A 72,089-nucleotide genomic window follows, 5' to 3' on the forward strand; every position below is an offset into this window, starting at 1 on the left:
AAGGGTTCAAAACCTTATAATAAATCATCCTAGAACAGATGATTAGTTTTCAAGGCAGATCAATTTATGTTCTTATTGTGGTTGTCACTTAAGGATAAGTGACGGTATTGTTTTATGACTAAACGCAAGTAAACTCGCGTTAGGGTCCTAGGAAGGTTATAGTCTAGGTCAAAGCATTACTAATAACCTAATTCCCTATAACCATTGGCTCTGATACCAACTTTTCTGTCACACCCCGACCACGTAAAACAACAAAACGTGGCGGAAACGTCGGGGAGTGTTGTAAAAGAATCATTGTTTCACAACCATGGAATAAATAGTTTCGTTTTATTGAATTATTGAACTAAATGTTTTGATACAAATTAGATAAATACAACTATTATCCTCCAAGTTTTAAAGTCGCTAAGGCCTTGTCCATTCCTATGTGAGAATACACCAATATCATCATCAAATGCCATCAACTAATGTACCCGAAACACATGTGAAAATAGGTACGTCAGCATAAAAATGCCGGCGAGTACATAGGTTTTGTATGAGTTTCAGATTCATGGCTCGTTTTACATATTGCAATACTTATTTAAAAACCTTGTTTTGAAAAGTATAGTATTGCGACACAAATAACCAACTCAAATCAAATTGGTTATATTTCATAAAAAAAAATCTCGTAGCCATGATTCTTAACCCCAAAACATTTGTTTAATTAAATCCAGATTTGTAAATCGTTTATGGAATAAAACTCGAATAGTATAATATATTGTTGGAAAACCTTGTATTACAACTTTGTTTTGTTTACCATTGCCCAAGTGATCTAGATAACGCAACGATATATAATGTATTAAAAGCACTTATATATAGGAAGTACCAGCGGCGTATCCACCATGCTTTTAACACATTATACCCGCCCCGTTACCTAATCACTTCCCTAACCCAACGGTTCAAACAGATTCAAACAGTTCGTGTCAATCAACGGTTACAAACGGTTCACATAGTCAAATAGTCACTAACGGTTCACATAGTCAAATGGTTACAAACGGTTCACATAATCCAACGGATCATCTAGTCAACGGTTATAAACGGTTCACATAATCAATGGTTACTAACGGTTCACATAGTCAAATGGTTACCAACGGTTCATATGATCAAATGGTTACAACGGTTCAAATGATCATATGGTTACAACGGTTCAAAATGTAAAACAATGTGTCCATATGCTGGATGAGCATATGCGACAAAATGTAGTATATGGAAATCAATGTGCTAGCATGTTACGTGAACATACATAGCAAAACACAATGAAATCGTGTACTAATAATGTACTATTGAACATAGTAAGTATATGATATAAAAACATGGGAAACATGAAAGTATCAAGTAGGTACATGTGTTCCACCCCAAAACAGTTTGAAAACAGTAAAAGAGGGGACTATGTACTCACCTGAGGGTGCTTAGAAGTCTTGAACAACAACCAAGCAAAGCTAGAGTGATCAGGGAATCAAACGGTACCCTATATAGGTAACTATGTAAATAACCGGACCTAAATCGGGAGATAGGATAGAATGAGGTTCTATAAATCAAATGAGTAATTGAACTCATATGGTATGATTTAATAGACCCTACATTCTGATTGAAAGGCCTACCTAAGTGCTTTTGACCCGTTTCGACACGTTATGGTAACATAAGCTACTATAAGGCGTCGTTAGCGTAAAACTATGTTCGGATGGTTAACTATGTGCTATGCCAAGTCTTACATGCCCAATTATCCCTAAACATGTTACTAAATCAGATTACTTGTCAAAAATATGTTCACATAGGCAAAATACGGATTTTAGCTTCAAAAGGGTATTTTGGTCATTTCCTATGGGCATACAAGCTAACAAGCAAATGACTAACCAATCCTATGTGATCATAAGGTATAACCTCAGTGGTTATTCCCTATGCAACTATGATCACTAACTAAGCTTGGTCGGATCCTAAAGATCGACCAAACGGGTCGGGTTCGAAAGGCTAAGCGGTGGTTTAGACCGCTTACCTCACGACCCTAAACAAGCACAAACTAGTAGTGTCGTGTTAGACATGTCAAAACATGTCTAACCTACTGGTTTGGTATCAAAACAAAGTGTTTTGATACCCTAAAGTAGTTCCGAGGCAAAATGCGTGCTAAAACGCATTTTGACCGAAACTTTGACTCGACACTACAACTAGCTAACGTGGTAATCAGCAGCTATAACCGCGAAGGATTATAACTATCGTGATTACAATCACGTTTCAAAGTTCAATTGAACTTTGACTTGACCAATTGATGGTCAAAACCGAAAGTCAAACTGTTGGCCAAACTGTTTGACTTTCTGCACTACATAAGGAAAAAGCAAGAAAAAGAATGAAAGAAGCTCACTTAAGGTCCTTGCTATCTTTTCTACAAGAAGACAAAGTCCCAAATGCTTGAGAGAGAGCTCCAAAGCAGATGTGAAGAGAAGAATGAGAAGAATGAGCAAGGAATGAATGAAATGGATGGGCTATTTATACTTGTGGTGATGCTCTAGGATCTTCACAAGTGGTTTGTTTAGCCATTAAGGAATAAATCTCATCCATACAAGTGTTAGGAGCAGGTGCAAAGCCTTGGAGAGCACTTAAACTTGCTCAACACACCAAGAATTTACCAAAACAGCCCCTGAATTTGCAAACAGATGCTGAAAACACACTTTCTGCCCAGATGAGGCGCTCGCGTAGCGCGACTGCATAGGCCATAGGGCTCGCGCTACGCTACGGTGTGTCTGATTCAGCAAAGTTTCAAAAAATGGCAGAAATGGCCCCTGCACGTGTTTAAAGCCTTTTTCGATGCGTTTAAACCCCGTTAACCTCATTTCAAGGCTCTAAAATGAAGTTAAAGCATAGGGGACTCAAAACATGCTAAAAAATATCTCGGATGTCGGTTCGTTTGGTCGTACGGTCACGTTGTTCGGTTATTTACGACGAAACTCGAACGGACGCGAAAACGATCCAAATTAAGCGACGAATGGAATTTTTGCATGGCGATCACTAAAACAAAAATATTTTAGTGTGTACAAAAATTTTGGATGTCCAGATGTGTCCAGAACGTAAGATATGTGCGAAAATGCAAACTTACGCCGTTTATGACACTTTTAGTCCCTGTAAGATCATATAAGCATGTTTTCACACACCGAACCTATCAAAGCTTATTTCTAAGCCATATTTAGGTTATATATGGTATGTTTAACTTATGATCAAGTTCCGGACTGTTCGACATCATACGAATCGGTATAGTTTCGCAGTTTGACACAAATAGTCCCTGCGATCGAATAAACTTGATTTCGGCATACCAAACCATCCAAAACTTATTTCTAAGTTATGTAAAGGTTATTTAAGGTATGTTAAGCCTATGTCACTAATCCGGAGTGTTTGTTGCATTAAACTGGTTATATTTACGCATCAGATCGTGTATAACCTTCCAGAAAGCGACTTAAAGCCCGAAATCGAACAAGAATTGATATGTGCAAATGATACACATATTTTCACAAATTCCCAAGTATGAAATACAAAATTTCATTGGTTTGGCATTTTTTTGACGGTCACAGTGACACAGGTGTCACACCGTTACTGTCGGAGTTCAGCAGCATATTAGACTATATGAACCGAATTCCAGTTAAGAAAGTGATGACACATCAAAGGCCAATTTACAGATCACATATTAGCCGTTTCTGGGAGAATGCTACATATGATGAGGGAAGCAAAGTGATATCTTCAGTGGTGGAAGTGAATGGAAAACTGGAAACTATCTTGGTGACAGAAGCGTTAGTACGTGAAGTAATGAACTTTCCAGATGAAGCAACAGCGTGAACGTGAACGTGAGAATCAAAGGATGGAAGAAAATAGAGGAAAGTTTATGAAGCAACAGCGTGAAGAAGAAAAGGCGAGGAAGAAAGAGAATGAAAAGATCAGAGTTGCGCTGAGTAGAAAGCCGAAACCGAAGGAAGAGAAATTCAAAGCTATCTGAAGACCTACATTCAAGACAAAGACTGCGGCTTCATCCAAGGGGGAGTTTGTTGATGCACAATGTCTAAAGCCTGCGTCTTTGTAATGCTAGATTCATGTATAGGGTCCAGATAGGTCATTTTGTATAAGTTCAGGGGGTTAGAATGTGATTTTATGACTTTCATGTTGTAGGTCCGCTTTTGTGGCACTTGTCCACAAAAGCGAACCAACTTAGTTGTCAGGTCCGCTTTTGTGGACATGTCACATTAGCGGACCAGGTAGCCTATATATACCCCTGTGTTGTCTTCATTTGTAACCTTGTCTGTGAACTAACGTCGAAGTGTTGTCCGTACGACAAGCGATATACAAGTGAAGAAAAGTTTTTAAAGTGTGATTCCTTCTGTTTCTACTCCATTCTTTTACATTTTGCTTTGTATCATGTCTGAAATGTGTTTCCGCCACGTTTCCGGCAAGCACTAGCTCTGATTGACTCATTCGAGAGGTCAAAACTGATCCTACACATTGATTCCGCCTTCGTACGTGAAGATGAACATTCTCTACTAACTATTCAGGTCGGAACATGGTCCAACAATAATGAATGAAAAGAACGAATTAATCCCTTCTCGTACCGTTACCGGTTGGCGTGTATGCACAGACTACCGAAAGTTAAATGACGCCACCCGTAAAGACCATTTCCCCTTGCCATTCATTGACCAAATGTTGGAGCGTCTAGCGGGTTAACAATTCTATTGTTTTCTTGATGGATTTTTGGGTTATTTTCAGATCCCCATCTCCCCGGAGGATCAAGATAAAATGACGTTCACATGCCCTTATGGCACTTATGCGTATCGCCGCATGTCTTTCGGGTTACGCAACGCTCCGGCTACATTCCAAAGATGCATGGTTGCTATATTCCAAGCCATGCTTGAGACCTCTATGGAGGTTTTCATGGATGACTTCTCGATATGGCACCACTTTCGACCAATGTCTTCTAAATCTTGATAGGATGCTTAAGAGATGCATAGAAACGAACCTTATGTTTAATTGGGAGAAGTGTCACTTTATGGTGACGGAGGGGATAGTCCTAGGTCATAAGATGTATAGAGAAGGGATAGAGGTGGATAGGGCCAAGATAGATACCATAAGTAGATTGCCTCCGCCTACTAGTGTCAAGTCCGTTCGTAGCTTTCTAGGTCATGCGGGCTTTTATAGGCGTTTTATTAAAGATTTTTCTAAGATTACACGCCCAATGACCCGACTTTTAGAGAAAGATGTGCCTTTCGTCTTCGACGAAGAGTGCATCAAGGCTTTTGATTTCTTGAAGGAGAAACTCGTTAATGCTCCTATCCTTGTTTCGCCCGATTGGAGCTTGCCTTTCGAGCTCATGTGCGATGCAAGTGATTACGCCGTAGGTGCGGTCTTAGGTCAAAGAGTCGATAAACACTTTCATCCAATCTACTACGCGAGCAAAACTTTGAATGATGCTCAAGAGAACTATACCACCACGGAAAAAGAGCTCTTAGCCGTAGTGTTCGCGTTTGATAAGTTTCGCTCTAAACCACCGTATTCACCGACCACGCCGCTTTGCGCTTTCTTTTCTAAAAGAAAGACGCGAAGCCACGTCTCATTAGATGGATTCTTTTGCTCTCTGAGTTCGATATCGAAATTAAGGATAAAAAGGGAGCGAAAAACGTGGCCGCCGACCATTTGTCACGTTTAGAAGATCCTAAGAGAGAGGAAGTTCATGAGGATTCCATAGGAGACACTTTTCCTCATGAAACTATAGACTTCGTTAGTTCTGAGGTAGAGGGTTTGCCATGGTTTTCGGATTTGGCAAATTATTTAGCGAACGAAGATCTTGTGAGAGGTATGTCCTATTAACAAAAGAAAAAGCTTCTTAGGGATGCTAAGAAGTACATTTGGGATGGCCCGTACCTATTTAGGATAGGTGGAGATAGAGTGCGTAGGAGGTGTGTTTCAAAAGAGGATGGGATAGACATCCTTAGAAATGTGCATGAGGGTTTAACGGGAGGCCATCACGGGCCAAATGTGACGGCACAAAACGTTTTTAATAGTGGCTTTTATTGGCCAACGGTAGTTAAAGATGCCGAAGAGTTTGCTAGGACATGTGACCATTGCCAACGCACCGGCAACATCTCATCCAAGGATGAAATGCCCTAAAATCCCATCCAAGTTCTTGAAATCTTTGACGTTTGGGGGATTGATTTCATGGGACCTTTCCCCTCATCGAGTGGGAATAGATACATCCTCGTGGCCATCGACTATGTCTCAAAGTGGGTGGAAGCTCAAGCTTTGCCTACTAATGATGCCCGAGTGGTGGTGAGATTCCTTAAAAAGTTATTCACACGTTTTGGAGTTCCTAAAGCTATAATAAGTGACCGTGGTACGCATTTTTGCAATTCCGCCATGGAAAAGGCACTTGAACGCTACAGTGTCACTCACCGTCTTTCTACCGCATACCACCCGCAAACTAGTGGCCAAGTAGAGAATGCTAACCGAGGGGTGAAGAGAATCTTAGAGAAAACAGTAGGAAAAAGTAGAAAGGATTGGCCGGAAAAGCTCGACGACGCGTTGTGGGCATTCCGTACCGCCTACAAAACACCGTTAGGAACAACACCCTTCATGATTGTATATGGCAAAGCGTGCCATCTCCCTGTAGAGTTAGAACATAGAGCTTTGTGGGCATTGAAAACCGTTAACCTCAACCTTACCGAAGCCGCAAGAAGGAGGTTCTTCCAAATTCATGAGTTGGAAGCTTTGAGGGATGCCGCCTATGAACGATCTTGGAATATCAAGGAAAAGACTAAGGCATTGCATGATAGGAGATTGCGAGGATTGAAGGAGTTTAAGGTAGGTGATAGAGTGCTCCTATTCAATTCAAGATTGAAATTGATAGCGGGGAAGTTGAAGTCAAGATGGAGTGGACCGTATGTGGCAAAGGAGGTGTTTCCATACGGTACCATTGAGTTATATGATGAAGTCGATAAAGGTGTGTGGAAAGTTAACGATCATCGCTTGAAACATTACTTGGGAGGTCCCATTGATACTACCTAAGAGGAAGAAATTCCTCTAGAGGACCCACCCACCTTCACCGAACAGTGAGTTGCAACAGCTTCGTTTGTAGAGTATGTACCGTTTGTAAATTTCTTTATTTTTTGTATTTCTCGTAGTTTTTCGTGTTTGTGTTTTGTTTGTTTGAGAAGTTTTGCAGGAAACGTGCCCATGGAGAGCTGAATTTGCGAAGAAAAAGTCATTCTAGGTAAGTCCCATACTTAGAAAAAAAATTTGGGATGGTTTGGGGAAGGTTGGGTAAGAGTTAGAAAATTTTTCTAAGGCAAAAACTTGAAAAATAACGCAACATTCTGTTTAAAAATGTTCTTGGCGTCGCGCCACCACCAAATCCTCTTTTGGTGGCGCAGTGCCACCACCTAAGGTCACCAAAACAAAAAACTTGACCCCCATAACTGAACCTTTTGACCTGACGCCTAGCGTGGCACTACGCCACGGCCCCCCACTTCACTCGTCGCGCGACGCGACCAACATAAATATCGAATTAAATCATTTTCATTCACCAGTTACCCCCAAACACTCAAATCCTTTTCTCTTACAAACCCATCGCCGACTACACCCCATCCATCCTCCAACCTCCATTAAACCACCAAATCGCCGCCGTTTTCTACCATCCGACTACCCTTGTGCTCGTTTTCATACACCGAACAAAACCCCTAATTACAAATTACTATTAACCCGCTGATAACCATCGATTTGGAGCTCACCTGAAACAGAAAATTTCATCTTTTTCTTGCAAAACTCATCGATTCAGGTATGTTCTTGCTTATTCTCTTATCTATTTGTTGATTAAAGTCAGTTGGTGAGTTATTGTCTCGAGTTCATTCTTGTTAGGTCTTGTCGAGTTTGGTTTGAGTTGTTTCTTGTTCAGTGATGTCAGGTCAGTTAGGTTGAGTAGGGTTCGAGTCAATAATTAGGTTGAGTCTTTGGCTAAGTTTATCGGTTAAGCTTGGTCAAGTCAGTGTTGAGTCTGCCATAGTTGGGTCGTTCCAGGCTCGTGTCGGGTCAGATGTGAGTCTTTGTTCGGGTCAGGTTTGAGTCTTGTGTCCTCGAGTCCTTTGTCTTATGTTTTAAAATAGATCGGTCTAGAAGTATTAGTCCGTGTCAAGTCCATGATTGAATACATTTGCTTGAATAGGTTAAGGTTGTGGATGGGCTTGGTTTGGGTTTACATGACTACTTAGAAATGGAATTTGGTTTTTGTTTCAAAGTACATAGGCTTTGGGTAGTATCGGTTTGGGGAAGCGAATGCATTTGATTGTGGGTTGGTTTGGTATGATACATTGACACTTGAAGCTCAAACTTTGCGCACTAATGTTGAATTTTTGCATTTGAAAGAAACCTCCTTTAATTAGGCGGGATTTTTCGACGTTAAATTTGTTTTAAAACATCTAAAAGAGCAAATTATTTTCAAGCGCGGATTGGACTTCAATGTCATGATTCGGCACTTTGGCTCTTAATTGGGACAATTAATAGTGCCGATGGGGGGGTAGTGTACATTGAGTCTAGTTTAGTGTTTTCGAGTCGTCTTAGTGTCGTTTTAGCATAGTTTTAGTAGTAGTTAGTCTTGTTTGGGTTTACTTGCACGTACAAGTGGTTTAAGCTCGCCCGTACTCAATCTCCATTCGGGCGAGTTTAACTATCACTTAGAAATTGTAAAAAGTAACCCGTTTTTGTTAGAATTAGCCGCGAATGAAATGCTATATGACTATTCTTTCTTTTTCGAAATTTGTTTTTATAAAAATAAAAAAAAATTAAAAAAAAATTCAAGAAATTCAAAAAAATTATAAAAATTAATAATACAAAAAATAGTTTGTTATTACTGACTGTCTGCCTGTTTTGTCTTGATTTTATTTGTTTTGCAGGCATGGCGAGCAGTTCACGTAAAGGTAAAGGGCGAAAGACAGGAGCGGGTCAGTCGGCACCATAACAGGATCCGCCCAAGCAGGATCCGGTCCCTCAGGAAACACCGATCATTCAAATAGCTGCCGATGATCCGAAGCTGAGAAAAATCGTATATTAATCGTCTTATAACTTTATTCCGGATCAGAAAATGTATAGAGTTGATCACCCGATTATGAAATTTGAGCCGATGACAACAGAATGGAACAAATATGATAAATTGAATGACACTGAGCTACTTCAGCATAGGGTGATTGATTGGATGTGGTTGAGTGAGATAGGCTCGAAGCAGGAGGGCCCGTCTGGTGCTGGTGCAAGAGTTGATCCGGAGCCTCCATTTCAGGTATTTGGAGAAAGCAGTGGTGCAGCTGGGCAACATGAGGAGTAGTGTGGGGATAGCATAAGGATGCAAGAGCAGCAGCTGATTACTATATCTTTTTTTTAATTATTTTTCTTTAATGCTGTTTTTGATCCTCATACTTTTGATCTGTACTGATATTTATACACTTTCAACAGGTTGGTCAGGGAGGTTGGGTTAGTTGATGTTGGAACTGATGAACTACTGATGATTTTGATGTATATATATATATATATATATATATATGTGATGATATGTTTTGGTAGTTTGTTTGATGATTGATAGGTTGATTGTGTTAGCCGCTTTCGTTCGCGTGTCCGAGGTTAGAGTTGTTTGCTGAGTGCGTTTCGAATTGGAGGGCTTATGTGGAAATGACTGGCACTTTAACAGTCTCACATATCAGCTAAGTCGTTTCCCTTTTTGTTGTTGTATTCTATTTATTTATTTATTTATTTGGTTATTTAGTCGTTATTTATTTAGTTAGTAGTCTAGTAGTTGTTTTTAGGGAGTTGAGTCGTATTTCCATTCTTGCATTAGGGACAATGCAATCTTTAAGTGTAGGGATGGGATACATGTAAATAATCGAGTCTTATATTGAAAAATACAAAAAAAATTTTGAAAAAATCTAAAAAAATCGAAAAATCAGAAAAATGTCCATCGATATGAGAAGTTTGCATATTTAAAACGGAAAATGATAGAAAAGGTGAATTTTTGCTTGGATTCAAATAATAATAATATGAGATAATATAATTGAGCTTGTGTCTAGTTTGGGATAAGTGGATAGGCCCGAGTTTGGTTTTAAGTCCCTTTGAGCTAATATATCTTAATAGTCGGTCTGCTAGTGGGTTTTCGCCAAGGAGATATGGGAAATTAAAACTGCCGATAATAGTATAAGGGGCACCGTTATAAGTTAAAACTGTTAGAGTTTGTGATCATGCTAAAAATAGAAAAAAAATAGAATAAAAAGTGAGCTAGAAACTAAATGAAAGTAGTGCATTCCTATGTAGTCTGGGCTGGGGATAGCGACTCTACAGTCGGATTACCGCTAGGGTGTGTGAAATCGACCGTGCAAAGAAAAGTAAACAAATGTACCAAAGCTTATGTAGTCTGGGCTGGGGATAGCGACTCTACAGCCGGATTGCCTCTTGGTTAGGGAAAGCATCGTCTATGCTCATAAAAAGAAAAAAAAAGATGAGAAAAGTGAAAAAAATGGAAAAAGAAGAAAAAAAAATTGATTGTAAACTCTCTTGGTTTTGATATAAGACGGTTGGGAATTGGTCCGGTGATAGTTCCTTTAGTCCTATAAGCTTGAGGTGGTAGTAGGTGGACTATAGATTCTAGTCTGAGACCCTAGGGAGACTGACCGCACTTAAATTAAATTCACATGATAAGGGCTTAGGATTGAATTCGGGTTTAAAGGGACATGTATATTCGCAATCGCGGCTAACGCAAGCCTTGGTTTTAATAAGATAAAAATACTTTTTGACCCAAGTAATTATTCGTCTATGATTTCATTGCATAATTCTTTTTCGAGGACGAAAAAAGAGCAAGCGTGGGGATATTTGATGTATTGCAAAATAAATCCTTATATCGTGTATAGTTTGTATTATTTATCATTATTTATAATTTAGTTTTAGTTAAAATTACGTGTTATTGATCAAATTTCGGTTTTCCAGGTCTTGTTACATAAAGTGGCTTAGAAAGGAGCAAAAACGAGCTACATTGTTGAAACATTGAGTCCTGGAACAAGCTTGAAAGAGTTAGAAAAAATTTGAAGAGTTTTTGGAAGTTGGAGCTTGAAATTTTAGGCAAGAGTCTGTGAATAAACGCCCGTGGCGTCGCGCCACGGGCAGATGATCATATAGTCGCGTAGCGCCAGTCATTAAACAACAAACTCTGATTTTTTGGATGGCGGCGTCACGCCACCAGGGCTATCTTCACCCGTCGCGCGACGCGACGAGGTGGCAGTTCGAGAATTGTTTGTTTGACTCTAGGGTTTCGTATATAATCATTAAGTTAATCATCATTAGGGAGAACTTACGAATTCAAGAACCCTAAGACGAATTTCGGAGCAGATTTCACGGTTTTCGGAGTATTTTGGCTTGCGGGAATCATCCGGTTGAAGCTCAGAGCGTAGGAAAGAAGATTGTTTAGGTCTTATCCCCCGGTTTTCTTTATTTTCTTGTTTCGATACTTTTCCAATGAATTCTTGTTTTGAACTTGTTTTGTTTATTTTAGACATCATGTTTAGTGGGTTAAACCTTCGTTACTACCTAGGCAAGATGGTAGTTTAATCAAGTTTGGATTTTTAATGGTTTTTATTGTCTATTATGGACTGATCTTTGAAAGTAAATTGTTCTAGAATTTCTGATTTGGTGCGTATGTGTATTTACTTTTGATTGTTGATTACTTGCTGTTTCACATAGATTTTGGTGAATGTCTTTCACATAATAAATTTGTGTTGATTATTTGTATCCTTGCGGGTTCGGCTGATCTTTGGGTAAATCGGCCGATAGCCTTAGAAACAGTAATTAAAATACGATTTGAACTAGGTATTCTACTTAACTTGTCGCTGAGAGGCTCGAGTTAGTTATTAGGTCTCAGTGCAATATATATAGCTAAGACAGGTTTTGAGAGAAGTCGGTTTTAGTTCCCTAATTGCATTTGTGTCTATTAAACCAAGTCAGAATCTAGGATTGCCTTAGACTGTCGCGCTAAGAGGTAGATAGTAGAATTAGGGCACTTTTAGATTCGTTAGAGGACTGAGAGGAAGTCTAACAATCGGTGTTCACAACAGCCTTGTATAGTTTCCTAGGTTTCTTCCTGAGAAGGGTCGGGAAGTCTTAGCTTGAAATACCTTAGGGTTTAGTACCTCACGATCCCGATTCCATACTACAATAGTACCGTTAGAAATTCATTCATAGTTAAACTGGATTCAAGCCTAGGTAGTCGTTAATCTCATCTGAATCAAACCTTAGTTCTTATTCGTGTCTTAGTCTAATTTTCTTTTAATTTAAACTTTAGGATTTTAGTAACCCCCCCCCCCTAAAACACAACAATTGTTAAGTCATGTCAGTGTCTAGTCTAAATAAAGTTGTTAACATAATTAATTAGAGTCCTTGTGGGTTCGACATCCGGACATGCTTTTCTTTACTAGAGTTGACCGGTTCACTTGCCGGTGAGTAGTTTAGTCAAGTTAGAGAGTCTAGATTATTATTACTTGAGTCTAAATTTAGGTTTATTTTAGTTTATTTAATTGAACTACTTAATCCATATCAATATGCATTGTTGCACGTGTACAATGTATATATCCAACCAGATTCATAGAGGCAATCTAACAATGTCCAAACCAAAAAAAATGTCACTTTCAAGTTAAAAAATAAACACAAGAAAATGAAACTAGTCAAATAGGTCGACGCGTATTTTATAAGTTGTCTAGTTGAATATAAAGAAAACATGTCATTTAATCATTTTAAGTTATGGAAAAACCTTACTAAACAATCTACTCATACCTTAAAATCTGAAAGCATCTAGAATATCCCCTTACCTCAGTCAACATACCTGCACCCTCATCACAAAAAAGAAAGGAAAAGATGATAAGAAAAGGTCAGAAAGAGAAGATATTAGGGCCAATTTCCCTGCAATTTTAATATCTTAGCACCAATTCCCTTACACTACTCCTTACCCTATTTCCCAAATTACACTCACATTTTTAGAAATAACCCTAATCCATGAAATAGCAACCAATTATAAATTAATTTTGCACAAAAATAAATCCACTAAAAACAATTTGCTCCAAAATTACACTTGCAGACACACGTACATATAACCAAATTGAATCTGGCCAGATTAAGGAAGTTAAGAGCCCTAATCCCAATTGTAGAACAATTTCAGATCAATTTCAGATCAACTATCATAATTCTAAGCGATCAATCCTCATCAAAACAGCGATAAAAAACAACAACCATAATCAAAACCAAAGGGTGGAACCCTACTGACCTGCAATCCCGGAAGAGGCAGGCGGTGGTGGCTCGTTGGTTTGCGCCGGGAGTAAAGCAGAGAGGCTATGTAGTGTGTGGTGGATTTTATGGGATTGGATGGGTTAGGGGAAGATGAAGTGAAGCAGGCGTCTCTTTACTTTCTGTTGGAGAGGCTTAAATGATGGCATTCAATTATGGTGGTGGTGAAAGACGAGCTCTTTTGAGTGAAGGGTAGAAATGGAACAAAATCGTAAAAAAATTGGTATTTAAACTTGACTTTTTGTCTGCCATCTTAAAATTTCAAAGAAAATTACTTTTTTATACATGGGAGATGTATTATATAGTATTATATATATATATATGTCAAGAACATAAAATTGTTAGATAGTTCATAAATGTAAGAATGTTGCTTGCATTTATGTCAAGATGATTAATGATGATGATATCTTGGATTATTTGAATATTGAAGAAACACCAGATCTAGGTGACCGAAGTCAACCTAGATCTGAGGGTAGGGTTTCTGCATAAAATGGTTAATCTCCTCACCGATGACTACAGGATACTACTTCGCCGGAACCACTCCAAAACAGAAGACGTCGTTAGCCTCGCCATGGGGATAATGGGGGTTCTCTCCGTGACCACCCTCCGGTGTGAGAATAAGTACAGTGATATGAAGAAGATGACGTAGTAAGAGTGAAAGTAAGTGAGAGTGAATGAATGACTTGTACCTGAATTCTATTATTTATAGCCGAAGGTTTGGCGCCATAAATATAATGGAGGAGATAATGGAATCTTCTTTTCCGGTTGCAGTTAGCTCCCCGTCCATGCACACGGATCGCGAATTGATCAAAGGCTAAGGAGATGCCACATGGAAAGTAACCTGATCTGGATCTGCATGTAAATTTGTGCCATCATCGTGATTTAGATGAATGCTCTAGATGCTGCCACGACACATTCAGTTACAACCGAATGAGGCCATGCACGATTGACCATTTTGTTGGTGCAGTTGTCTGTCGACTACATCTTCGTTCGAGTCTTAGTTTAGGGATGATTGTACATTGTACGGGAATATAGAGTTGTAGTGATGATTTCCCGAGAAAGTTGATTTCACATATATGAACATGTCCGTATGTGGGAAACCTAGAAGGGGGTTTCGCTTTTATGAACATGTCCGTATGTGGGAAACCTAGAAGGGGGTTTCCCTTTTATGAACATGTCCGTATGTGGGAAACCTAGAAGGGGGTTTCGCTTTTATGGACATGTCCATATGAGCGTAATCTCCATCCCTATAAATACCCCATGAGCGAAATCATTTGTAAGGTTGTTGAATTCAATACCGAGGTGCTGTCGGTGTGAAGAACTACTTGTATTCGTGTTATAATCAATACAAACAGTAGTTAAAGTGAAGAATCAGTTGTATCTACCTTTGTTTCTTGTTATTCCGCACCTGAAACAGAGAAGAACACCTCTGAACGACTCATTCGGGTCAGATCACGATCCTACAAGTGGTATCAGAGCTTGGGAGGAGGAGTTCTGCAGTATTCAGCTGATTTTCATTGAGATTTCTAGCTTCTACACCTTCTTTCATTATTTTAGAGAGATTTACCGGTCGAAATTCGCTCAAAATTTCTCAGATTGTAGACAATTAGACATAGACAAACCCTTGAAAGTTTGAGACTGAAATTCGGACTAAAAATGGACCAAATTGCCCTTCGAATAGGTTTCGCTCATTCGAACATTCTGGGGTTTCGCTTATAGATACACCTGGTTTCGCTTTTGTGCCACAAAAATTAAGGGGTTTTGTTTTTGTGGTTAAGAGGTTTCGCTCATAAGTGAAACCTGATTTGGCTTTTGTGAACATTAGGAGGTTTCGCTCATTGAGACCATCTAGTTTCGCTCTTGTGGTTTTCAATAGGTTTCGCTCTTATGGTTTCTAATTGAGGTTTCGCTCATGTGACAATTAAACATTGATTTCGCTCATAGGTTTAATTGTGATTTCGCTCGTGTGTACCAAACAACGTTGCATGTGAACTGTCAGTCATTAAAACCCACGAGAGTTTGTCGGCACAAGAGATTAGTCAAATAAACGGCCATTATTTGTAATCCATGTGATGTATTAATTCATTGTCGGATTAGTGGATGTGAAGGCCCAATAGGATTGATTCGAGAGTAGTGATCGTCGGCCAACATGTAGGATCGTTTGGCGACCCGAATGAGTCGTTCAGAGGCGTTTTCGTCAACTACAGGTGCAGAATAACAAGTAATCAACGTAGGAATAGCTTGCAATACACTTTAAACACTCTCTGTATTGATTTGACGGTAAATACAACGAGTTCTCGATCCGGCAGCACTTCGGTACGAGATTCAACCAACTGTTACAACTGAGATCGCCCCAAGGGTATTTATAAGGATCTGGAACCGCTTATTGGACAGGCCCAATAAGCGGCCCACACATGTCATACGAGCGATCCACATATGTTGCCACTGTCACACCCCCAAAATCCACCTGCGGAGTATCACCGCTTGGGAGCGTGACTGACCAGGATCAAGCCACCAATCATATTGAACATGCATATAGTATTAAGTAAGATAAAGGAAAACCATCCGTTCAATACAAAAGGTGTTCAAAACATGTTATTGTTTTAAAGTGTAGCAGAAGCATAGTAATAATCCAACAATAGTAAATAGTTCAAATGTTATAATAGTTCAGCATAGAAACCACGAATCCTTGTCCACAACGACCCGCTTCTCCAGTGCAAGCTCCAAGTACCTAACGATCTGCAAGGCATGTAACAGAATGGTCAACAAACTAGTTGAGCGAGTTCACAGTAAGTAAATGTGTAACAGTAAGTAACAGGTGGCTCTACAGGGCCGATAGTTAGTTATGCTGGTGGGGGCTTCCCATGTTAAGTTACCACTAGACTATTCGTATTATTATCCCTGTTCTTCGTCCGAGAACAGAAGTGTGTATAAAGTGTGCGTAGGTTTTACGCACGTATCCTTCGTAACCTGAGGATAGGAGTAAGTAATGCGTACACGTAGGTTTTACGTGCGTATCCTTCGTAACCGAGGATAGAATGGCATGTGAACCCGTAGGTGTTATCCCAACCTACGTAACCGTCCTGACATCCGAGGACATGATAGGTGACAGTCTAGTAAAGCATATGTACGTTCCTTTCAATAACAGCCCTTAACCCATTCCCACAACCCGGGAATCCCATGCCTTAGTAGGAGTGTGAACTCACCTTGGTTTGCTCGGTATGCTAAGTTATGCACTCACAAGTAATTAATCACGTCCTAGTGTTTGCACGTATAACAAATCAGTTCATGTTCGCAATTGTACGCAAGCAGTTTAATGTTCACATAACAGTCAGTTGCATAACAGCACACACGTATTATTTCACCTTGCACGAATACAGATGCTAACATTCATCTCTAAGCATGGCATGCCAATTAAATCCAGCATATAATCAATCAGTCAAAGTATGTTCATAATCCCTAACATCCTTCGAATCCAGTCACTATCTTTCGACAACAGTAATCACAATTATCTTTCGGAAACAATTATCACAATTATCCTTCGGACCAATGTTATGTTCCGAATCCTATGTCATCTTTCGGCCAACCTATCTTTCGGTCCAACTATCTGTCGGTCCAACTATCTTTCGGTCCAATAATGGTTCGGTCCAACTAGTATCTTTCGGTCAAAGTTATGGTTCGACTAACAAGCATCCTTCGACAACAACTATGTTTCGAGTAGTAACATCTTTCGACAATTAACAGTTACGTTTGATCACCATCAGTTACGGATATCATGCAGCCAAATACAGAAACAGAAACCCTAATCATCTACAGCCGTCATCATCATAACAATCATCATCTATCATGCATGTCCAAACAAATCACAACAAGTACCAAATCTTAACAGTACATCTACATAACGAGTATCATACAAGCACGATTCCTCACTACAATCGATCTATAATATTGATTAATAATCCGAACAGAATACCAAAGATCCTAATTGATAGCAGGTTTAGATCTTTGCGTTTAAACTAACCATACCGTGTTCACTTGTTTCGTTTTCGTTTACCATAATCAACATCATCACAATATATCCGATTAGCATCTATATCCGATTAACATTCATATTCGATTAACATACGTGTCTGGTTAACATACAAACATATTGCAAGACAACTGGAAAAATCACGAGATCATATACACATAAAGCATCACATACTAACCGGAAATCTGGATTACGTAATGAAATCCTTTGAACAGAGTGTAGGTCTGCTATATGCCGTCACACATACAAGGGAACCGAAAGCTCTAGGGTTTTGCCGATCAAAAATGTTATTACGTAAAGTTTCTAATCCAACTTATATTAAATCGGCAGTGGGCCAAGGCCCATTTGAAAGACTGGGCCGAAACATATCGAAGGATATGTTTCGTGATCCTTCGGGCCGAATGATGTCGAAGGATATGTTTCGTGCTCGAAGGATATGTTTCGTGGTCCTTCGAGTCCTTCGAATCCTTCGAACTATGTTTCGATCTAGACTAAGTGTTTAATAATAATTCTAATAATAATTCCAATATTATTTGACGATATGTCTCATTAAAACACAACGAGTACAATTACAAGTCCATAATTCAAACAGCTAGACAGTCAAAGTCAACACGCATTTAATGCGAAAGTGAAAGTCAGAAATTCAAGTTGTCACATTATCCCCAACTTAAAAGAAATTTCGTCCCGAAATTTGGTACGCACTCACTGAGGAAGCTAGGTAAGTTACATCGTTCACTGGTTTTCCTGGGGTGTCACATCATCCCCCCGTTGATTTGGAATTTCGTCCCGAAATTCAGTAGTAGTAGCTTCAGCCTCAGAAGTGGATGCATTGGTTTCGAATAGCTGGGGGTACTTTTCTTTCATCTGGTCTTCGCGTTCCCATGTATACTCCGGGCCACGCTGGGAGTTCCAACGAACTCGAACAAGAGGGATTCTCTTGTGTTTGAGGACCTTAACATCCCGGTCCGTGATTTCAACTGGTTCCTCGACGAACTGCAACCGCTCGTCGATAGTGAGTTCCTTAAAAGGAACTATGAGGGTCTCATCTGATAGGCATTTCTTCAGATTCGACACGTGAAATACATTGTGAACTGCACCGAGTTCAGCTGGTAGGTTTAATCTGTAGGCTACTTTGCCAATCTTTTCTAAGATTTCGAATGGTCCGACGTACCGCGGATTCAGTTTGCCTCGTTTGCCAAATCGAACCACACCCTTCCAGGGTGAAACTTTCAATAAAACCCGGTCCCCGACCTCAAATTCCAATGGCTTTCTACGCTTGTCCGCGTAGGCTTTCTGACGGTCGCGTGCTGCCGCCATGCGTTGTCGTATCTGTGCAATCTTTTCTGTGGCGTCCACTACAATATCTGGACCCGTAATTTGACTATCCCCCACCTCTGCCCAACAGAGAGGTGACCGGCATTTACGTCCGTACAATGCCTCAAATGGAGCGGCTTGAATGCTGGTATGGTAACTGTTATTGTACGAGAACTCCACCAAAGGGAGGTGCTTTTCCCAGCCGTTGCCGAAATCGATAACACACGCTCGAAGCATGTCTTCTAGAGTTTGAATAGTTCGCTCAGACTGCCCATCCGTCTGAGGATGATATGCTGTGCTCATGTCTAATCGTGAGCCGAAGGATTTGTGCATCGCTTGCCAAAGCTCTGACGTGAATCGTGCATCGCGATCCGAAATAATAGAGGTGGGCACTCCGTGCCTCGAAACAACTTCTTTCATGTAGATGTCGGCTAGGGTAGAAAACTTATCCTTTTCTTTGATAGCCAAGAAGTGAGCGGACTTTGTGAGCCGATCAACGACCACCCAGATAGTGTCATTCCCACGCTGGGATCTAGGTAGGCCAGTAACAAAATCCATGGAAATTTGCTCCCATTTCCATTGTGGTATTTCTGGTTGCTGAAGTAGGCCTGATGGTTTCTGGTACTCGATTTTAACCCTTGCACAAGTTAAACACTTGCCGACGTAAGTTGCGATAAGAGCTTTCATGTTTGGCCACCAATAAGTTGTTCTGATATCGTGGTACATCTTATCCGACCCTGGATGTACCGAGTAGCGAGACTTGTGCGCTTCATCCATCACAAGTTCGCGTAAACCGCCATAAAGTGGGACCCAAATACGCCCCGTTACATAGTAGGCGCCGTCTTCCTTTTGTTCCATTTGTTGCCTTGAACCGCGCAAGGCTTCAGCCTTGACGTTTTCGGGTTTTAGTGCTTCTATCTGAGCAGCTCGTATCTGTGCAGGAAGACTGGACTGAATGGTAAGCTGTAGCGCTCGCACGCGCTTAGGTAGAGTGTCTTTCCGACTGAGGGCATCAGCCACAACATTGGCCTTGCCTGGATGATACTTGATGGCGCATTCGTAGTCGTTCAGAAGTTCAACCCATCTCCGTTGACGCATATTCAAATCCTTTTGCTTAAGGATATGCTCGAGACTCCTGTGATCGGTGTAAATCGTGCACCTGGTACCGTACAGGTAGTGTCGCCATATCTTAAGCGCGAAAACAACAGCTCCCAGCTCTAAATCGTGCGTCGTGTAGTTCCGTTCATGAACCTTGAGTTGCCGAGAGGCGTATGCGATCACTTTATCCCGTTGCATCAATACACAACCAAGCCCTTGTATCGATGCGTCACAATAAACCACGAAGTCATCCGTGCCCTCGGGCAGTGAGAGAATAGGCGCGCTGCAAAGCCTATCCTTTAAGTACTGAAAAGCGGTCTCTTGCGTATTACCCCATCTGTAAACGACACCTTTCTGTGTAAGCATAGTAAGTGGTTGCGCGATCTTTGAGAAGTCTTTAATAAATCGCCTGTAGTAACCCGCCAAACCCAAGAATTGGCGTATTTCAGTCGGTGTACGTGGTGCTGGCCAGTTTCTGATTGAATCAACCTTGGATGGATCGACATGAATCCCATCCTTGTTTACCACATGGCCTAAGAAGTGGACTTCACGAAGCCAGAAGTCGCATTTTGAAAACTTTGCGTACAGTTGCTCTTTTCGAAGAAGTTCCAAGATAATACGTAGATGCTGCTCATGCTCCTCCTGACTCTTGGAGTAAATCAAAATGTCGTCGATGAAGACGATAACAAACTTGTCGAGATAGGGTTTGCACACCCTGTTCATAAGATCCATGAAGACTGCTGGCGCGTTCGTAAGCCCGAATGGCATGACAAGAAACTCGTAGTGACCATAACGAGTTCTGAAAGCAGTTTTGGAGACGTCCTCATCCCGGACTCTCAGCTGATGATACCCTGACCTCAAATCGATCTTGGAATAGTAACACGACCCTTGCAACTGGTCGAATAGGTCATCTATGCGCGGAAGAGGATAACGGTTCTTCACCGTCACCTTGTTGAGTTCACGGTAGTCGATGCACATCCTGAACGTACCGTCTTTCTTCTTCACAAATAACACTGGAGCTCCCCAAGGCGAAGAGCTTGGACGAATAAAGCCCTTTTCCAAGAGCTCTTGCAGCTGTTTCGACAGTTCTTCCAGTTCGGTTGGAGCTAAACGATATGGTGCGCGGGCTATTGGTGCTGCTCCAGGTGCCAATTCGATCTGAAACTCGACTTGGCGATGAGGCGGTAAGCCTGGTAAATCTTCAGGAAACACCTGAGGGAAGTCACGTACAACTGGGATATCCTCCAGCTTCTTTTCCTTTGCTGATGCATCAGTAACGAGAGCCAGAATGGCAGTATGCCCCTTTCGTAAACATTTCTGCGCCTTCAAGTAAGAGATGATGCCAACCACAGCACCACTCTTGTCGCCCTGAACTTCGAGAGGTTCTTGACTGGAGCGAGGAATACGAATAACTTTTTCCTTGCATAAGATCTCTGCGTGATGTTGAGATAACCAATCCATGCCGATGACGACGTCGAAGCTACCCAAGACTATGGGTATAAGATCAATCGTGAAAGTCTGACCCGCTAGAACAATGCTACAACCCTTGACTACATGAGCGGCTTCTACACTTTTACCATTCGCTAGTTCTACGACGTGTTTAGTGTCTAGAGGTGTTGGTGTACGTTTTAATAAGTTACTCATTTTCATGGACATATAACTTGTATCAGCACCCGAATCAAATAAGACAGTAACGTAAATATCGTCGAGAAGGAACTTACCCATAACTACGTTAGGATCATTCACTGCATCTCCTCGACCCAACACAAATGCTCGACCACGAGCTTCATTGCCGTTGTTGTTGTTGTTGTTGCCCCCATTATTGTTGTTATGGTTCCCGTTGCCCTGATGGTTGTTGTTGCGGTTCTGGTTCAACTGTGGGCAATCGCGTTTGAAGTGACCTTCAGCCCCACACTTATAACACCCCCTGTTGCCCTGTTGCTGATTCTGCTGATTCTGTGGAGCTGGTTGCTGAGGCTGCTGATTCTGATTTGCAGGGCGAGCGCTTCTACAATCTTTGGCCTCGTGACCCATCTTTAAACACCTTTGACAACGGCCCTTATTGCACTGGCCGCTGTGATGCCTGTTGCAGTTGTTACACTTTGGAAGGTTTCCTCGATACCCTCCCTGCCTGTGGCTGCTCGATGAGTGTGGACTGGGACTTTGGTAACTATCCGTCTTTCGCTGCTGAGACTGTGATTGTACCGATGCTGATCCCTTGCTAGAATCCCCCTCCCATTTTCTCTTACTTTCGCTGGGAGTAGCAAGTGTAGTAGCAGCAGTAGCGGTATCGGTAGCACTGATACGCTTTGGCAGTTTGCCCTGGTCTACTGCCTGATCTGTGATGCGATGAGCGAGACGCTGGATTTCCTGGATGTTGTTGAGGTTAGCCGAGGTAACGTGGCTCTGTATTTCTGGTGCCAAACCTTTGAGATACAACTCAATTCGCTTGTATGGAGGGTCCACCATAGTTGGACATAACACAGCCAACTCATTCGATCTCTTGGTGTAGGCTTCGATTTCCGAACCAACCATTTTCAAGTTATACAACTCGTCCTCCAACTTGTGAATGTCTTCTCTAGTGCAGTATTCCCTCTTGATCAATTCTTTGAAATCATTCCAGGGTGTGGCGTTAGCAGCTGCCAACCCTAAGATCTGCACTTGTGCGTTCCACCAAGTGAGCGCAATCCCTTCAAGTGTGCCAGTGGCGAACTTCACCCTGCGAGCCTCAGGGCATTCACACATTTCGAAAACCGACTCGATCTTTTCAAACCAGTGGAGGAGTCCGACTGCCCCCTCCGTGCCACTGAACGAGCTAGGACGACAGTCCATGAAAGTCTTGAAGGTACACGCAGGTTGTTGCTGAGCGGGTTGACCTATTGTGTACGAATAGGGCAAAGTTAAGTACAAGAATTAATGTAGGATCTAAAGATCCTAGTGTCTATACTGCAAGGTATACTACCTGCTTGTGCGGCTGCAACTGCCGCAGCAACGAGAGCCTCTAGCTGGGCTTGAGTCATGGTAATTCGTGCGGCCATTGATCTTCACATCAAAGGCAACATAAGTGAGAAAGGTTCGCGAATAGTGCGATGACAGAAGAGTGTAAGCACATAAGTATTCTCATGCAATGTCAAGTTGTGAGCAAAGTAATGTAAGCATACTACGAGCAAAGTTCTATGCAAATCCTAGCATGTAGGCAATAAACATAAACCTTATTACCTAGGAAGTTGAGTCTTGCACGTGGAGCGAAGCGTCGTTGTGGATCGTTGAGAGCACTGTTCTGGTTATAGTCTGGTTTTAATAAAAACGTTTTCCCATATCAAAACCAAGTTCTCTATAACCAATGGCTCTGATACCAATCTGTCACACCCCCAAAATCCACCTGCGGAGTATCACCGCTTGGGAGCGTGACTGACCAGGATCAAGCCACCAATCATATTGAACATGCATATAGTATTAAGTAAGATAAAGGAAAACCATCCGTTCAATACAAAAGGTGTTCAAAACATGTTATTGTTTTAAAGTGTAGCAGAAGCATAGTAATAATCCAACAATAGTAAATAGTTCAAATGTTATAATAGTTCAGCATAGAAACCACGAATCCTTGTCCACAACGACCCGCTTCTCCAGTGCAAGCTCCAAGTACCTAACGATCTGCAAGGCATGTAACAGAATGGTCAACAAACTAGTTGAGCGAGTTCACAGTAAGTAAATGTGTAACAGTAAGTAACAGGTGGCTCTACAGGGCCGATAGTTAGTTATGCTGGTGGGGGCTTCCCATGTTAAGTTACCACTAGACTATTCGTATTATTATCCCTGTTCTTCGTCCGAGAACAGAAGTGTGTATAAAGTGTGCGTAGGTTTTACGCACGTATCCTTCGTAACCTGAGGATAGGAGTAAGTAATGCGTACACGTAGGTTTTACGTGCGTATCCTTCGTAACCGAGGATAGAATGGCATGTGAACCCGTAGGTGTTATCCCAACCTACGTAACCGTCCTGACATCCGAGGACATGATAGGTGACAGTCTAGTAAAGCATATGTACGTTCCTTTCAATAACAGCCCTTAACCCATTCCCACAACCCGGGAATCCCATGCCTTAGTAGGAGTGTGAACTCACCTTGGTTTGCTCGGTATGCTAAGTTATGCACTCACAAGTAATTAATCACGTCCTAGTGTTTGCACGTATAACAAATCAGTTCATGTTCGCAATTGTACGCAAGCAGTTTAATGTTCACATAACAGTCAGTTGCATAACAGCACACACGTATTATTTCACCTTGCACGAATACAGATGCTAACATTCATCTCTAAGCATGGCATGCCAATTAAATCCAGCATATAATCAATCAGTCAAAGTATGTTCATAATCCCTAACATCCTTCGAATCCAGTCACTATCTTTCGACAACAGTAATCACAATTATCTTTCGGAAACAATTATCACAATTATCCTTCGGACCAATGTTATGTTCCGAATCCTATGTCATCTTTCGGCCAACCTATCTTTCGGTCCAACTATCTGTCGGTCCAACTATCTTTCGGTCCAATAATGGTTCGGTCCAACTAGTATCTTTCGGTCAAAGTTATGGTTCGACTAACAAGCATCCTTCGACAACAACTATGTTTCGAGTAGTAACATCTTTCGACAATTAACAGTTACGTTTGATCACCATCAGTTACGGATATCATGCAGCCAAATACAGAAACAGAAACCCTAATCATCTACAGCCGTCATCATCATAACAATCATCATCTATCATGCATGTCCAAACAAATCACAACAAGTACCAAATCTTAACAGTACATCTACATAACGAGTATCATACAAGCACGATTCCTCACTACAATCGATCTATAATATTGATTAATAATCCGAACAGAATACCAAAGATCCTAATTGATAGCAGGTTTAGATCTTTGCGTTTAAACTAACCATACCGTGTTCACTTGTTTCGTTTTCGTTTACCATAATCAACATCATCACAATATATCCGATTAGCATCTATATCCGATTAACATTCATATTCGATTAACATACGTGTCTGGTTAACATACAAACATATTGCAAGACAACTGGAAAAATCACGAGATCATATACACATAAAGCATCACATACTAACCGGAAATCTGGATTACGTAATGAAATCCTTTGAACAGAGTGTAGGTCTGCTATATGCCGTCACACATACAAGGGAACCGAAAGCTCTAGGGTTTTGCCGATCAAAAATGTTATTACGTAAAGTTTCTAATCCAACTTATATTAAATCGGCAGTGGGCCAAGGCCCATTTGAAAGACTGGGCCGAAACATATCGAAGGATATGTTTCGTGATCCTTCGGGCCGAATGATGTCGAAGGATATGTTTCGTGCTCGAAGGATATGTTTCGTGGTCCTTCGAGTCCTTCGAATCCTTCGAACTATGTTTCGATCTAGACTAAGTGTTTAATAATAATTCTAATAATAATTCCAATATTATTTGACGATATGTCTCATTAAAACACAACGAGTACAATTACAAGTCCATAATTCAAACAGCTAGACAGTCAAAGTCAACACGCATTTAATGCGAAAGTGAAAGTCAGAAATTCAAGTTGTCACAGCCACTTGAGCGGTCCACATTCAACCGTTCGAGCGATCCACTATCCTAATGGACCATAAAAGCGATCCACTAACTCTAAAACTATACAATCACTCAATTTCTCACATTTCTAGCCCAGATCTAACACTTTAACACAATGACTCGATACAAGACGTAATCAGCAGATGTAGTGCACCAACAGACTCCCCCTCAGATGTTGATGGAGTCGACTATCGAGTCACACCAATGCTGTGTCTTCACATCTTCAGTCTTGATCAGTCTTTGGGCTTCTTTCTTTCTAACTTCAGACTCCCCCTCTCGATTTGCTGGCATTTCTTTGATCTTCAGCAACATCTTCAGGATCGACGCCTGGCTATCCTGCATAAACTCTACCTCAAAGTAAATTTCTTTCACATATATATATCAAACATATAACCCTGCACCAATTCAGATTCTCATTCAAAACAAACACAGATATTTTGATGAACCACTTGACAGGTTAGATTATGAAAACATTTAATTTCACACACACACTCCCCCTCAAGAATTGCTCATCATGTTTAGCACTCGGAATTTTGAAAATCAGCTATTCAACATCAGTTGTCGAAAATCTTTTTGAATTTTCAAAAAATTTATGCTAAAACACACCAAAAATCTTTTTGTATTTTGAAATAAAGAAACTAAAATGCAGAAATAAACTATTTACAAACAATATTTTTTGTGAGCTCGTGCAAGAGGATCATATCAGTTTTGAGACAAATCACCAACACCGTTAAGCTTTAAACATACTCAGTTAAAAACAATTTACCTAGATTGTCAGTATGTTTGTCCACTTAAATCTTCACACAAATTTCAATCGATTCGAGATACGATATTAATGTTTTAGAGACTTAAACTTAATTGTGTATCACTCCACTTGAATATACTCCCGTATCCAGATCCCAAATATTCAGTCTTACAGGTGAGTATACCACAGATGATATCTGTAAAGGGGTTAAATGCGAACCGTGAGAGCTCAGGTCAGAACTTCCGTTCAGCAGAGAGATGACGGCTCGACTTTTGGTGGGTCCCCTTTAGAGGATCTTTTTGCATTTCAACAGCAGCGACTATCAATTTTATTGTTTCATCAGCATGCTGAGGGCGGCGCTTTTTCAAGCATTTGCAGAAAGTATTATCCGGGGACTAGGTCAGTACTTCCATACAGCAGAAGTCCTGGGATAATACCCCAGATATCACTGAGCATAAAGACCTAGTATCTCAGAATACGGGACCTTTCAAACAAGATTTCGGGGGTTACCCATATATCCAAGAATAGTTACCCACGAATCAAGCAAGTTTGATTTAGGTTTATATCTCGTTTCAATTTACTAAATGTGCAAAAATCTACTGACACATCCGCAGTAAGATCGTTTATCACATTTTGACTTTCCAATTCTTTAGCGTGTTGTGATAGTCCACTGATGTACTATCATTTCCTCTTTTATGCAACAAAAACTCATTTTTGATTTTATCATGTTTTTGACTTTTTCAAATTTTCTGATGTTTTTGATTTTCTCTAAAAATTCTCACTCCCCCTAAAATTCAAATACATCTAATAAAAATTGAAAACAAACTATACAGAACATGACAACTGATATCGAATCTCCTCAATTCGCCATTCACTAGGCATAAACAATCAGAACTCCCCCTATCAACAAACTATTTTCCCATTTAGATTTCAAAACACTTAAGTTTGTTTTAATCAAAATGGTTTTTCCGGAAAATAAGTTTGATTGATTTTACCAATTGTAGATTATCATTTGTAGAAATATCCAACAAATGTTCGGGGTTGTGGTTCATCATCTTGTCTTTCGACCAATGTAGGAAAATACAAGTACAACTTAATGTCCTTGATTTACCATTTGCATTTCAGAAACCTCTGTACCAATTGTAAGAAATACACAAACAAACCTCTTTACCGTTTGAATGACGTTACCGAATACAACTCTAAAAAACATGCCGATTCATGCTCCACGCTTACCAACCTGGGAGCTCCGGCAAGTCCTGAGACTTACTGTTCATAATATGTACCATCCCAGTCACAAACCAGGGATGGTTCAACCTTTTCTTTCTTTGTTTTCTTCTCGTAAAATTCCTTAACCCCTTTGACTTTTCGATCAATCATTTTACCAAAGATATGTTTTACCCTGGGGTTAAAGACCTTCTCAGCATCAAATTCCTGTTCATCATGATGAAATTGGTTAGAAATTTCAACTTTACCAATTTTCTTTTTATAATTCTCAGCACTAAGTGATGGAAACTCATCATCACTAACACTCGGAACTGAGTTCTCAACTTTTTCATCAGCTTCACATTTTGATACAACTTGTGGCTCCACTGACTTTGTGGAATCAGTTTCATCGCCTGAAGATAGCTCCTCTGATTTCGACCTATCAGAATCATCGCTAGAGCTTTCACCAACCTTCTTCACAACCCATTTCTGGTTTTTAGATTTGGCTTTCTTTTTGTAAAACTTGTTCGAACTCTCACCAATTTCAAAAATAGAATCTTTGAACAATTTTGTTCTATCAAGTGGTGATTCGAACGCAAACACCTTTTCTGAAATTTTTCGAAACACTCCCTGTTTTGATTGTATCGCCTGAGAACAATCTTTGGCGATATGTCCAACGTTGTTGCACTTGAAACAGATTCTCGAGTCTTTCTTTAGTTCAGCTTGTTTCTTTTTCAAAAACTCACTGTTCTTTTCCCTCCAGAAACATATTTTTTCTTCTTCATCTGTTGATGTACCTGAAACAAAGGACATTTTGGATTTAAAATCACGAACATATTTTTCATTTTTCTGTTTTTCTGTCGAAGTAAAACCTAATCCTTTCTTTTTGAAATTACCGCTATGGTTTGATCTCTTTTGGAAACCAGAACCAGAACTGTAATTCTTTTTCTTGTTTAATCTCTGTTGTACTCTCGAGGTGTATTTTTTAGATTTATCATTAAAACATAAGCCTTTGATTTCAGAAATATTGATTTCCGAGAGTATAAAAACCTTTTTAATCAGTTCAGTTTTGACACCTCTTAATGGAAATTCCTCATCAGAATATAATTTGTCTGAATTATTCAAAGTATAAGCAACTTTAAACAACCCATCATCCAAATTAGATTTTGATAACAAGAATTTTCTATCATAGACTAATTTTCCCTGTTTTACTGTTTGCCCCAGAGTTTTTGACTCAGATTTCGACTCTGACGCTGACTCTGACTTTGACTCTTCACTGTCATCACTATCTAACACATGATCCACGACTTTCTTCATCAATTGAGACTGTTGATCAGTGTCAGATGATGTGAACACAACATCAATACTTTCTGGAAGATTGACCGATGACTCTGACTCCCACTGTAAATTTGTAGCCTTTTTGACTCTTTCATCGTTAGGATGTCTAGGCAAATATCCGTTTTCCAGTGGAGGTGGACATTTGTTATAACTGACACCTTTCTTCTTACCAGATGAAGCCTTTTCAGTATCCTTTTTCTTGTCACTCTTCCTCTTGTCAGCAATCTTTTCTTCAATACTGACTTCAGCTGCTTTTTCTTCAGTTACCTCATCCTCTTCCCAGGCCTTCATGCTCTCAACAGTCGGATAAATCCTGTCAATCACATAGGAAGTACATGAGTAACTTTTCAATAAACGATTTACTCTTTCAGTTTCTATTCGTTGCAGCTCAAGCTTCTATTCTAAAGCAGCATATTTTTCAATGTAATTGTTTACAACTTTTTGTTTTGTCATAAATGCTCCCTGAAGAGTCTTCATTGCTACAACTTGCTCTTCACTAGTTTGATTGTACTGATTCATTGTCTTGTTCAGCACATCATATGACTCCTTCAGACGGTTTAAGTTGTACATCAACTCGTTGTTTTGCTTTTTCACAATCTCACAGTTTTCACATTTAACAGAAACTTCTTTCGCATCAACACTTTCATCAACTTTGAATTTAGGCACTTCTTTCACAGTTTGCCTTTTCACCACTGGCACTTCTTCATCATCACTACTCACTGGCGTTTTGATCTTTTTCTTTTTCTTCTCCTTCTTGACTTTTTCGTCTTCGCTATCACTCTCAGCAAGCAGCTTCATATCTTCTCTGTATTTTCTCGCCCAATACTCTGTATCATCATCACTATCATCTACAATCTTTGCTGTAAATGCAGTGTAAGATGTAGTTTGATCAGGAACATAATCATCCCAAGTGAACTTTGCCCAGCTAAAACCTTCTGCAAGCTTTTCATCTTCTTGATCAATCAAACAAGCTTTTCCATTTTCTGGTATGTAGTTATCCCAGGTAAATGATTGCTTTTGATTTGGATTAACCACACAAGCTCTTTTTCCGGTATCTTCAATCACATCTCTTCCATGTGCAGTCTGAGCTTGATGTTTTTGTTGTTGAGATGATTGACCAACTTGGTGATAAATGGCTTTGCGATAGTAATCGTTGTTGTTGTTGAACGGATTTTGAGCTCCACTTGCTTCTCGGTTTGTGCACTCCCTCTTGAAGTGTCCTTTTTCCCTGCACCGAAAACAAGTGACTTTAGATTTGTCAAAACCTAAAGTAGAAACATTCGCATCACGAAGATCATCTCTCCCCGTGATTTGTTTGAACTTCTCAGCTCTCCGTAAAACACTAGCCAAACACCACTTTATATCCATCAACTCCATCTCTTCAGCATCTATCTGGTCGTAGTCTTCTTTGGTTAGCATTGGATCGCCGATACGACCTGCAACAAAACAAGTGTAAGATTCCAAAACCATTCCTAATAAAGACATTTGGTTTTTTGCAATATCCTTAGAATAATCTTGATCATTTTCAAGATTCAATACAATGTTGCACTGTAATTTTCTCCCGTTTTTAGTTGCAGAGATGTTCGGATCAAATGATGGAAATGAAGTAAAACTGGTCTTGCTGCTTGATCCAGATGATGGGCTTTCAGAGAAGCTCTTGGCACTCATACCAGTCACAATTTTTGGAGATGAATTCGACGATTTCTCATTTACCCCAGCTTTATAATACAATCCGATATCTTGTTCACCATCGAAGTCTTTCATCCTAATCACTTTTCTCTGTTCCATTTCTTGAGCTTCGATCTTTGCAATGAACTTACTGAGCGTCAGATTGCTAAAACCTTTCTTGTTTCTGAGCATCATCAAGTATGTGCCCCAACTTTCATATGGCAACGCATCAGCAAGTTTGTCGATCAATTCCTCATTACTCTTTTCAATACTTAATCTTTTCATATTCGCAAGCAGATTACAATATCGTTCAATAATCTCACGTGTGCTCTCATTTTTCAGCCCATGAAATAAATCGAACTCTTTCTTTAGAAGCGACTTCTTGCTTTTAACCATCTCTTCACTTCCCCTAAACTTCGAACGTAACGCTTTCCAGATCGAGTATGACGTTCCATTGTGCTGTAAAAGAACCATGATATCTTCTTTCACTGCTTGTTGAAGAAGACTTAGCATCATTTTCTCATTTTTGTACTTCTTCCTCTCATCATCTCTAAGATCTTTGATTGGAACTGGCTCTTCATCACTATTCAATGGTCGAATATACTTTGTTTCCACGCATTCCCAAGCGTCAAGATAATTCGCTTGCACCCAATTCTCAAACCGACCTTCCCAACCCTTATATTCTTCGATGTTCATTAACTTGGGAGGCTTTTGCATCATTCCGGTTTCATTTTCTAGCATTGTGGTTTGAATAGCGGTGATTGGGTTACTTGGAGTAGCGAACGCGTTGTAGAAATCCTCGTCCATTTTCAAATTTTCAAAAAATATTTCAAACAATCTTAAAATCAAACAAGGAATGTCAACAGTACATAAAAGCGGACAAGATAATCAAAATGTCATAAAAGATGTCATATAAGCGGTCCAATGATATGTCTGTTCAAACAAGCGGTTCACTAAGTGTTATATGAGCGGTTTACAAATGCCTGGATGAGCGGTCCGGATGGATCAAATAAGCGAGCTGAACTTGATTTGCTCAAAAGAGCGGTCCAACAAAATCAGTACGAGCGGTCCAGGTACTGTTCGAACGAGCGATTCACAACTGTTGTTCGAGCGGTTCACAGAGAAAATTTGGAGCGATTCAAGGACCATCCGACCGAATAAACGGTCCACACAACTAGTTTCGAGCGGTCCAGAACAGTTCAAATAGGCGATCCATTTTCGGACATCATTTTGGCACACTATTTCTTCGAATTTTGACACCAAACTTTCAAGGGTTTGTCTCTATACTATCGTGCACAATCCCTGAGTTTTTCAGCAAATTTCAACCGTTGAAAATGTCTGAATCTGAAAAAGAATGAGTAGAAGACAAATTTTTTAACGATTTCCAGCTATTTCCTGTAGAACTCCTCCTCCTGAAGCTCTGATACCAATTGTAGGATCGTTTGGCGACCCGAATGAGTTGTTCAGAGGCGTTTTCGTCAATTACTGGTGCGGAATAACAAGTAATCAACGTAGGAATAGCTTGCAATTCACTTTAAACACTCTCTGTATTGATTTGACGGTAAATACAACGAGTTCTCGATCCAGCAGCACTTCGGTACGAGATTCAACCAACTGTTACAACTGAGATCGCCCCAAGGGTATTTATAAGGATCTGGAACCGCTTATTGGACATGCCCAATAAGCGGCCCACACATGTCATACGAGCGATCCACATATGTTGCCACTCGAGCGGTCCACATTCAACCGTTCGAGCGATCCACTATCCTAATGGACCATAAAAGCGATCCACTAACTCTAAAACTATACAATCACTCAATTTCTCACATTTCTAGCCCAGATCTAACACTTTAACACAATGAATCGATACAAGACGTAATCAGCAGATGTAGTGCACCAACACAACATTTAAAGATAACAATTAATAGTTGTCGGTTAACCTACTGATCTACATGTGAATATAACGAGATCAACCTTTTGTCGGTTCAGCATTTTGTTGGTTTAAGTGTGAATATGACGATGACCATGTGACAATTATATTTGAGAGGCCCAATGATAATCAATGTTCAGCATTTAATACGAAGTTTCGGTCAAATAAATTGAATTGTTTAACACAAGTGTCAGCCCACTTAGGATTACCGGTCCAATCACAATTATAGTGAATATTAGTTGCCGGCCTACGTGAATGTGTACAGCCTACTATAACAGAGCGGCCCAATCATAGTTATCGTGTTTTAAAATGGCCCAATCATAATCAAGCTCACAACAAGAGTTCCGGCTCTATCATATTTGTGTATATCTTTTATATTGTCGGCCCAAGACACAAAGCATTAGAAAGAGCGGCCCAATCACAAAAAACAGATTAAAGTTGTCGGTTAAGTGAGGTGATACAAGGTGATTCAAAAGTGATTCAAAGTCAAAGCATCAGATAACCGCACAAGCGAATCCCCACTCGATCCACTGTCGCCTGATCTTTGCTACTCAATCAGATAGTCATTTGATTGTGTGAAATTTTGTATTGTTTGAAAATTTGTTGTTGTGAATTTTTTTTTCATTACCAAAGAGTTCTGAGATTTATATTGTAATGAACAAATTTGATAATTTTACAGGTATCAAGGGAGAATCAACTGAAGAGTTGATCGAAAGGTATGTCAAGTTATATTTAGAGATGAAATGTGTGCACATTAGAAAAATGGATGAGACGTGGGTTGAAAAGTTGGCGAATGCTTTACCAAGAGATGTGTAGGGAACGTATTTGTTAGCTTGGAAGAAGAACGGTGAATATTATAGTTTCAATTTGAGCTCGTTCGTCGAGAAGATTCAAGCTCAAGAACTTGAGTTCCAAAAGATTAGAAAATTGAGGTCTGATTCAAGAGAGAAGAGTAAAGCAGCATCTGATGAAGCAAAATTCAAATCTAAGGAAATTGTTCAAGAGGAAGAGGAGCAGGTTAAAGAAATTTTAGCTATCAAGGTTGAGAAGAAGGCTGAAGTTGTAAAGATGATCGAGAAGTGCTCAAATTGTGAAAATCTGAAATATGAAAATGCCAAACTCTTGAGGGATTTAGAGAGTTTGTCATTAGAAAATGAAAATCTTAAAAAATCGGAAAATGTTTTGAAAAATCAAAAACAAAATTTAGGAAATGAAAAAGTAAAAATTGAGAAAGATTTTGAAAGTCAAATAAAGATTTTAGAAGATGAGAAAGATATTTTTGGTAAAAATAATCTTGAAAAAAAATTGTAATAAACTCTCATCTAGCTAAAATCATTCAGCTTGAAAAAGAAGCTGAAAGTGGTCGGAATAAAATTGCTGAGTTAGAAAATAAGTTGAAAGGTTTTGTGACTTCTGCACCATATGTGTGTCCAGAACCGATCAATGAAATTCCAATAAGTGACGATGTCATAAATTTTGACAAAGTCAAAATTGAGGAATGTGATGATAAAACTGATGATGAAAATGAGAAAAGAAAAATATTTTTAGAATTAAAAGAAAAATTCCAAAATACTTTTTGCAATCTACTGAAATAGGTGAATGCTCAAAGCAAAAACCTGTTAAGAAGATTGTAGAACAGAAACAAAAAATTAAAAATTCAAAAAATTTTCAAAATGAAAATAAAAGCTCATCAGTTCAGTCATCCAATCATTATGCAAAATCACAAAAATCTAAAAACAAAAACTCAAAAATTGTTGGCAATAAGTGGTGCAGGTCAGACCATAGTGCTCAAAAGTCAAATCCAGCAAACATGAGGAAGGAATATCACCAAGCCAAACAATGCTATGATTTGAGCATCTGGTGTAAAAATGGTGATTGGTGCGATAACAGAGTGTGTTACCGATGCGGTTATCAAGGACACATTGCTGTTAACTGCCAAAGTTGGAATTATGAGACGAGAAGATGCTTTAACTGCAACATCATAGGTCACATTGCTAGAGATTGCTCAATGAGATCAATGAGAAGATCGAGAGCTGAATCTCCGAAGCAGATGAAAAGGACAGTCAATGTCAATCCCAAGGAACAGAAGGTTCAAGCACCTAAAGTTCAAGAAAAGAAAGTGAAACTTTCTCAGGGGCAGAAGGACAGACTGCGAAAGAAGAGGAAGAAGGCGAGAGAGTATCTCGAGAAAATTTTGTCCTCAGGTTCATCTGTTGGTAAAAATAAGAGTTCTGATGAATCACTTTCCTCGACTGCAAAGTTAAGCAAGATGAATTCATCAGATACAAATCTGAGGATAGAAGAAAAGAAGAAGAAAGTTACTGGCGATGAATCTGTTTCTTTGGAAACAAAGGAGCCACATGTCGGCGATGAATCTGGCTCATCAAAGTCAGACAAGCCACGTTCAGGCAATGATTCTGGTTCATCAAAGCCAGAGGAGCTAGTTGATGAGGTAAAAGTAGAGAATTCTGGTTTAATAATGGATGACGCAAATTTTCCACCATTGTTGAACGAGAATTCAAAAGCACCCAAGGACCGTCAGGCTTGGGTGAAACTGTTTAAATGAAAAACCTGACTTGCCGGAGTTCCCAGGTTGGTAAGCGTGGAACATGAATCGGCACATTTCTTAAAACAATGTGATGATAAAACCCCAAGATTGTGAAAAGACAAACAAAACTAATTTTCCGAAAAAACCATTTTGATTAAAACAAACTTAAGTGTTTTGAAATCTAAATGGGAAAATAGTTTGTTGTCAGGGGGAGTTCTGATTGTTTACGCCAAATGGATGGCGAATTGAAGCGATTTGATATCAGTTTGTCACGTTTCTTGTATAGTTTGTTTTCAAATTTTCACTGAAAATCAAAATTGAAACATATTTTGATTTTAGGGGGAGAAAAATTTAAAAACATTAGAAAATTTGAAAATGACAAAAACATGAAAAATTTAAAAATGAGTTTTGTTGAGACAAGAGGAAATGATAGTAAATCAGTGGACTATCACAGCATGCTAAAGATATGAAATGTCAAATGTGATAAACGGTCTCACTAAAGATGTGACGATAGGCTCAGCTAGACTAGTAGATTTGCGATAACGATACAAACTTAAATGAAAAAGCCTAGTTCTAGTGGGAAACGTGGTTGAAAGCATAGTACTTAGTTTTGTCCTTCTTGATTGTGTGCCTACTCAGTAATCGCTGAATGCCAAAAAGCATAAAAACCGGTTAAGTTTGTGAGCTTTCACTACTTTGCTGAAAAGTCGCTGTGATTGTGCATTTCATTTTGCAAAGATTTAAACTTGTCTTATTTCTTTATTTTGTTTAAGCATTGGACATCCTCTGCGTATACGTGAGTATCGACCTGGATGTTATTGCCTAAACGTTCTGCTGTATTTTATTTGGTGTTTCGTTTAAGCTTTGGATCACCTCTGCGTATACGGGAGTATCGACCTGGTGGTTAAAGCCTAAACAACTTCAACTTGTTTTATTTTCTTATTTTGTTTAAACATTGGACTTTCTCTGCGTATACGGAAGTATCGACCTGATTGTTAATGTTTAAACATTCTGCTTTATTTTCACACATATCACAGTTGATGAAAGTTTAAAGGCATTACTTGAGTTAGTGTATTACATGATGAGGGGATATGCTGAGATCGTGGGGTCCATAAGAATTTAGTGCAAAATTAATATACCTTAACGTATCTGTAAGCATTTCGAAAGTTTTTAGTTTGAGCTTAAGAGGACAACTATATCGTCAATCAATGTGAATCGTTTAGAACTTAATATGTTTAAAGCTTAACGGTGCTAGTGATTTGTCTCAAAACTGATATGATCCTCTTTCACAAACTCACAAAAATTGTGTTTGTATATATTTTATTTCTGCATTTAATTTTAGTTTTTGCACTTATATTTCATATTTTGAAATAATTCAAAAAGATTTTCGACAACTGATGTTGGAAAACTGATATTCAAAATCTCAAAGGCTAAACATGATGAACAGATGGTTTGGTTAATTGTTTTGAAATGTTGAATCAGAGTTTGAAATGTTTCAAATATTGATAAATTTTAAAAGTGAAAAATTCTCGAATGTTTAGTTGATTCATTAAGTTGAATCACAACTTTGTTGGTTTGTAATAGAGTGTTTGAGATGTGTAGGTTTCTGATCCTGCTGCTGCGGAAAGCCAGGAGATACATCAGAACCTGAGAAGAGCTTAAACTGTAAAAGCCAGGATTTGATTTCAAAGGTGATAACAAATTCCAGACAGCGATCCCAGCTTGATGATAGGGGGAGTCTGACGAGAGTTAGAACCAGAGAAAGATCCGGGTACATGATTCCAGGAAGAGTTCCTGAAGAAGACCGATCAAGATTGAAGAGTTGTCATGTTAAAGACTCTCACTGAAGATTCCGTCAACATTCAAGGGGGAGTCTGTTGGTGCAGTTGTCTGTCGACTACGTCTTCGTTCGAGTCTTAGTTTAGGGATGATTGTACATTGTACGGGAATATAGAGTTGTAGTGATGATTTCACGAGAAAGTTGATTTCACATATATGAACATGTCCGTATGTGGGAAACCTAGAAGGGGGTTTCGCTTTTATGAACATGTCCGTATGTGGGAAACCTAGAAGGGGGTTTCGCTTTTATGAACATGTCCGTATGTGGGAAACCTAGAAGGGGGTTTCGCTTTTATGGACATGTCCATATGAGCGAAATCTCCATCCCTATAAATACCCCATGAGCGAAATCATTTGTAAGGTTGTTGAATTCCATACCGAGGTGCTGTCGGTGTGAAGAACTACTTGTATTCGTGTTATATTCAATACAAACAGTAGTTAAAGTGAAGAATCAGCTGTATCTACCTTTGTTTCTTGTTATTCCGCACCTGAAACAGAGAAGAACACCTCTGAACGACTCATTCGGGTCAGATCATGATCCTACACATTTAATGCTTATAGAATAATTACAGCTAAGAGCCCTTGATCGACTGCCATGTGTCCATTTCGTTATAACAGAAAAGATTCCTTTTGTTCAAGTCCTTATTTCTTCCTCCGCGCGAACATGTTTGAGACTTGTCTTTAGTCGTTCAATCTTCAAGCTTAATTGTACCCTTGCGCTGGTCCGCGCAAGGGTGTTAAATGAAAGTTTGACTTCCCTATCTCCGACGCATGGTCATTAAGGATTGATCTTCCGAAATCTTATTTAGACCAGCTGTGCGAGGCTGATCGGAGTGTCGAGATAATATTTATAATCCCAAATTACCCTTAACAAATAGTTAGCGGTAGTAAGGGGTCGAACCACGAAGAGTATGTGGTTTGCGAATGGACTTGATTGATTTAAAAGATTTGTCACAATTATGAAGCTTACTAGATTGTTTTTATGAATTTTGCTTGTTTGGAAAATGGGTCGGAATAAATCGACAATTTTGTTTTTAATTACTAACTAACAAGAACTTAAACAGATGCACGGAATTGTAATTGATGGTTTAAAACAAGATAAGTAAACAAGGTTCACACCCGGTTCGGTAATTGCAATCCTAGGGTTCTTACACGATTTAGCTTTAATTCAATTGAGTATGTTATTAACGGATTTCTATCATGAAGTTTAGGTGCCAATTGCTATCAACGCATACAACGGACCATAATACACTTCGTTACTGCGAACAAGTAAAACCTTTTGAATGATAAAGCATAAATGCACAAACTTGTTTCGCAAAGTCGAATTTCATATCTCATTCGACAATTCACGAATATAATTCAAATGCAAGACAATTATCAATCCATTCAAATACAAACCAATTTGTCACAAAATCAAACTAATAACATTGTTCAAACCCTAGACTTACAATCATCTACACCGGGTGAAACCTCCACGAATTAGTCGTTCATAGTCGAAAGGATACGAGCACCGGATGATTGGAACTTGAAATTGAACATGTTGAAACCTTGAGGATGGTGAATGATGATGATTAGGGTTCGTAATGGAATGGTAGTGATGAATGGATGGATGATTGATGGAATTAGGGTTGTGTGAATGAAAAGTTGGATGATTCGGTGTAATGAATGGATTGTGATGATTAGGGATGAAGATGGATGATGGTTTTAGGCTCTAAGGTGATTCAAAGTTAAAAAACAAGGTGTAACTCCTGTTTTATGGTCAAAAGTTATGTTTAACTCGTCCAACAACCCCAAAATCACAATTTGCGCGTCGACAGAAAACAGAAGCCGTCGCCGACGACTATATGTGGTGTCGGCGACGATGCGTGGTTGTCCAAGATTCTTCCGACGGCCTATACCCCTGGATACGACGCTCTTGGGGCGATGACACTTATCTAAAGGCGTCGTCGACGGCCCTCCACGGCGTCGGCGACGGTGCCCCCATTTCCTGATCTTCGTTTTTCGCGTCTTGTGATCCCGGTTGACCCGATTCGCATCCCGATGGTCCGTTATTCGTCCCGGTAGTCCATAAAGCTCCCAAATAGCCCTTAAACTTCATTAAACCTGCAAAACACAATTTTAATTAAAAGTAGGCTATTTGGAAACTAAAACCATGTAAAAACACAAGTTTAAACAAATATGAACACCGGTTTTCGACCACGTATCACATCCCCACACTTGTCTTTTGCTTACCCTCAAGCAAATCTACTTTTCACTTTCACGTGGGTCGAACGAGAAACATACATCCCATTACCGAGACTAAGGTTAAGGTCTAATGTCATACCTGGTTCAAACTGTTTACAATTTTTAACGTATTTAGCAATAAATGATTAATCATATAAGAATGGTTATCCAAGATAAACCCGCCCTTGATACTCACAAATCATACATATCCCTCACAATGTTCACTCCACTCGGTTTACAAATTGGCAAATTTTAATGATGTATTAGCACCTTTTTAAAGTAACCACTCAAAACCGAATAGAACATGTACCCGCATAGGTTGCAACTCAATCATTCTCCACCACTGAACACGAATACTAAGCACAAGTCAAAAGGTCTTTAAAGGATTGTAAAGGCTAGGCTAAGGGTGTGGAATAGGATGTTTGAAAGTGGCTAAGGTGATAAAAATTTGATTTTTATTACAAACGACTATGCCAAACAAAACTAAACATAAACACCAATCTAATAGGCAACGATTTTCGCCTTTTATCCAACAACTACCACACATCTTTTTGCGCTTTTCTCAACGATTTTCTATTCTTTTTCGCAACATTTTCTGAATTTTTTGCTTTTTTCACATAAATAAATCACAACTATACAAACATATACTCCTATAATCGAATTTTCATCACACGTGTTTAAAAAGAAAAGATTTATGGTTATGGGCTAAATGGGTTGTCAAACGAAAGGTTTAAAGCTTCAAAGAAAAAACATGCTATCATAATTACAATTAACATCTTCATTTACCACATAGACGCATTTTAAACACTATAAAACACCGATGATTAGTTTGATTCAAAACATCAACAAATTGTCTTACAAATCACTGTCTGTCAAAAACAAATCAAAATCAGTAAATCTAACAAAAATATAGATGGCAAACAGATGCTTCTACCACTGGTCAGACACCAGCAATGTTAAAACACAATTCTCGATCTGGTCACTCAAAGAAAAAAGATCAGATGAGGAACTAAACAGAAAACTCGGCATAATCAGTGACAATAGTTACAACAAAACCTGGAACAACATAGCATTACTTGATGAAATCCTCCACTCTCCTCCATCAGATTTCCAGAAGAATGCAGAATGTTGGTGCATCCGTCTATCGCCTACGTCTTGTATCGAGTCTTGCGTAGAATAGGATAGAACAGGGCACGGAATCCAAGAAACATGTCTTAGGAAGTGATTCCGCTCCAAATGATATCTTGTCATTTGGAGCGAAACCTCATCATTTTGATTCCGCCCGAAACCCCTATGATCCTGATTTCGCCCGAAATGTAAACATCTGATTCCGCTCCTGGTGACATTGCATGTTGGAGCGAAATCAGAACAACTATATATAGGGTTCTTAGAAGCGAAATCAAAGAGAGTTCTAGGTCTTTGTCATTCCGGTTGCCACGAAGTGCTACCGAAGTGTTGTCAGAGCTTGTAATCGATTCAGTGATCAATAAAACAACAGTTAAAAGTGAATATGGCTGAGATTTCACCAAAACATTAGTTTCCGCCTCTTGTTTTGGATAAGAAATCTTCTGATCGACTCATTCAGGGCCGAAAACATTCCTACAAGTGGTATCAGAGCTCAGGAGGAAGAGTTCTTGCCATTTCAGCTGTGTTTTCTGATTTTTCTACTCCTTTTTCTTCAAATTTGAAGAATTTTGACGGTAAAATCAGCTCAAATTCACACACAACATGCGTAATCATGATTTGATAAACCCTTGAAAGTTTCAAAAGTAAAATCGAAGTAAAACTTAAAATTTTTGAGATTCCGCTCGAAATTGAACGAACACTGGATGACGTCAGCAGCACTTTTGGCTAATTCCGCTCGAATTGGATTTTGATTCCCCTCCAAAGTTCTCATTGATTCCGCTCGAGATTGCGACCTGATTCCTTTCCAGAGTTAAAAGTTGATTCCGCTCCTATTGACCAACAGATCTAATTCCGCTCGAAAACCAAACTTTGTAATTTAGCTCCAAACTACAGTGTGATTTCGTTCGAGAAGTCAAAATTGTAATTCCGCTCCAGTTGAACTTTGGGATTCCGCTCCAGAAACTGATTTTGCCTAAACTTGGAAATGTGTGAACTTTTGGACAATTGAACAATGGACAATGAATTTTATAATGCTTTTGCTAGTCCGATTAAAATCACTCAGAATGCATTACTTGAAAATGAAACTGGAACAACTCAAACACCGCCTAAGCTTATGGACATTGATGATTACAATGCATGGTCCGAACGGTTTGGAAATTGGGTTGAAGCTTATCACTTGGATGTGTGGGAACATACTGAAGAACAATATGTTAGACCCACAAGGAATGGTATTCAGCAAACAATTAGAGAAATGAGTGCTGAAGAGAAAAAGAAATATAGAGATGAAAAATTGATGGTGAGTCTGCTTCAGCAAGCAATCAAAGAGGACATTTTGATTTTGCTTCAACATGATGGAACTGCTTATTCGATCTGGACTGAATTGGAAGCAAAATTTGTAGGAAGCAATGATATACTTAAAAACAAAATGTCACTCATGAAGAAAGAATTTGATCTTTTTCGGGGTTTGAAATATGAAAACACCAAGCAAATCATTGAAAGATATTGTAACTTGGTGAGAAATATGTCAAAACTTGGTATTAAAAAGGATACTGATGAATTGATTGAAAAACTTGCAGATGCGCTACCAAATGAAATATGGGGAACTTTTCTGATGATGCTGAAAAGTAACAGAAAAGAATATAAAAAGCTAACACTGGGAGAGTTCATCAAACACCTGGAAGCTCAAGAGATGGAGCAGTGAAAGATCGCCAGGATGAAGAACTACGATGGAGAACAAGACATTAGTCTGTATTTCAAGAGTGGTGTTAGTGAAAAGACAAATCTTTCTCCAAAAGTTGAAACAACTTAAAATGCAAAAGATTCTTCTGAAAAACCATCTCAGGGATCAAGCAGCACAACATGATTTTCTTCATTTCGAACATATGATCCACAGTTCACTACAACAAAGAGTGGCAAAGTTCTTCAATGCAACATTGCTTTAAAGCTGGAAAATGATCAGAATTATAATGAAGAGGTTGCTAAAAGCCACATGTCTTTGTTGGTTACTGTACTTGAATCCTACGGAGGCTTAGTTGCAGGGAGGATTGGTAATCCAATGCTCACGAAAGAGGACTACGATCAAATCGATGCCGAGGAGATGGAATTAATGGATATTAAATGGTGCATGGCTAGTGTGTTGAGACGGGCTCAAAAGTTCAAACAAATTACTGGCAGAGATGATTTTCGCGAGGCACATGTTTCAACTTTATGTTTTGATAAGTCTAAAGTTACTTGTTTTCGTTGCAGGGAAAAGGGGCATTTCAAGAGAGAGTGCACAAATCGAGAAGCGAGTGGAGCTCAAAACCCTTTCGGAAACAACGACTACCACAAAAAGGTGATTTATCATCAAGTCACACCACAGTCGTATCAACAACAACAGGCACAGCATCAAGCATAAACTGCTCATGGTAGAATGAAGATTAAAGATTCAAAGAGAGCTTGTTTGGGAAAGGATGGTGGTTTCAATTGGGATAATTACATTCCAACAAACAGCAAAGTGTGTTTAGCAGATCAAGAGGATGAAAAATTGGCTGAAGGCTTTAGTTAGGACAATTTCTGCCCAGACCAAGAGTTCATGGCCAAAGAAATGTCCAAAGACACGTCAAATGTTAAAGCTTTTATTGCTAATGCTTACGATCTGAATGGGCAGAAAAATGCAGAAAAGTCAGGGAAGCTGCAGAAGAAAAGCGGAGAAAGATTGAAGAAGAGGAAGAAGAAGAAGAAGAAAGATTAAAAGTTGAAGCAGAAGCCGAGAGAAAGAGAAGAAATGAAGTTTTCCAATCAAACAGAACACTCAAAGATGTTCCAGAGTTTGAGATCAAAGTTGATACTGATAAGTTCCTGAAAAGTGTCTGAACTGTGATTCTTTGATCAAGCAAAACAATGAACTGTTGCACAACATTAACAAATTGAAAGAATCATATGATACAATGAACAGAGAGATCAACAAGTACACTGAGTCAAATTGTGAACAAGCTGTTGCAATGAATACACTCAAAGGAGCTTACATGAGATAGCTTGATGATGTCAACTTTTACACAAAGAAATGTGCTGATCTAGAGTTGAAACTGGCAACACAAAGAATAGAAACTGAGAGAATTAAAAATCTATTGGATAGTTACTCATGTTCTACTTTTGTTGTTGACAGGATTTTTCCGATTGTGGAGAGTTTGAAGACTTTTGAAGAAGTAAAGACTTCTGAAGAAAAGAAATCCGTAACAAAAGATGAAGATGAAGTGAAAATATTTTGTAAGAAACCAAGTGTGGTTTACAATAGATGTCCGCCCCCGGTCGAAAATGGATATTCGCCTTGAAATCCAAATTCCGAAAGAGTCAAAAAGGCAATTAACTTACAATGGGAGTCTGGGCCATCAGATAACTTGCCAGAAAATATTGATGTCACGTACACGTCATCTGACACTGATCATGAATTAAAGTTGATAAAAAGTGTGGTTGATCAGGTGTTGGATAAATATGACATAGAGGAGTCAAAACCGGAGTCCAAACCAGAGTCAAAGTCTGAGTCTGATACGTCAAAGCCGACAATCAAAAAGGACAAACGGGTTTATGATAAAGAATTTATGCTATCAAAATCTAATTCGAATGACGAACCATTCAAAGTAGCATATACTTTGAAAGATTCTGACAAATTATATTCTGATGAGATTTTTCCAATAAGAAGTGTTAGATTTGAAATGATTCAAAAGGTTTTCAAAATTACAGAAATTAATATTTCTGAAATAGAAGATTTAAATCTTACAGGAAAACCTAAACAATACACTTCAAGAGACCAACAAAGAATTAACAAGAAAATGGGTTACAATTGTGGTTATAGTTTCCAAAATAAACCAAACCATAATCGTAATTTCAAAAAGAAAGGTCTTGGATTTAATCAACCGAAAAATTATAAAAATGAAAAAGTTTATAAACCAAAAACTGTGTTTGTTTCAGGAAAAACAACAGAGAGGCTGAGAAAGAGCAAGCCTTCAGAAAGCATACAAATCAAGAATTCCTTGCCAAGAAGCAAGAAGAGCTGAAAAGAATGTTGTTCAGAAGAAGACAGAAACTAGAACCTGTTTTCAGTGCAAAACTGTTGGGTACATTGCTAGAAACTGTCCTAAAACATTCAAGCCAAAACAGGAAGTTTTTGGTAGACTGAAAGAGAAAATTGTTAAGAAAACTGAACTGACAACCAAAAAGTTTACAGGCTTTGAAAATTCAACCTTTGAGGTGAGAGAATGTTCAAAGAATGTTTTAAAAAGAAAAGAAAATTTAAAAAATCAAAAATGGGTTGTTAAAGGTTAAGGTAACAGTTCTGGTGATGAATCTGATTCCACAAAATTAGAGGAGCTACGTGTTGAAAGAAAGGTTGAAAGATCAGTTCCAACTGTGAATGATGAAAATTTTCCACCTTTGTGTGCTGAAAATTTTATGAAGAAAGTTGGAAAAGTGGAAGTTTCAAATCAATTTTATTCTGACAAGAAGAAATTTGATGTTGAAAAGACTTTCAACGGAAATGTGAAACACATTTTTGGACAAATGGTTAATGGTAAGGCCAAAAGTGTCAAAGAATTTTATTCTTCTAAAAGAAGTGTTCACAAGTCCGTTGAAAGAAAAGATGAAGAAGAAGATGTTGTTACACCCAAGGAAGGTCAGGCTTGGGTGGATATATTCTTCAAAGAATAGAAACCTGACTTGCCGGAGCTACTAAGTTGGTAATCGCGGAGCATGAATCGGCATCATTCTTGTAAATGTTTGTGATTGAGAAGTATGAATTGCCGGAACTCCCAGGATGGTAAGTGTGGAGTAGGAATCGGCACCTTGAGAATTCAACCAACAAGAGGGCAATTGGTTGAAATACATGTTTGAAATGTTTGGTTTTTGATCCTTCAAATGGTCCAATCATCGATTCTACAAGTGGTTAATCAAGGTCATTAAGTTGAACTTGATTTAAATATCATTTAAAAGATTGGTAAACAATGTGATGAAATGACCCCATAACCTACAAATGGTTGATAAACGAACTTATTTTCCGGAAAAACCATTCTGATTTAAACAAACTTAAGTGTTTTGAAATCTTAATGGGAAAATAGTTTGTTGTGAGGGGGAGTTCTGATTGTTTATGCCAAAAAGATGGAGAATTGAGACGATTCATATCAGTTGTCATGTTCTGTACAATGTGTTTTCAATTTCTTTAAATGTTTTTGAATTTTAGGGGGAGTAAGAAATTTTCAGAAAATCCAAAAACATTAGATAAATTCGAAAAAGCCAAAAACATGATAAAATGAAAAATGAGTTTTTTGTTGCATAAAAGAGGAAATGATAGTACATCAGTGGACTATTGCAACACGCTAAAGAATTGTAAAGTCAAATTGTAATAAACAATCTCACGGTGGATGTGTCAGTAGGTTTTTACACATTTAGTAAATTGTGACGAGATATAAACCTAAAAATTCAAACTTGCTTATCTCGTGGGGAACAACTTCTTGGATATATGGGTAACCCCCGAAATCTTGTTTGAAAGGTCCCTTATTCTGAGATACTAGGTCTTTATGCTCAGTGATATCTGGGGTATTATGCCGGGACTTCTGCTGTATGGAAATACTGACCTAGTCCTCGTATAATACTTTCTGCAAATTGCTTGAAACATAGCAAAAGCCCTTAGCAATTATGATTAAACAATAAAATTGATAATCATTGCTGTTGAAGAAAAGATCCTCTAAAGGGGACACACCAAAAGTCGAAGCCGTCATCTCTCTGCGTATACGGAAGTATCGACCTGGGCTCTCACGGCCCTCGCACCTAACCCATTTACAGATATCATCTGTGGTATACTCACCTGTAAGACTGAATATTGGGATCTGGATACGGGAGTATATTCAAGTGGTGGGACACACGAATAAGTTTAAGTAATTAAGATACTAATAGTGTATCTCGAAACAATTGAAATTTGTGTGAAAATTTAAGAGGACAAACATACTGACAATCTAGGTGAATTGTTTAAAACTTAAAATGTAATCAAGCTTAAAGGTTATGTGTCTCAAAAACTGATATGATCCTCTTGCACGAACTCACAAAAATATTGTCTGTAAATATTTTGATTATGCATTTACTTTCGTTTATTCAAAAATCCAAAAAGATTTTAGTGTGTTTTAGCATAAAATTTTATAAAATCCAAAAAGATTTTCGGCAACTGGTGTTGAAAAGCTGATTTTCGAAATTCCAAGTGCTAAACATGAAGAACAGGTTTGGGAGAAAATGTATGAAGATGGTCTGTTTAAAAGTGGTTTTCAGAGAACAAATCATTTTGTATATTGTCTGAAATAGTTTCTAAATTTTAGAGATTTAATCATTTTGAAACTTATGTGTTGGGTAAAGATTGTGCAGATAACCTGAGCTGGAAGAGAGCCAGATCTAGATCGTGAAACGAATCATGAATGTGTGAATTCCAGACTACGATCCCAGCAAATTGAGAGGGGGAGTCTGAAGGCAAAGTTGAGGAAGTAGTTAAGAGCCAGTACTGATTTTGGATTTGCTGATGCTGATGAATTTTAAAGAATCAACATTCGAGGAAGAGGAGTTTGTTGATGATAAAGACTGATAAAGACTGAAGGTTGACAACCGAAGACTCGACACTGAAGACTCCGTCAACATCCGAGGGGGAGTTTGTTGGTGCATCCGTCTGTCGCCTACGTCTTGTATCGAGTCTTGCGTAGAATAGGATAAAACATGGCACGGAATCCAAGAAACATGTCTTAGGAAGTGATTCCGCTCCAAATGACATCTTGTCATTTGGAGCGAAACCTCATCATTCTGATTCCGCCCGAAACCCCTATGATCCTGATTTCGCCCGAAATGTAAACATCTGATTCCGCTCCTGGTGACATTGCATGTTGGAGCGAAATCAGAACAACTATACATAGGGTTCTTAGAAGCGAAATCAAAGAGAGTTCTAGGTCTTTGTTATTCCGGTTGCCACGAAGTACTGCCGAAGTGTTGTCAGAGCTTGTAATCGATTCAATGATCAATAAAACAACAGTTAAAAGTGAATACGGCTGAGATTGCACCAAAACATTAGTTTCCGCCTCTTGTTTTGGATAAGAAATCTTCTGATCGACTCATTCAGGGCCGAAAACGTTCCTACAAAGAAGAGTTTCTATCACAACTACTAAAACAGGATCAGAAAATCTGCGACATGCTAACCGATCTGAAAAACAGAAGAGAGATTGAAATCACATGGAGAAAGGGGAGAGTATACGAAATCCTTGCAAGTGTTAACTCTAGTGTGTAATAGTTTATGCATATTTCAGTAAACTTTTATCTTTCTATGTATGTTTATTTAGTTTAATACTATCAATATGCATATTAACATATTCTAAAATTTGACTGTTAATAAAAACTATCAACATTATCAACACATGTTTCTTTATAATCAAATTAAACTATAGTTAATAAAAATAAACCAACAACCTAAAATGCAACTATCCCATCAAAGAAGGTAATACATATAACTTTTCACGATGTTGCAACAATCTATCTATACTTTCTATAAAAGGAGAAAACCAAGTGACATAAGAAAAGCTTCATTGTCATTTAACGATGTTGGAACAATGCAACTCTCCCATCAAAGAAGGTAGAACATACAACTTTTCACGATGTTGCAACAATGATATTGCAACATCGATGTTGAAACGTTGATGTGTGAAACAGAGCTTCACTGAAACAATGATGTTGGAACAATGATATTGGAAGGATAATGTGTAAACAGAATCAACAAATGTTCGAACAAAGAACTGTAATCGGAGATTAACCGGCTGAATCATGAGAGCTATGCATTTGAGATATATATATATATATATATATATATATATATATATATATATATATATATATATATATATATATATATATATATATATATATATATATATATATATATATATATATATATATATATATATATGCTCGCAAATATGAGTGAGAGAGATGAATTCAAATTTGAATGTGGAGCCCGGTTCATATATGTTATTTATAGGGATCCAGATTCATTTATAGTTTGAATTTGAATTTGGAGCCAGGATTTTGAATTTTGAATATGGGTAGAAGTTATGGGCAGAGGTTTGAAGTGTGTATAAACAGTTGCCCTTTTGTATGTCGACAGAGGTTTGAATTTTCAATGTTGGGCAGACCTTTGAAATTTGGATGTGGGCCAGACCTTTGAAAATTATAGTGATTTTATATATTAAGATTTATGATGCAGTAATGACATAAGAAAAGCCTTGTTGGATAGCCTCGATGCCTGCCACCTCAGCTTTTCTTATATCACTTGGTTTTCTACTTTTATAGAAAGTATATATTAGATTTGAGGGGACACTATTCACCCATATTTACTTTTTACTATTTTTTGAAAATGGTTATGAGTGGAGGAGAGAGAAAAAATAATGATAAAGGTATAAAAAGTATTATTTAATTGAAAATGTGAGAAAAAAATGTAGTGATATTTAGTGTAATTGTAGGAATGTGGATAGGGGAAGGGATGTAATGTTTTAGTGACATACATATAAGGAAAGGGTGTATACGTGATGCGACAGAGAATACGTATACCATTAATCATGTAACATGTTTTTTGAAATTACGAAAAAAAAACTATAGAAATACCAAACTCAAACCAAAGAAAACAAAACACTTGTTTTTTGGTGTAATTGTTCTTAAATATAAACGTACGAAAAGTTTATTATCATTTAAAAATCATATGAGGATGTTGGATTAAAATTCGTGTGAGGATGTTGGGTTTAAACGTATAATAAAGGATTGTACCATATGTTATATGTTATATGTTATGTAGGATCAAAATACTCTAAAATGTGATTATGGTAGAGAAATTAAACAAGAACAGACAAGATAATTCTATAAAAACCCTTAGATTAATTTAAAAATTGTAATTAGTTGAAAATCCCAAATATCCCTAATGTGTTGTCCCTTAACAAACCCTAGTGTAATATATATATATATATATATATATATATATATATATATATAGAGGCCAGTTATCATACAATATGCCTAATCGTACATTACGTACGTGAAGGGGTATGGTCCCAGATCTCGCGTCAGCATGGACCGCGAGTGACCATTACCCTTATCAAAACCCCCACTAACTAACAACCTACTTGTGCCCACGCGGGAACGCGTCGACACAAGGGTTGAATCCAATCTATCTAGTAACAAAGAAGGACTTACATGGAACATGAGAACGGTAGAGTGATGCGACATAGCATCACATCTGGTGTATAAAAACGGAAGTATTCACAGCGATGTCGCATCGCACCGCATCCAGTGAACACTTCTATCAATACAGGAAAGCCTTACCTTAGGCATAGAAGAAGATGAACGTAGCGGTACGGCTGACACCGCACCATACGGACATTTTCGTCACGACAAGGGATGCAGGCAAGACGACGATGCGGCTAGCACCGCATCTCGCGTATTCCTTGATCACAAGTAGGAGACGCGGTAACTTCAGATGTTACCGCATGTAGCGATGCGGCTTGCACCGCATCCTATGTACTCAAGCAAGTGGTACTGACACCACAGTGCAAGTGGCACCAATGGCAGTTACCTGTCAGAGCTACGTAAGCAATGGACTGACGTGGCGTAACCTCCATAACCGACGAACCTGACACACCTGAAAGGGTGCAGCACGTCGTCAGTCCATCCATCATCATCCTCCTTCACTCCTCGGCTATAAATACCAACCCCAAACCAGGTTTGAGGTATCTTCTCACAACTCTCTCACTACTACTACTATCTTACTTTGCTTCCCAAGCAAACTACTGATTCTCACGCCGGAGAGTGGTAACAAGGAGCACCCCCCACCCCATCCTCCTTGTTACGAGTCACAGCTTGTTTCCTTGTGCAGGAGATCAACCACCGGTGATCCAGCCAGCGATCCTCGAGAGGAAGGGATTAACCCTTCTTGACGAGACCAGTGTGTTAACCCTGCCCGGTTAACCATTGTTTCATCATTGGCGCCCACCGCTACTCTTAGCATTTTCTAAACCATCCCTTTTTCCTCTCTCACGATCATGACTGATCACCAAAACAACACTGCGGATAACCAAAATCCTCCAATCCCAAACCCGGTAGGGGTCAATGCCTCGACCTCCCAACCCGGACACATTGGCACGTCCACACAAAGGAGCCCCTCCTTTATGTTCGGACATGACTTATCACAGTTCCCATCTGTGATCCCACCAGGCATGACCGTTCATGCCTGGTACGAGCAGCAGGCAGCCACGCTGACTGCAACATACAACTGCGCTTGTACTGAAGCGAATATACGAGCTGGGCTTCCCCCAGCACCGCACACCCCTGTTGAGCGTATTTTACAATACGACGGCAGGATACATTCACGCCCGGCTTCAAGAAGCCGACGTGAAGAACGGGGATCGTCTTACTGTTCGGTCCACACCCTCAACGAGGATGATTCCTCATACGGGTCCCACACCAGAGGACCGGTACATACCCGCCTTGGCCCCCATGGCGAGGACAGGAGGCGATCAACCTCCAGACGCGGCCCAGGCATTCAGAGCCGATTGGGCCCACAACCATACACCGAAGGGTACGGTCATACCGACCCTGACGACCACAGCTACCGCGGTGATTCGCATGACACCAGTAGCAGACCAGGAGGACGCAACTATGTTCCTCCCAGTCATCCCCGCAACACATACCTTAGGGCGGCAAAGCGCCCTGCGAACGAACCATACAGGCCAAAGGCAGCGGCCGAAAATTCCAAGTTCGGCCCGCGGATTGCCAACGCCCATGTCACCACGACAAAGTTCCCATTCAACGTTGGGAAATACAGTGGTTCGACCGACCCGGACGACCACATGAACGTCTTCATGGGTGCGGGCATCAACGGCCAGTGGGACGAACCCACTTGGTGTAATTTTTTCCCCCAGACCCTTACGGGCCTGGCCAGGGCATGGTTCGATTCTTTGCCAGTGGGTTCACTGGATTCATTCGAGGACTTGCGTACCAAGTTCCTCGCACATTTTTGCCAGCAGCGACGCCACGAACGAGATTCGTGTGACGTCATGAACATCTGGCGAAGGAACGACGAATCGCTCGAAGCATTCGTCGTCCGATATAATAAAGAGTGCCTGGAGATAGGTGACGTGGCAGACCAGATGGCACGAAACCACTTCATCCGGGCCGTCAAAGACAGAGAGATGATCATGACCATCTCTGGCAAGGAGGGCTTGCCCAAAAAATGGGAAGATGTCATGACTGCGATCAAGAAATACGCCCAGACACAGCGGTCACTCGAACCGCATGTGACAAAGGCAAAACCCCAAGCCGAAACATCCCAACAAGGGTCCAAGCGTAACAATAAACGCAACCGGGACGTTGGAAATCGCGATATTTCCAAACCATACTTCCCGCAAACCAACACGTTCGACCCAAAGAACTACAACCCCGCCCGAGACAGTCGGGCGTCAAAGAAAGAATCTCGGGACCGCAACTGGACCGAGATCACCATGTCGCCAAGTGAGGTCCTCCTTGCGGACCCACAGTTCTTGCGACCGGCCCAACCAATGAAGTCCAAGAAAAATCAGGACCTCACACTCTACTGTGAGTACCACAAGGACTCGGGCCACACCACCAACAGCTGCATCAGTCTCCGACTGGAGATTGAGCGCGCTTTAAAGGAGGGGAAACTGCAACATCTTTTGCCAGGTGGGCAAAAACCCACCAAGCGCATTACCCCTCATGGCGAAGGTACCTCCTCCGGGAAGAGAACCATGCACGTGGCTTCCACCCACATGATCCACGGAGGCAAGGGCAGGTCGCGAAAAGCGGCAAGAAGGCCGGAATGTGACTGGAAGGACGAGCAAGTCGTCTTTCCAAAGGTCCGAGGCGGACCGCGCGATAGGCGCGCCGTCGTCATTTCAGGCCAACTGGCACACTACTGCACCGAGCGTCTATTCATCGACCCGGGCAGTACATCTGATATAATCTACGAACAATGCTTCAACCAGTTTGACCAAGAGGACAAAGATCGGTTGCAAGCAGTAGATTACCCGTTAACCGGGTTCGCAGGGGAAACTGTCTTTCCCCTAGGCCAGATTACTTTCCCTGTGCGTCTTTCCAGCGGAAACCGCACAAGGACAGAAGAGGTAAACTTCATGGTTTTACCTCACACCTCCAGATATGACGTACTCCTCGGGAGAGAATCCCAAGGAGATTTCAATATGATTACGTCGGTCCCCCACTCTGCGGTTGGTTTCCCAACCGAATCGGGGGTCGCGGTAATCTATGCCCGCAGGGACGTCATGATGTCGGACGAAGTACGTCCGACCAAGGTCGCAAGGCCCACCCCCAACGACCAGCCAGAAAAATGGGTTCTCAACGCGAGATACCCAGAACAAAAGGTCACATTGGGTCACGCCTTGTCCCCGACCACCAAAGCGCAACTGAAGCAGCTCCTCTTCAGGAACCAAGACATCTTCGCGTGGGCACCCGCAGACATGACCGGGGTCCCACGTGATATTGCGCAACATCACTTGAATACCATGCCAGGTATCAAGCCAGTGATCCAAGGCCAACGCCACCTTGGGTCAGCTAAAAATCAGGCGATGCAAGAGCAGATCGAAGAACTGCTCTCCGCAGGCATCCTACGGGAAGTTAAATACCAGACTTGGTTGTCCAACCCAGTCATGGTAGAAAAACCGTCCGGGGGCTGGCGCATGTGCGTCGATTACAAAGACCTTAACAAAGCCTGCCCCAAGGATTGTTACGCGCTTCCAGAAATCGACGAAAAGGTCGATAATCTCGCACCATTCAGGTGGAAGTGTTTCCTCGATTGCTACAAAGGATACCATCAAGTACAAATGGCAATCAAGGATGAAGACAAAACGGCATTCCGGACTCCCACCGGAAATTACTGCTATACAAAAATGCCGTTTGGGTTGCGCAACGCGGGCTCAACCTACCAAAAGTTGATGAACGACACCTTCCGCGGCCAAATAAGCAAAAGTGTCGAAATCTACATGGACGACCTGGTCGTCATGAGCATGGAAGAAGATACCATGCTCACAGATATTGAAAGAACATTCCAAACTCTGCGAAGCGTTAACATAAAGCTCAATCCAGGGAAATGCTCGTTTGGAATGGAAGAAGGCAAATTCCTTGGGTTCATCGTGACTAAAGATGGATTCAAGGTAAACCCGGAGAAAGTCCAGGTGATCGAGCGCATGCCATCGCCTTCATCGATGAAGGATATGCAACGGCTAGCCGGCAGGCTAGCGGCACTCAACAGATTCTTAGCCAACCACGCAGCTAAGTCTTATCCGTTCATCAAGACCCTGCGGAGCTGTTCAAAGAAAGAACAATTCCAGTGGACCGCAGAGGCTGAACAGGCCTTCCGGGAAATGAAGGAGTGTTTGATACAACTCCCAACTTTAACCGCACCACGCAAGGATGAGCCACTCATACTATACCTATCCGCCGCGGACAACGCGGTGGGTGCGGTACTAATTGTGGAGCGAAAGGGGGTTCAAACACCCATCTACTACATCAGCAAGATGCTCAACGACCCAGAGACAAGGTACTCAATAATGGAGAAATTGGTGCTAGCATTAGTGCACGCTTCAAGACGGTTGCGACGCTACTTCGTAAACCACGTCATCACAGTGCTAACCAATTACAGGATCGGCCCGATCCTCTCCAAACCCGACATCTCTGGGAGATTAGCGAAATGGGCAATCGAGCTGGGCGCGCACACGATACATTATAAGCCGCGCCCCGCGATTAAAGGCCAGATCTTAGCTGATTTCGCCGCCGAAGTACCGGTGAATCGCATCCAAGAATGCGAAGAAGCACAAACTCCTGCACCAACGCCACCCTCCTCAGAGACATGGGCACTCTTCACAGATGGTGCCTCCAACGACGAAGGGGCGGGTGCAGGTCTGCGACTCGTCAGCCCTGACGGCCAAGAACTTACATATGCAATCCGCCTCGAATTCAAAAGCACAAACAACGAGGCAGAATATGAGGCTCTGTTAGCGGGGCTACGTTTAGCAGTCAAAATCGGCGTGCAACATCTGGAAGCCCACGTCGACTCTTTATTAGTTGCAGGCCAAGTACGCGGCGACTATGCCGCAAAGGGGGATATCATGATCCTCTACCTCGAGCAAGTCCTGCAACTAAAATCCAAATTCGCCTCGTTCAATATTCGCCATATTAATCGAAGCGAAAACAAGTCCGCAGATGCACTATCAAAGCTTGCATCTACCAGCTTCCAACACTTGGCAAAGGAGATACGCATCGAAATCCTGCAAAATCCTTCGGTACCCCTGCGCCAAGTCAACGTCATTCAATACGGTTCAACATCATGGATGACACCTATTATCGCATATCTACAATCAGGTGTGACTCCCAAAAGCAAATCAGAAGCACGCAAACTACAATACAAAGCGTGCCATTATCAAATGGGAGACGGTATCTTATACCGCAAATCATACCTCGGGCCACTACTACGATGCGTCAACCCCCAGGATGCCACATACCTCATTCGAGAGATACACGAGGGCATATGTGGCATACACGCTGGACCACGCATGGTAGTGGCCAAAATCATGAATGCCGGGTATTACTGGCCCGACATGCACCTGGACGCCGTCAAAGAGTTGCGCAAGTGCATCGACTGTCAACGTCATGCTCCAAAAACCTTGCGGCCAAAAAACAACTTAGTCCCCGTCACAACCGCATGGCCCTTCCAGAAATGGGCAATTGACGTTGTGGGACCTTTCCCTGACGCTCCAGGTGCGGTTAAATTTATCATAGTGGCGGTTGATTACTTCACCAAATGGGTAGAAGCAAAACCACTCGCCTCAACCACTGCTATGATAACAAGAAAGTTCATTTGGGAACACATCATCTGCCGTTTCGGATTACCAATGTGCATTGTCACCGATAACGGCACCAACTTCGCTGCCGACGAATTTCAAAAATGGCTAGAGGAACTACATATTGAGCACATATTCTCATCAGTCGCACACCCGCAAGGGAACGGCCAAGTCGAGAGTATCAATAAAAGCCTAGTCGAAGGGATCAAGGCACGGTTGGGAACGGCCAGGCGTGACTGGGTCGATGAACTCCCAAGTATCTTATGGGCTCACCGTACAAGCCCAAAAACAAGCAATGGGGAAACACCCTCCAGCCTAGTCTACGGTTCAGAAGCGGTGATCCCCGCAGAAGTAGGTCTCCCCTCTCCTAGAATGTTGGCTATTGAAAAACTAGACAACAACATGGAACGCAGGATCGATTTGGACCTCTTGGAAGAAAGGCGCGAAAACGCTGCCATCAATGAGGCCAAATATAAATCCAAACTTGAAAAGTACTACAACGCGCGCGTCCGCGTTTGTACTTTCAACCCAGGAGACTACGTCCTACACGACAATGAGGCATCTAATGCCGAGCGCCCAGGCAAACTCGCCCCCAAGTGGGAAGGACCCTACCTCATCAAAGAGGTCTTAGGGAAAGGCGCGTACAGATTGCAAACACTAGAAGGCGAACCTATCGCACGCACATGGAATGCACAACAGCTTCGACGCTGTTATATGTAAGCCATGTTCTTACATTTCTCTATGTAACCTATCGGGCCGCAGGCCATTTGCAAATAAATAAATACACAATTTTATACATTATTGTTTGTTATTACTATTACAAATGCGTGTTCCACTTTGCGGTATCCCAAAAACAGATTGGCAAAATCTTCATTCGAGATACCCATACAAAGTGGTAACCACACACAAATATTGTAATAGGCCAGCAAAAGGCAAAAAGACTTGCATGTTCATCCGGCCGGATAAACAAGTTTTGTCAAACACTTGACACAATTCCTGAGCCCAAGAAAGGCAAACAATGGAATTGACGCGGACTCATACGACAAAGGTATGGAGTACACTTGACCCCATTCACAAATGGGTAGAGTTCCGGTAATATAAGCTTTTACAAAGCTTAAGCAATTCTAAAACCCTCACACGGTAAATAACAGAATTGATGCATACCCATACAACAAAAGTATGGAGTATACTTGACCCCGTTCATAAATGGGTAAAGTTACGCATACATACGTTCAGACATGCAAGAATTAAAAACACTTGTACAAACTGAACAAAGAAACTTTATATTCAAAAAATTCAAGTATCCACATGATGCTTAGTGAATTTACATAAAGTTCCTATTCTATACAAGAGGAATACAAAAAGGAGGCACACTCGCCAACCTAAACCCTATTTTGTACCGCTGGTCCCCGCATCTCCTCCGGCACCACCAGCGGGTTCTTCCTCTTCCACATCCGGATAAAGCATCCGCAAGCGGTCAACATAGTCCGCAACCTCCAAACAATCGTCCAGCTCCCCTACACAGGCAAGGGGCGTGTCATAAAAGGAGGCTACGGCCACTTTCAGACGACCTTCGGTATCCACATCACGGAACCCGGATGCCTGATCAGTATAACCGCCTGCGGATAATACATTGATATGCCCAATGCAGCGGTTGTAACCAGCCTTGAAGCCAGCATCGCGCGCACGTTCCTTAACCAGGTCCAAACCAGATGCGGTCTCAGGGGCATTCATTATAGCCTCAACAATCTGCAATAAAGGGATCATAAGTCTTGGATACTAACCCAAGCAAATGCAAAGACAACGGATACTTACACGCGCGATGCCGTGAGTCCGCAACCACTCACGGTCAGCTTCCAGCTGGTTAAAAGAGGATACCAAGGCATCCTTGGCCTCAGCAGCGGCGTCAGCCCGCTTCTCCGCAACAGACACGCGGGCAGTAAGGTCTGCAACCGCGACCTCCCGGGCCTGAACCTCAGCCTGTTACAAAAACAGCAAACAGTTCACTCGATAAATATTTTCAAAACAATAAAGGACGAAAGCAACAAAGTTAAAGAAACATACCTGCAGACTGGCAACAACTTTGTCCAAACGAATGCGCTCCGCATTCGCCTCTTCAAGAGCCTTAGAAGCACGGCTCTCCTTCTCTGCGGCCTCTTCAAGGGCCTTTGAGGCAAGAGCCCCGGCTTCTTTGGCCTCTCCAAGCGCCTTCAGGGCGTCGGCCTTCGCCTGCAGCGCTTTAACAGAAATGGCCTCAGCCGCAGCCTTCTCCTGACTCAAGGTAGCGTTCGCTGCCTTGGCATTTGTCAGCTCCTGCCGAGCATGAAACAGAATGTCATTCTGCTTAGCCCACGATGCATTCCACTTCTTGCGCTCATTGGACATTTTTTCATTCCAACTCTTGCGCTCATCAGCAAGAAGTTTAGCAAGGGTACGCACCTGTTTCAGCTGGGCAGCGGCAGCCCATTCAGAAGTCTGCTTCTCCTTCTCAAAAGCAGCCTTGTCCTTCTCGAGCTGCTCCGCACCCACACGAGCTGCCTCGACCAACTTCTCCGCCTCAGCCCGCATGCGAGCTGCTTCCTCCTCGCGGCGACCCAACACCTTGTAGTCTTCCAAGATGGCATTCGCCACAATAGAAGACCCTACTAACATTGTTGAGAGCTGGTTTATGCGCAGCTCACGGGGCGCAGCGCGGGCTCGCTCAACTTCAAAAGGGGTGCCTAGACCACCCAGAATCTCCTTGCATGCCGACGGGTCATTGGAAATATCATCCCCCTGCATAACAGTCCAGGGGGGTCGGTGATACACAGTACTATGACCCTGGGTATAGGTGCGGTAGTAGTACTCCAACTCAGACTCCCCAGGCTGAATTGGAGGCCCCTCGTACCCCGCACCACCGGCAGACGAGCTGGTACCCTTATCAACAGGAGACTTCTGCGGCTCAGCATCATGCTGCCGCGTTTCAGCGCCAGTTTTTTCCGGTTCGGCATCAGACCGTTGCTTCCCGGTATCAGCAAACCGCACACTCACATTGTCTCCCTCATTGGGAGAAATCAGATTGTTGGACGAGTCAACAGTGTCAAAAATCTGGGTCGCAGCATTCTCTGCGGTACCCTATGTCCGCACCGTCGACTCCGACACCACCTTGGCAGGGGGTGTCGATGGCACTTCAGTTGCACCCGCATCCGTGGCACGCGGGGGCGACTCCGGAGCATCAAAGATAGAAAAATCTTCATCTTGAGGCTCTGCAAAAAACAACGTCAAATAGCTATCAAAACAAGTTACACATAACAGTTAAGACAAGCTAGCATACACTTACCAATAACAACCGTAGGTTTTTTCTGCGTCGGAGCAGACCTTTTGGTTACCAGTCTCCGACGTTTGGTTTCAACACCACCAGCAGCTTTCGGCTCTGGCTTTCTCTTCTCACCAATCACAGGGGGACCCGCAGCTGTCCCTCCCGCGGCCGTCTCCTCTGCCTGCTTCTTCGCAGCACCAGAACGCGACCCCGCGGCTGTACCCAAACCCTCAAGGGTATCAGATACTATCACATAATCCTTGTGTCGACGAAAAGAGTGAGAGATACCTGCCACCTGCGGCACCAGATGAGGCACAGTTGTGACCTCCTTTATCTTCTTTTGGCGAAAGCGCATGCCCTTCACAGTTTGCCTCTTTGGCACACCTTTCGCATCGGGGTCCCCTAAGGCCCCAAGATCACCTGCATAAAATCAATCCAAAGGGTGAATCAATAAACCAACATTATCATCACAAGTGAAAAACCTTCCAAATTATACCTTTGCCTGGCGGCAACTCAACTGCCAGTGCGGCCTCAGTAGGCACCCGGAAGTTACTACGGATGATAGCATTATGATCCTCCTCACCATCCGCACAAACTACGGTCTCAACCGTACCAAGAAAATCCGAGGCAAACATCCTCCATGCGGGAGCATCCTCTGATAACAAACATAAAGTCAATACCGCAAAAAAGAATAGGGAACTCAAACACATGAAAAGTACGTACCACCGCTTTTCTCCCGCACCACGGGCCTCGAGTTTTTGTTCCTCCTCGTCAACATCATACGCAACAACCACAGTTGCGTGTTGGTCAGCTTCACAGACTCAATAGTCTGAAGCTGCGGAAACCACTGCACTGATTTCAAACTGGGCATCGCAATGGTCTCCCCTATGATCGTCTCGGTCACGTTCCGAAACGTCATGTCTGCAACAATGGCAGCAGCCTTGACATAGAAGAATTTCTTTTTCCACATCGTCATCCCCTTGGGAGGAGTCATCAGCTTGGGGCTACCGTCTCGTTGACGGAAAGAAAAGAAACCCAATGACACAGTCATCTGATAAAACCGTCGGAAATCTCCGACGGTAGGCTCTATACCAAGAGCACGGAAGGTGAACTCAAAATTACGAATCCGAATCATACCAAACGGACTCATTTGAGAAATGTGGACCTTGTACCATTCCAAGACATCCACAACGAACACCGTCAACGGTAACCGGAGATTACAATCACCAAAAAAGTCGGCCCACATGGTCACATAACCAGCCGGAGCGTCAGCACCAGTATCACCCTCCGATGGATACTGAGCCCCATACTCAGGGGGCATTTGGACGTCAAGCATAAGACGATCAAAGGTTTTTCTGGTCCACTTTAACGCCGGTAATCCACCACCGGCAACCCCCTCCTCTTCTTCTTCAACCACTACCGGTTGTTTAGGGTTTTCACCCTCCACATTGTGTGGACTAGATGGTTCAGCCATCAAGAATATCAAAGAAACAGAAGATGGTGAACAGAAAAACCAAAACCCTCACTGGAACTTCAAGGAATTTCGTCGGAGAAGACAAAGAACAAGTTTCTCTCACCGGCAAATTTTTGAAAATTTCAAACAAGTGAGGGGAAACCACGAACGGTTTCCCCTTATATACCCATCGCAATTAATGCGGAGGGAGAAAACAAATGATCACGTTCAGAAAGGGCGAATCGTATGACACCACGTATCGAGCGCCGTTTCCGCTGACGGTTATCACGCGCGCGTGGCCACCCACGCGCCTGACACAAGAGACGTTTACACTCTTCGCTACAGTGCATTTAATGCCTCGGGCAGTGCAAACATCCTTTCATTTCAGCACATGCCAGGAAGATCTCACCAACTTCCACCAACTCACACGTGCGTCCAGCCACGTATGCAACAAAAAGCGACTACATTATCCAATTATAAGCGGCATGCGGTTTCTCTGGTATACCGCACCATAACCCATACCGCATGTCGTTTTTTAACATACCCCTAAAAATAGGTAAAAATATATATCTCTACACTATAAGAGGGTATAATACCTATCCGCACTACCCACGAGCACACGTGGAATATGCAGACATGCCACACACGAGCCCGTTCAGGTGTGTCAGATGCTCAGAACCAGCGCTGGCCGTTGGACTGAACCGCATCTCAGACACAAGGGAACCGCATTGCCTTCATTCTCTTCAAGCTTCAAATCCCTCCTGTCCAGTTCACAACCGCAGAGGGTACATGAACACCTTCTTTAACAAAAGGAAGGAAGGGAATGCACGCGAACGCACATCAGCAACCCTGTCTCCTGAACCTTCAAGAGCTACGTCCGAGCCACACCCGCTTTGAGCAAATGTGGTAATGCAAAACCACAGACACTCACGAGGAGCTACGGACATAACCATAGCTTCCGCAGAGTGGTTGCTACGGAAGAGCCAAGCTCACTGCACATCACCGAACAATGCTACTGCAAGGCAAACTCGGTATTGGAGCGGGAAGGTAAGTGGCTCCAAAACGAACGCAGAACAGCGCTCTAAATAAACCCTCGTCGAACAACAAGCGTCCGAACAGCGGTAACAAGTCTGCTTATGACTTTGTTAGCCCGACTATGGGCCGCATAGAATAAACAATGGTGGGCATACCCTTGCCTATGACCATGTTTATTTACCCATAGTACGAATATACATTGTTCGACCAAACATGGCCAACAATGACGCAACGAGGTAACCACAAAGAACGTGCGGTTACTAGAGAGCTATGACGATAAACACGAAAACCCAACAAAAAAGGGATCGTCGTCTCATAACTCGATGCTGAACATAGAGCTTGAGCAAAGCACTTGCAAGCATCAACAACTTTTGATCCCAGTCTCAAAGATTGGTCCAAAAGTTTCTTTTCTTCTTCATGCACCAATTCAACAATTGGTATGAAGAAAAGACCACCTTTAAAGGATGGGAAACCTCCACATACCTTCGAACCACCATCTCAGAGGTTGGTTCGAAGTTTGTGCAGCATTACTAACAAGGTCTCCAACAGACCTTCGGCACAACAACAGGTGGCAGGCCACCTGGTGACATAAATCGGCTGAGAATCTCGCATCAGACGAGATTCCTTCACCGATACGGAAGAGGCGTCAGATGACCCTTCCGGACCCCCAGCTTCATTTACATACAGAAAAGACCACACATGGTCTAGGATCTTCTCCAGACTCCAAACTACCTTCCAAACACCATAGTCCAGTACTCCTCCCACATACACCTTGTATGGACCGCGAGTGACCATTACCCTTATCAAAACCCCCACTAACTAACAACCTACTTGTGCCCACGCGGGAACGCGTCGACACAAGGGTTGAATCCAATCTATCTAGTAACAAAGAAGGACTTACATGGAACATGAGAACGGTAGAGTGATGCGACATAGCATCACATCTGGTGTATGAAAACGGAAGTATTCACAGCGATGTCGCATCGCACCGCATCCAGTGAACACTTCTATCAATACAGGAAAGCCTTACCTTAGGCATAGAAGAAGATGAACGTAGCGGTACGGCTGACACCGCACCATACGGAAATTTTCGTCACGACAAGGGATGCAGGCAAGACGACGATGCGGCTAGCACCGCATCTCGCGTATTCCTTGATCACAAGTAGGAGACGCGGTAACTTCAGATGTTACCGCATGTAGCGATGCGGCTTGCACCGCATCATATGTACTCAAGCAAGTGGTACTGACACCACAGTGCAAGTGGCACCAATGGCAGTTACCTGTCAGAGCTACGTAAGCAATGGACTGACGTGGCGTAACCTCCATAACCGACGAGCCTGACACACCTGAAAGGGTGCAGCACGTCGTCAGTCCATCCATCATCATCCTCCTTCACTCCTCGGCTATAAATACCAACCCCAAACCAGGTTTGAGGTATCTTCTCACAACTCTCTCACTACTACTACTATCTTACTTTGCTTCCCAAGCAAACTACTGATTCTCACGCCGGAGAGTGGTAACAAGGAGCACCCCCCACCCCATCCTCCTTGTTACGAGTCACGGCTTGTTTCCTTGTGCAGGAGATCAACCACCGGTGATCCAGCCAGCGATCCTCGAGAGGAAGGGATTAACCCTTCTTGACGAGACCAGTGTGTTAACCCTGCCCGGTTAACCATTGTTTCATCAGTACGCTATAACCATAGCCGTCAGATCATCTCAATTAACCCCCGTGCTTAACTATTAAATAAATCAAATATATATATATATATATATATATGAAACCGCCAGGGTTAAAATCGTCCATTACGAAATCAAAAAAACCCCGATAATCAACAAACAAAACCTCAAAAATCATACCGTAATATTCTTAATCAAAACCGTATTCGAAAATGGAATAAGTAATCAAAAATCGATCGATTCTTATTAACCAATCCTCCTGCGAATTGAACTTCTGCTGAATTTGGAAGTTCAGAACTGAAACAAATCGATAGACCGACTATAGAAGAAGATGATGCAGAGTGAAAATCAAATCAAAATATGCGAAATATATATCAAATGTGCGAAAAACACTTCAGACAAAAAGAAAGGTTGTGGTTTTTGAAAAGTTTGCGAATTCATATAACATTATATGCGAAAAAACAATTAAGATGTCATATGATGTGCGAATTATTGACTATACACATGCAATTTCAAAAAAAAAGTTAATTATCTTTGAAAATTCTTATGGTTTGCGAATTCATGCTTTTGCACATGCGAATTCAGAATAAAGTTAATTATCTTTTCGATTTCTTAAAGTTTGCAAATTTGTTTTCGATTCAAATGCGATTTTGAATAAAACACTGCTAATACTTCCAAATTACTTTGTCCTAAAAAAATGCAAAAAAAAAATACGAATTAATAACTAAACTAGAACTATTTTATATAAAAAAAAAACTCAATTTATTACTGATGTGATTGTAATTTGACATGTAATTATAATTTTACAATAAATACTACTGAACTTACCACCCTACCTATATAATAAATTTACTATTTTAATATAAAAAAACACAGATATAACTACCTTCCATATTAAGACATAGAACACGAAAAAAACACACACAAACAGACCAACAAAAATAGCATTTGATGATTCAGAAAAAATAAAAAATATTGCAATAAAAGAGCTATTGTCAACTCGCACGTTAACAGAAATAAACACTGATGTCAACTCTTCTCATCTGGTTCTTGATGTGTAGGGGAAAATTCTTCAAGAAATAAAGAAAAATCAAGAGATGTGGGAGAGACTACTTGAAGAACTACCATCAAGCTTCAGAGACAAAGCTTTGAAACACATAAAGGAGCAATCTCAAGCTGATGACTTAGCCTTCTCTTTCCTGAAAGATGCTCTAAACACTGTGACGGAGAAGATGGAGTTCAGCTCTGCTGAACGTGACAAAATCTTTGCTTTCAAGTAACTTAATTTCTGTTTAATCGTTTTATGGTTGTAGCTGTGTTAGACAATAACAACTGATGTGCACAAAATGCAACATATAAATTACATCAATTGTGGCATAAAACTAACCCTTTTTCAGTACTAATGTTGGAAAAAGTGTGTTTTTGTCTTCCTTTTGTATTTTCAGGATTAAATGAGCTCAAATGAACAAAAGAAGCAAAAAGGCAGCTAAATCTAACATAAATACAAGAAAAGGAACAAACGTGGCATGCCCGACCTCCCGACAATATCTTCCCAAGCAAAACAAGAGAACAGAAGGCTGAACACGCCCTGTGCTCAGTGAGCACGAGGGCGTGCCCAAGTGTCAGCAGAAAAGACAAAGTTGTAGAAGCTTCTATCACCCACCACGGGGGCGTACCCACTGGACACGGGGCCGTGGTCAACTCTAAGATTTGCGGAATCTAGGGAAATCTTGATAGTACAGATACGCTTCTATACACGGGGTCGTGCCCAGTGGACACGGGGGCGTGGTCAACTAATGCAGACAAACTGCAATTAATGAAGAAAGAGAAGGAGGATGGACACGGGGCCGTGCCCGAGCTGCTGTTCAGGCTATAAATAGGGGTGCTTGTCTCATTTGCAAACCATCCCTTGCCACACCACCTCTCTCACACTTCACCCACCCACCACCACCATCACAACACCATCATCCATCCTCCATCATAGAGTGTGTGAGTCATCTCGGGATCCAAGATTGATCGTAAGACTTCTTGACAATCAAAGGCCATGTTTGCCTAAGTCTCTTACATCACTTGGTGAAGACAAGTGTCTAGTGTAATACTTTTTATTTTTAATCTTTTCGCACTTTTTATTTGGTTATGTATTAATGACTATAATAACTAGTTTCTTGTGTTGAAGATGATTTTTCCTTATCGTTTGTCTGTGGTGTCTTGGCATTATTTTACTATCTATATAAAATAAAAGATTTTCACCATTCATATCTCCACGGTCTATATGGAGATATGTTGGCTACCTGGTCGGGGGTTAAGGGAACGGTTTGGTAAGAGTCTTGCCTTGTTCAGTGTATAGATCCTGCAAGGACCTTGGTTAAATTTAGTAGGATCTCTTTCAATACCCACCGGTATTGGATGGCGGGGGTCCAAACTCTTTGATCCCCTCATATGTATGCTACTATTAAAACTTTAACCCGGCTACTTAGGACTGTATCCTTGCTGACTCAGACTACTTAGCCGAGGGTAACGTCACCTTCAAAAGTGGGGCCTACCACATTATGCATTAATAACTTAATTAATTATCTTTCAATAATCCGACCCTTTAGGATTTATCCTTGCTGACTCAAACTACTGGGTTGAGGGTAACGTCACCTTCAAAAGAGGGGCCTACTACAATAACTAAGATAATCTCTTAAAAAGTGCAAAAGTGCGGGAATAATCAAAGGTTACACTACACACGAGTCGGATCCAAGTGATTCATCTTTTCTATCTGTTTTTACTTTTATTTTATTTTTCAGCATTTTAGTTAGTTTTATTTTTCTAGTTTAAAAACCTTTTTCTAATTTTTGATTTGATTAGACGTTGAGGATAAACCGGTATTAAAAGCTCTTGTGTCCTTGGACGACCTCGGTATCTTACCAACACTATACTACGCTCACGATGGGTGCACTTGCCCATATGTGTGTTTAATGTTAGTAAATATCGTGTTTTATAAATTTAAAACTTGGCTAAAAAGTGTAAAAGGGCTTAAAATATACATAAAAAATATAGCACACTTCACGCACATCAAGTTTTTGGCGCCGTTTCCAGGGACACAAGGATTTTAAGAATGCTTAAAATCAACGGCCTAATCAGTTTTTCAAAACCTTTTTAAAACGCGCACACATTTTTTCTGCATTTTAGATAGTTTTGCATTTACAATAGGTTGAACACAGGCCGTGCTCACTGAACACGGGGCTGTGCTGCATATTTTTCATAGAACACCCAGATATAGAGTCTGAACACAGGGTCGTGCTCACTGAACACGCCCCCGTGCTGCATAAAACCAGTAAACTTTAATTCAAACGCCCAGATACAGATTCTGAACACGGGTCGTGCTCACTGAACACGGGGCCGTGTCCAACCTCTGTTTCTGTTTTTATTTTCGTTTTCTAGTCTCGAGACTTTGTTGTGGTCTGCTGAGTGATTCTTATGGATCAATACTCAGGAGGCTACAACTACACCTATGGGGAGGATGATTATAGGGAAGACTATTGAACCAATTGTGGTGACCCGCACTCGGTACAATATTATGACTTATTTCAACCATCCACTTCATACATCTATTATGAGGAGCCCAGGTACGAGCCATCAACTTCATACACATCCTATGAAGACCAAAGGTATGAACCTTCACCCTCATACTCATATTTTGATGAACCAAGGTATGAGCCTTCATACTCATACTTTGAGGAATCAAGATATGAGCCACCACCTTCATATGCTTATTATGAGGAACCATGGCGTGAACAACCCACCACATATGAGTATCATGAAGAAGAAAATTACGACCCTTATCCATCATATACCTACAATAAAGAACAATGGTATGAACCATCTACTTCATATGAGTACTATGAGGAACCAAGGATCGAACATCCGGATTCAAGCTTTGAAAATCCCGATCCTTACTCTATCGCCGACGTAACCGATAGGATACTAGAACACCTTAAAACTATCGAGCGCTATATAAAAGAATCTCGCGCAAGGGAAGAGGAGTCCTGCGCAAGAGAAGAATTAAATAAAAAAGAGATAGTTGAAAGTGTAAAAATGGAAGAACAAATAAGTGAAAAACCAACACATGAATTAAACAACGAAAAAGGTGAGTCCAATAACGTTGAAATTCAAGAAGAGTCTAATTTTGAAGAAATTAATCTCTTGTCACCTTCTTTTGAAAATCATTGTTTAATACCCACTCATGCTAAGTTTTTAAAACATTTAAACACTAACACTAAAATTGACAAAACGGTAAGTATTAAGTTAACTAGCGATCAAACTTTACTAATAAAAGACGATCGATTTGAAATCAACATTACACTGGGTCCATGTTTTTTTCAAAATTCCTTTATTAGTAATGTCACGATTGATAAAGATCTTTATGTAAACATAATGCCTAATTACATTTTCGAAAAATTAAGTATTAGTGATTTTTCTCCACTTCAAATACCCATTTTTCTATCCAATCGGAAAGTAATAAAATCAATCGGTGTAGTTGAGGATGTGTTGGTTCAAACAAATCAAATGGTAATCCCAACTGACTTTGTCATCCTCGATGACGCTCCTCTAGTGTTGTGTCGACCTTTTGTAAAAACCCACGAAGCTTTGAAAAACCGGAAGTACAACAATCTATCTATTCAATTAGGGGTATTTAAGAAAAGTGTCGATCTTGAGCGTTCAATGAAATATCATTTCGGCAATAATGACCCCCTGATTGAAGATGAAGATGAAGCACCCAATACAAGTGAAAAGATTGACCACTTTGTTGAAGAAGAGGTCGCCATAGAACAAACTTTCAAAATTCTTGATCAAAATGAGCAACCAAATAAGGAGTCTCCTAAAGACCCACCTCTTGAGCTCAAAGAACTTCCGAAAGGTTTGGAATATGCTTTTCTAGACAAAGATGGTAAATCACCTGTAATTATTTCGTCTAAGTTAAGTAGTGTAGAAAAAGAAAAATTAATTAAACTTTTGAAAAAACACAAAAATGCGATCGCTTGGAAGCTTGTAAATATTAAAGGAATAAGTCCTTCCATGTGCACACACAAAATTTTAATGAATGATGACTACAAATCGGTAATACAACCACAATGTAGAGTAAATCCAAATGTCCAAGAAGTGGTTAAAAACGAAGTCATCAAATTACTTGACGCCGGATTTATTTACCCTATCTGCGATAGTCCTTGGGTAAGTCCCGTCCAAGTAGTTCCAAAGAAAGGAGGTATGACGGTAATAACTAACGAAAAGAATGAATTAATACCAACAAGAACCGTCACATGATGGAGAGTATGTATAGATTATAGACGGTTAAATGAAGCAACAAGGAAAGATCACTTTCCTTTGCCCTTCATTGATCAAATGTTAGAAAGACTATCCGATCATAAATTTTATTGTTTGTTGGATGGTTTTTCAGGTTACTTTCAAATCCCGATAGCACCCGAAGACCAAGAAAAGACAACATTCACATGTCCCTACGGAAATTTTGCTTATCGACGCATACCATTTGGTCTATGTAATGCCCCCGCAACCTTCCAACGTTGCATGGTGGCCATCTTCCATGAGATGATAGAAAAGACAATGGAAGTCTTAATGGATGACTTTTCTATCTTTGGAGATTCATATGACCAATGCCTCGATAACCTTGAACGAATGCTATCCCGATGTGAGGAAACTAACCTCGCCCTTAATTGGGAAAAATGCCATTTCATGGTAACGGAGGGAATAGTACTCGGTCACAAAATCTCAAGCGAAGGAATGGAGGTTGATCGAGCAAAGATAGACACTATTTCTCGATTACCACCACCATCCTCCGTTAGAGCAATAAGAAGTTTCTTAGGGCATGCCGGATTTTATATGCGGTTTATCAAAGACTTTTCTAAAATCTCAAGGCCTCTAACAAAATTACTTGAAAAAGAAGCCCCTTTCATCTTTGACAAGGATTGCAATCAAGCATTTCTAACACTCAAGGAAATGCTAGTCAATGCACCTATCATGATAGTGCCTGATTGGAAATTACCTTTCGAAATCATGTGTGAAGCAAGTGACTTTGCCGTTGGAGCAGTCTTGGGACAAAGAAAAGAAAAGCATTTTCACCCAATTTATTATGCTTGTAAAATACTTAACGATGCACAAGAAAATTACACAACAACTGAAAAAGAGTTACTAGCTGTGGTATTTGCTTTTGATAAATTTCGTTCTTATCTTCTTCTTTCTAAGACAATAGTCTATACAGATCATGCAGCCATTCGATATCTTTTCAAGAAACAGGACGCTAAACCCCGTTTGATTCAGTGGATTCTACTCCTCCAAGAATTTGATATTGAAATCAAAGACAAAAGAGGAGCAGAAAACACCGCAGCAGATCATCTTTCACGCTTAGAAGACCCAGCTTTGGAGGCAACTAGGGACGAGCAAATCAACGAAAAATTTCCAACGGAGTCCCTAGAAATGGTGGAATACAGAGAAGAACCATGGTATGCCGACTATGCTAACTACCTAGCTAGCGGTATAGTCGCCAAAGGATGGCCAGATCACCAAAGAAAGAAATTTTTTGCTGATGTAAAGCATTACTTTTGGGAAGATCCTTATCTTTTCAAAATGTGTGCCGACCAACTCATCCGATGGTGCGTACATGGTAGCGAGTCAAGAAGAATTCTCTGCCATTGTCATGAAGGTCCATATGGAGGACATCATGGTGCCGCTAGTACCGCACGAAAGGTATTCGATTCAGGATTTTATTGGCCTACCATTTACAAAGACGCACAAGGTTTTGTCAAGACATGTGACGCTTGCCAAAAATCAGGTAATATTTCTTCCAAAAACGAAATGCCACAAAATGGCATTCTTGTTTGTGAAATTTTTGATGTTTGGGGACTCGACTTTATGGGATCTTTCCCACCGTCAAAAGGAAACAAATATATACTTGTGGCGGTAGATTACTTGTCTAAATGGGCCGAGGCCGAGGCACTTCCAACAAACGATGGAAGAGTCGTGGTAAGATTTCTAAAAAAAAAAAATCTCTCGTTTTGGCACACCTAAAGCATTAATAAGTGATAGAGGTACCCATTTTTGTAATCATCAACTTGAAAAAATTTTAACAAGATATGGGGTCTATCACCAGGTCTTAACAGCATATCACCCTCAAACAAACGGACAAGCCGAAGTGACTAATAGAGGTTTAAAACGAATACTTGAAAAGACCATAGGGTTAAATAAAAAGGAATGGGCCGATAAATTAGATGATGCTTTATGGGCTTTTCGAACTGCTTATAAAACAATAATAGGTACAACCCCATATAAGCTCGTCTATGGAAAAAGTTGTCATTTGCCAGTAGAAATAGCTCACAAGGCTACTGGGAAATAAAAAATGTAAACTTAGATTTAGAATTTGCCGGTAAAAATCGATTTTGTCAATTAAATGAATTATACGAATTAAGGAATTATGCATACTCTAACTCTGAAATTTAAAAGGAAAGAGTGAAAATTTTGCATGATAAACACATTAATCCTAATGAATTTCGAGTAGGAGATCAGGTTCTATTGTTTAATTCACGACTTCGATTGTTTCCGGGTAAACTAAAGTCTAGGTGGTCAGGACCTTTTTCCATCACCCATATTTTCCCACACGGTGCAGTAGAAATTAAATCTCGAGATGAAATTCCATTCAAAGTCAATGGCCAACGGCTGAAGCTCTATCAAGGATTCATTGAGGATGAAGAGGAAGAAATCTCGCTTTAAACGATCGAAGAGTAAAAGCATCAACATCATACCTGGTAAGTTATGAACAAACGGGTTGACATCTGAATCGGTAAGTCTTCTAACCAAGTTTTGGGAAAACACGGCACTCACACGAGCACTTAAAAAAATTAAAATCGCTCGGCACGAGGCCGTGTCCGCTGGACACGGGGCCGTGTCCGTGCAACTGTCGCGATAAAGCCCCCTTTTTTATAATTGTTCTTCATTCCACACGCCCCGTTTCCCCGAAAACTCTCTGGTCCAGGCGATTTTTCTGCACGATTTTGACGTCTCCTCTACTTCTAACAACATCAAGGTATGATTCTATCATCATTAGTAGTTAGATTAAGCACTTGCATGTAGTTAAAACATCAAAAATTTGGGGAAAAATCTAGGGTTCTTGAACTTCATTCGGATCGAACCTCAAATTTTTGCATAAATCTGTTAGCATTAGTTTAGATTCATGTTATAGGAAGTAAATCCACTTGTATTGTTCATAGATTTGCCCGATTTCTCACAAAAACCCCAAACCCTTGTTTTTTAACCGAAAAAGATAAAATTGAAGGGGTAAACAGTTTGTTTTGGGAAAAACGACACCTAGGGTTTCATTTTCGGGGAAAACCGCCCCTACTGGACCACAAATTTTCAAGTTTTCGGGACCGGGTCAAAAAATGGGATTTTTGGGAAACAGACGTCTGGACACGGGGTCGTGCTCGCTGAGCACGGGGGCGTGTCCAACCAATTTCTGAGCAACTCGAGGCGTGTCCGTTGAACACGGGGTCGTGTTCAGCCGACTGTTTTCAGTTTTCTCTGAAAATTTCACAGTTTCGTGCTAATTGTTTGGCGTATTCTTTCAGATGTCCAAGAAATTCACAAGGTTCAATGCAAATGAGCTGGATGCTAAGGCAAGATACGATGTGCTTCGAACCAGGCCGGAGGAATACCCACAACAAGTGTGCATGGAACTTTTAGGAGCAGTGAACCAATGGGACCGTTTCAACAACCTAGTCACTGGGCCACTAAGAGTCGCCCTAACTACTCGCCTACGCTCGGTCCACGAATATAATCTGGAATTCTATAGCACATTCGTGTTCAATTCAAGGTGCGACCCATTTGATAACGATGGGGTAGAATTCCGATGTGGGGGAACCAAGTACTCGATTTCGATGGCACAGTTTGGGTCGATAGTGGGGTTGTATGCGGAGGAAGATGCGGGTACTGAAGAAAACACCGGAGGGTTACGTAAACTAGGAGAAAATGAACGCCAAGCCGCTTGGGCTTAAATAGGAGAAGGAATCTACAACCCAAGTAGCACTAAGAGCACTAAGTTGAGGGACCCTTTTTACCGCTACATCCATAGGGTCCTCACTTACTCTCTTAGAGAAAGGCATGACAGTAGTGGCGTCGTAGGGTTAAGAGATCTGGTGGTCCTTCATTGCATTCACAACCGTAGACACCTAGATGTTCCATACCTCCTGCTCCGAAACATGCATTGGAACCGGCTTGCTACTCCTCCAACCCCTATCTTCTTCGGGGGGTGGATATACCGTCTCTTCAGGCATTTTGTGAACATGCCAAGGTCTTTCTAAAAGAGCCGATGGTCGGGAAGAGTGGACACACACATCTGCCGCTCCATGAACTTGATTTATGAAGCCGAAGACGGGTCGGTTAGCTTCCAAAGAGTCCAAGGACATGCATGGAACCCGCAAGAGGCCCTCGTCCTTCACGCTCCATAGTTCCAACCACCTCCTCAATACCAATACCCTCCCCATGGTGATCCGGGCCAGTCCTCCTCACAAGGAGGCGGTTTTCCTAACTTCCAAAGTTTACATGATTTACTGCAGGAAAACCTCATGTGCACCAGGAACACCTATAACTTGCCCAGCAACACGTACACTCGGTCGGAGCAAT

This window comes from Helianthus annuus, chromosome 13 (genome assembly GCF_002127325.2).
Source record: "Helianthus annuus cultivar XRQ/B chromosome 13, HanXRQr2.0-SUNRISE, whole genome shotgun sequence".
NCBI classification, from domain to species: domain Eukaryota; kingdom Viridiplantae; phylum Streptophyta; class Magnoliopsida; order Asterales; family Asteraceae; genus Helianthus; species Helianthus annuus.